A 71,723-nucleotide genomic window follows, 5' to 3' on the forward strand; every position below is an offset into this window, starting at 1 on the left:
GTATGTAGGAGAAGATGGGGAAGTTTTTCTGGTGAATTTCTAAGTGAAGGTGACTGTCTTTGCTCAATGTGGTAAACATATATAGTAAATTTAAGAACTGCCATAAATGGTATCTACCCATTGTATCTTGTCTACCACAATCTTGGTTATTTAATTGTTTTATCAGGTGACATTAAGAATAACCTTGATTTTCAAGAACATGAAGATACAAGAACAATATGCAAAACAGAAAGTTTAACACACTTTGGACCTCAAATGTGGTGAGGTTTCACCTTAGTTTGCCCAAGCCAACTTGTGAAAACCTTCCTAGAGTTATCCAAGTGTTTTAGAATAAGAAACAAGCAAGAAATAGATGAAGAAGTGAGTTAGAACTCACTTTGTATCACTGACAACTTTCTACCAACTTCAGTGAATTTAGAGAGATTAAGAGGTGTTTTTGGAGTGATTTGAATGTTTGTAAAGTGGAAATGAGTGTGGGAGAGGTTGTTTATATAGTGGGGGTATTAGGGTTTGAGTTAGGTGTATTAAATGAAGTTAGTTAGGAAGAAAATGGATCAAGAAACATAAAACTAACCAATCTGTGCGCTGAAAATGAAATTTTGCGGATCGACCGCTCAGGAGGGTCGCGGAAGGGGAGGGACTCCCTGGCGAGTGTCGCCTGGTTGACCACCCAGATCAATTTCAGTTTTTTGGCAAGAATAGCCCCTGCAGTTTGGTTTTTGGCGTATATTGAGGTATTTCTCGCATATTAAACATGTAATTGAGTAGGAACTAAGTATAAAAGTACAATTCAAGTATTATGAATATAAAATAATGTATTTGCATGTATCAAATGTATGAAACACATATTCACGATCGTTTGTGTGTAAAATAAGCATGTGTTTACGAGAATTGTGAATATGCATCAAGTGTGCTCATGAATTAAATGTATAAGCAAAGATAAATAAACAAAGTATATTTCACGTAAAATGATCAAGTTTTATCACGATGTAATTTTCATTTTGCACTTATTCGCAACGGAATACAGTTATGAAGGAATACGAGTTTCCAGAAGTGGAATATGAGGCGATCTTTCTAAATAAAGAAAGTTATAAAAGCGAGGCGTTACAGTGGGTGTATAGGGAGGTGTTAGCAGTAATGAGTATATGTGGATGGGATGGGGGTAAGGTGGCTAGATGACAGGGTGGCTAATGCGACGACAATGAGTGGTTGAAGAATGAAGATTCCAATGACTTTGGTTGAATTACTTCATATTTTGGAAAGATTATAAACATATTCTATGAAGGACTTTGGGGAGCTTCTTTTAATCCCAAATTCACTTCATCTCTAAACAAATAGGTCAATAATGAAATTAAGATTTCAATTTCAACAAAGTCTTCAAACCAACCCCATTAAGATTTGGAATTCAAATTTTAATTCCATTTAATTATATGGCATTATGAAACGCACCCTTAAAGTAATGTTTTTCTATTAAAATCAAGTTGATAACACCTTCATGTTTAATTTCATACGAATTCAAAGATTTAATCACACTTCCTTTGTTATCAACATCACCAAAACAGAATCTACAACTTACAATATATTTGTTAGGATTGGATGATGAGGAATTTATCCCATGCAAGGGATTAAGCTCCACTCCACCTTCAATTTCTGGATTTTAGGGTGATTGAGAGAAAATCCCTTTTCTCTTCTCCATGGGTGTTAACACACACACATACTTTCTGCACTTTCTATTTAGACTATGTGGTGTGGTTCCTCGAGTTTTTTCCCAAATGGGTGGAGGTGGAAAAATTATTTACCAAAATAGGTGATTTGAAAAATAATTACCAAAATGGGTGAAAGAAAATAATCGTTATTTTGTAAATAAAAATTAGGTTAGAACATACGATGCTTAGCGACGTTCAGTATTCTTGTTATTTTAGAGGAAACTAATTTGAATATATTCATAAGTGTTACTCAATCGTAGATTATTGTGCTACTTGGTCAGCCGAGTTTTTCCCGCTTCCTCATGAAGCGTATTGGCCACACTTATCATTTGTTAAAAAATTACTTCCCAATTCAGATCTTAAAAGGGATAAAAAGGGCCGCCCTCGATCAACAAGGCTACGAAATGGAATGGACATATTTGTGGAATTTATAGACAACGTGGTCATAATAGAGCAAGATGTCCTTCTAAGCCTAAAAGAATGGATGCCTAAGCGGGTCAAGTTGTTTTGATATATTTCTTTTAGTTTGTGTTTGATGTTGAGACCGCTAGCTAGTCGACTTTATTTCACATTTTTTTTGTTTGTATTTGACATGAGATGAGACGATCAAGTTTTAAAGATTGTTTTGCTTTTCTATGCTTCTTAATTCAGTTGTTTTAATTTAGTTTTAGAAGATTGTTCACTTGCTTTTAAACATTCAGATGGTCAAATTTAAAAGGATTAATTTACTTGCATAAAAATAAGGGATTACGAAGAAACGAATAATTACTCGATTGAAGAAGAATAGTAGAATTATGAAGAAAGGAAATTATAGTGAGTGGATTGCTAAAAAAATGATAATTGGTTAACTAAATGATAAATAAAAAGAAAAGAGTTATAAATACATTAGTTAAAATAAGTAAATAAGAAAAACACCTATTTTGATAATTATTTTTCAAATCGCCCATTTTGGTAAATAATTTTTCCACCTCCACCCATTTGGGAAAAACTCGTGGTTCCCCCTTCCCCCAAGTCCACATAGGCGCCATATCACCCTCCCTTCCACCTCACCAATTTCCTCCAAGAGTGGGGTGTGGTCCCTCCTTCTTCCCCCTTCCATTTTTTATAATTTTTTATTTAATGTATTTTATTTATTAATAACTTTTTACTCCTTTAATTTATTAATATAAAAATAACTAAACATGTTTTTAATTTAAATTAAACTTTAAAACATTAACATATACAACTAAATTTTAAGGTGTATTCTTTAAAATTAAAACAAATTTGAGGGGTGTTTTTAAAATTAAAACCAAATTCTAAGGTGTATTATTTAAAACTAAAACACAGTTGAGGAGTCTTTTTAAATTAAAACCAAATTCTAAGGGTGGTATTTAAAACTATAAAACCTTTTTCTTGACCTTCAACCCGCAACAAAAAAAAAATAAACAGAGTATTAAAAGAAACAAACAAAAAACTATAAAATAGACACAAATATAGATTAGAGAGAACGGGGAAGAACTCCCGATGGCATGGCACCAAAGAGAGGGGGGGTGTTCCCTGTTAGGATCACCCGCCACATCACCTCCCGAGGTGCTCCTCTTTCCCACATCCACCCGCCTTAGTAGAAGTTCAACCCAAATCTCCACTTCCAATCCCTCTTGTTTGTTATTTAGTCATAATTGTCATCAAGTTAACTACTTACTTGTTTGACTAATAATTTAACATGGTTAAATAGCTTAGTTATTTTATTTCACTCTATTAGTCAAGGAAACATTCTACAGAGTTAAACTTCACATTTTTGGGCGTTACATGGATTTAGTTAAAAGAGTTTGTTAAAGTGTCACGTCGCTGTTGACGTGTGTTGGGGTGAGTGTATTTTTAGTTATATTTTTAGCTCTTTTTACTCGCCGATTTTCAAGTTTTAAATTTATAAAACACGATATTCTACTATCACTCTACACACACGCTAGGGCAAGTGCACCCATCGCGGACGTAGTATAGTGATGGCAAGATACCGAGGTTGTCCAAGGACACAAGAGCTTTTAATACCGGCTTATCATCAACGTCTAATCGAACCAATTTTTGAGAAAATATTTTTAAACTAATAAAAAGATAAAAACAGAAATAAAAAAAAATACATAGACAATAAAGAATCACTTGGATCCAACTTATCTTTCATGTACCCTTTTGATGATTTCCACATTTTGGGCATTTTAAGAGATTATCTTAGTTATAGTAGTAGACCCCTCTTTTGAAGGCGACGTTACCATCAACCTAGTGGTTTGAGTCTGCAAGGATACAATTCCACTCGGTCGGAACATTGAAAGATAATTAAGTAAGTATTAATGCAAAATGTGGTGGGCCCCCTTCCAGGCAGCGCTCAGCCTCAACCCGTTGGTCTGAGTTAGCATGGATACAGTCCTCGCGGGGTTGGTTTAAAGTTTTAATAGTAGTTTGTAAATAAGGGGTGCAAGTGATTTCATACTCTCAGTCGGGCCAGTCATTCCTGACCAATCCATGGAGTAGTACTAAACTTGCACCAGGTTCTCGAAAGATCTATAGACTGAACGAGACATAGAATTACCCAACCACCCTTCTAATCCCCTTCCAAGTAGTTAACATGCTTTATATAGACCGTAAAGACATGAATATGTGAATAAACGACACATGAAGAATGGTTGAATAAATTCGCCTTCAATATAAAAAACTATTTATTAAAGTCATTAATACATACCAAATTAAAAAGTTGCCAAATATTGGAATCATAAAAGAAATACATAAAAGATATGTCTTCACCAAGTGATGTAAGAATTTAGCCAAGCATGGCCTTTGTTTGACAAAGATTCTTACGATCAATCTTGGATCCTGAGACTACACACAAACTCTAAAAGATGGAAAATGGTTGATGGTGGTGGATGATGGTGTTGTAGTGGTGGTGGAGTGGTGGCAAGTAAGAGAGAAGTGGTTTGCCAAGGGATGAGTTGAAGTGAAACCAAGCATCCCTATTTATAGCTGAAAACAGAACGTCACCATAGCCCATGCCCGCCTGGCACGGCCCTGTGGCCATCGGTCTCTCTCTTATACATTAACTGCAGTGTCAGACTTGTACTAACACGGCTTCGTGTGTCAATGGCACAGCCCGTGGCCAATGTACTTGCTGTACTTCTTCAGATTCTGGAAATCCAAGAGTTGACCACACTCTATGTTTCTTTAGCACGGCCCCGTGTTTAGCTTGGAATTTGTCTTTTGTTGTTGTCTCTTTCTGCTGCAGTGAATTTCCACCGGGCACGGCCCGTGCTAGGTGAGCACGGCCTCGTGCCAGAGCTTCTGTCTTTGTTATTTCTTGGGTTTGGATGTGGATGGGGGCTCGGCAAGTTGGTCAATCCTTCTTTATAGCATTTTATGTTGGTTTTTGCTGTCTTTTTGCTTCTTTTGTTCTTTTAAGCTATTTTAACCCTGTTTATTGAAAAGGAACAAAAATACAAGCTTTTTCAAACATTAACACTAGAAAAGGGTTGATTTTATGTCTCATTTAATGTAATTTATATGTTGTATTTTGAACACATCACTGTGAGATAAATAGTTGATTTTTACTAAACCAACATTTAACAAGAGTGTAGTGGTTTTAACTAAAATGCAATAATTTTATCTTTTATTTTACAAAAATGAGAAACATTACGGTTAGATTGTGATTTGGGACATACACCCAACCCTCCTCTCTGGTTAATCCGTTAACGAAAAAGAGGGCATAAGGCCCATTGCTACACCTTATTTTGTTAGTAATGGTTTAACGAAAAAATGGTTGTGACGTGAAGGCTCATTGGCGCCTCACTACAAACAACCTAGGTTGCTTATTACACCACTTGTCATAATTATGTAAGTTCAAAATTCTTTTTTTCTCACATTCACCAATTAGTATTCTATTTCTTAAACTAAAAAAAATGTAACTAAAAAGAAACAGTAACAAAACATAACATAACGTATTATTACCTATTTAATATTTAGTTTATTTAATCCCTGGATTATACAGGTTTCTAGTATATCAAATCAAAATCAAAATTTATTAATAAAAAAAAAAACATAAACATTTTCTATAGCAAATCTTTAAAGGTGTTATCTAATTAGACATTTCACCTAATTATATGACCACTAACCTATTTTTGTAATTGGATGTCTTTGGTATTTATTATTTAACCTTGTTATTAACAGATCACGTACCATTTATAATTATATGTGTAGTATGATGTAATGTAACTGTCGATGCTACTGAGCATCCCTGGAAGGTGCCATCTAGTTTCATGTTGGATGTATAAACGTGTTATGCCGTGTCTAGTCAGTCTTCGTAGAAACTCTGTACCGTATAACTTAATAATCGATTAATCGTATTTGCAAGTTGACGAATCGCGCATTTGCACATTTATAACATCGTGAAACTCTTTTTCTGTACCGTCGTAGCCTTCTTGAAACCATTCAAATTGAGCTTCGATATCTCCCACAATCTTTAAAAATAAATCTTTCGATAAACGAAACCTCGCTCTGACGTCTCAATGGATCACTCGCCGTCGATGTGTAATTATTCCTTTGATCTTCCCGTATCTTCAAGTTTCGCTGCTTCGCAAACCATTGCAAAAAAAAAAAAAAAAAAAAAAAAATCAAGAGTAGAGTCCATTGAGTCGAAGAGTCAGGTGAAAATGAACTTGGACCCTCCATTGGTATTTTTTTAAAAGTTATCAGAAAATTTGTAGAAGGTGTATAAACGTTGAGAGGAAGTTTGCAGACTGAATGCGTTTGAAAACTGCAAGGCATTTGCATATTCTCTCATTTTTAAATGTTCATAACTTTTTATACATTACTTTAAAAAAATCTGTACCAAAAAATCGAACATCTTTTTATCTTTAATTTGAGTACTCTATTGCTATATAAAATATGACAACTAAAAACCTAAAAAATTATGTTGTATTTCTATGTTATATAACATTTTTTTGCTGGATTTTTTGCACAATTTTTTGTGCCGGATATTTTTGCATAATTTTTTGTGTTGTATTTTTTGCTGAATTGTTTAATAATATATTCTTTTGTACTAGATTTTCTTTTTGTACAGGATTTTTTGTGTTGTTTATCAGTTTATGAGAAAACAAAAGGACGAAAGTTTGTGTTTTAGGACCAAAATGTTTTTCCATCCTACTTATAAGGAGTGTCACATGTTATCTCCACAATCTTCCTTACGCTACTTAGACAAAACACACACTTTTTAATTGTTTTTTTCCATTACAACGTAATACAATACAGAGTAAACTGCAATTTACCCCCTGTTGTTTGGGGGTGCTGACACCCTTACCCCCTATTTTCAAAAAACTGTTGTCTTACCCCCGCCGCGTTTGCCTAATTGTATCAATGTTCACCCCTCAGCTTGTGAAAAGACGTTTTTGCCCTTGATAATAAAAAAGAATTAGAGTAAACAACATATTTACACCATGTGCTTTACCTACAGTAACACGTTTACACTAGTGGCGGACCCAGGAATTATTTCTTGGGTGTGCGAACGAGGGTTTCAACCAAACTTTCAAGGGGTGCGATCGGATTTTTTTGTTTATAAAATACACTAAAATTTTGTTTTTAAGGGGGGCGCCCGCCCACCCAAGCTTATGCTTGGGTCCGCCCCTGGTTTACACCCTATTTTATTAAAGTCGTCTTCTCCGGCGATGTTTCGGCCATCGGAGCAAAACCTGCAACTTGTCTCTAAACTAACCGGGAAATACGAATTATATATATATCACATTATTTTGTTGTTGCTACTTTCTAAGCTACTAGGTACATGTACATTGTTCTAATAATAGACACTCAACATTGTGTTTCTAAGGCTGATTGATATATCTGCAAGTAACACTAATAACAAAATACAGCCAAATGAAACCATATTGATCATCTAATAAACCCTAAAACTAGACCGGTCTACCAAAAGGAATCTGCAACTACTTTAAGAACACTAGCCCTATATACTAACAACAAATGCTAACATTCAGCCAATTTTGAAAACCATACGAACTAAACGAACAATTTAAACATAAAATTGAGGTTGTTACCGATGAGATTGGTCAGATGCATGATGAGTTTGGGCTTCAGATTCGGGATGACAGTTTCACGACTCAAGTTATTAGACACCGGATGATGTTCGGCAAGAGTTACAAAACTCCGACGTGCTTACGACTCGGTCTCGGTGGCACCAGGTTTTGCTCGGGTGGTCGGAACATCGCCGGAGTAATAAAACAGGGTGTAAACGTGCCAACGTAGATAAAACACAGGGTGTACAACTGAAGTTTACTATTTAAATATGGGTAAGATTACGAAAATGACATTTTGGTAAGGTTACAATTTTACCGCTCATGAGGTACATTGATGCAATTGGCCAGACGCGGAGGGTAAGATATCAATTTAAAAATAGAGGTAAGGATGTCAACGCCCCGAACCACATAGGATAAAATTACAGTTTACTCTGTAGTATAACGTGATATAATACAATAAAATACAATAGCCCATGGCTTTATAGCCTAGTGGCGTCGTGAGGATGAGATAAGACTTTGGGACCAATATATCTTGGGTTCGATTCCCACAATGGGGGTTTTCACATATTTACCGAGTTTGTGGAGATGAATATTCTGGGACAGTTCCGCTCGTAGCACGATGATACTCCAATGGTCCGTCAGTGATACAAATTTACAGTTCAAAAAACAATAAAATACAAGAGTAAATTACCTTTTGAGTCCCTATGTTTTAGTGGTTTTAACCACTCGAATCCAAAATCAAAAAGTTTAACGCCCTGAGTCTCTAATTGCTCGTTTTATAACGTTTTGAATCCAATTTTTTAACACCTGTACTTTGATTTTGGACTTAAGTGGTTAAAACCACTAAAACACAGAGACTTAAAATGTTATAAAATGCGCAGTTAGGGACTCAGAATATTAAACCTTTTGATTTTGAACTCAAGTGATTAAAACCATTAAAATATTGGAACTCAAAAACAAATTTACTTAAAATTAGAATATCATCTAAGTTTTTTTTGCTTAAAAAGAATCTAATTTAAGGTAAGGGTAAAATGGGAAAGTAAAAATATTAAAAGGAGAGGTAAACGTCGCCATCAACGGCAATACCCCTCTGGTCTCCTTTGAAGTGGATCTTTGCACGTTATGATTGTTAGAGCATATGTAGTGGGGCTCCATGTGGCGCCCAAAAGAGCCATAGCGCCCCCATAGCGCCCCGCACACCATTACGGGGGGCGTTATGACAAAAAAAATTTGAGAAGCGCGATATGCATAGCGCCGGTTATGTGGGAATCTTTCAAACTTTCCACCAATCAAATTTAAGCAATGTTTTTTATATTAATTAATAAAATTGAAAATTATTAAATAGTTAATGATTAGGCGGGGGCTTTATGACTACGGGCTTAAATCCATAAGGCCCCATAACGCCCACACGCTGACGTGGCGCGCCACATGGCGCATAACGCCCCTTTAAGGGCTTTATGACTACACATGGCCTTACAAGAACCCCTCCCTGTATCTCTCTCTCCCTCCCTCTCTCTCTCTCTCTCTCTCTCTCTCTCTCTCTGGGTGAAACAAACAAACAAACCAACCAACCCTCCACACTTCACTTCTTCCTTCTCTCACTCCACCATATTCTAGACCGAGAAACCACCACCACCACCACATCTCCTCCGCCTGCCGGTCGGAGTGTCCGCATTTCACGCTTCTCGATGTAGCTATACGTCGTCGTTTCATGTAGATTCCGTCGTTACGGTAGTTGCACAACTTGTAGATTTGTTTTCCAGATTTCCCGTATCTTCAGGCTTGCACGGATACCGATGCATATTATTATTATTATCATCTAATCTTCTCTTCAACACCTTTCCACTTCACTTTTATATATCTATATCTATTATTCTATATATATTAATATTAATTAGGTTTTGAATCAGAACAGAAATAGAAATCATCGAATGTAGATTGTTAGTTAGTTTGTTAGTTAGCCAGTAAGTTAGTTAGTTACACCTTTGGTAACAACTCCAATTATTTTTATCAAATAGTATATGTAATTGATGATTCGATGAAGAAATTGAACTGGTTTAAACAAATTTCCAACAATGGGAAGCTGGAGAGGCGGTTATCGCTCGGGGAGTACAAGCGAGCGGTGTCGTGGTCCAAGTATCTGGTGTCGTCTGGAGGCGCGATAAAATCAAACGGATTTGAACAAGAAGATGAGTCAGAATGGAGTGCTGACATGTCACAGTTGTTTATAGGGAATAAGTTTGCTACTGGGAGGCATAGTAGGGTTTACAGAGGGGTTTATAAGCAACAAGATGTTGCAATTAAGCTTGTTAGTCAGCCTGAGGAGGATAGAGAATTGGCATTGATGTTGGAGAATCAGTTTACTTCGGAGGTCGTTTTGTTGTTTCGGCTTCAGCATCCGAATATTATTACTGTAAGTTTTTACAGTTTGATTTATAAGGTCCATAAGGATATGTTATGTTATGTTATGTTGTTTATTTGCTTGAGATGTGTGGGTTAAATGTTGTTGTCATAGTTATTATGAGTAATAATGGAAGGTTTTAGTTGAGGTTGTAATTGTTGGTGTAAGGCTGTAGTCGCGGCTATAGTTGGATAGATTTCCAATTATGTCGTACCTAAAGTTTTTAATTTTCTTAACGTTAGGTGATTATAATGTACAAGCATGGGAAAGTAATTGAGTTTGGCAGGAAAATATCTATAAGTGTACATGATTATTTGAAATTGTGATGGAACTCAACATGATAGATTGCTTATCATGTCGTGTTGATGCATAAATTCGGCTGCATTTTCACTTTTAGGTCATGTTGATGGACTTGAATTGATTATGTTACTAAAAGGCCTTGATTTGTCAATTGAAAATTAATATGTACTTAGGTTAAAAATAGTAGGAATAAGTTACCATCTCGGGTAGATATATAAATTTGGCTGCATTTTGACTTTCAGGTCAAGTTGATGGCTTGAATTGAATATGTTACTCGATTCCTCGATTGAAAGTGAATATCTGCTTCGGTCAAAAATAATAGGGATAAGTTATCATCTCGGGTAGATATATAAATTCGGCTGCATTTTGACTTTCGGGTCAAGTTGATGGCTTGAATTGAATATGTTACTCGATTCCTCGATTGAAAGTGAATATCTGCTTCGGTAAAAAATAATAGGGATAAGTTATCATCTCGGGTAGATATATAAATTCGGCTGCATTTTGACTTTCGGGTCAAGTTGATGGCTTGAATTGAATATGTTACTCGATTCCTTGATTGAAAGTGAATATCTGCTTCGGTCAAAAATAATAGGGATAAGTTATCATCTCGGGTAGATATATAAATTCGGCTGCATTTTGACTTTCGGGTCAAGTTGATGGCTTGAATTGAATACGTTACTCGAAGGCCTCGATTGAAAGTGAATATCTGCTTAGGTCAAAAATAGTAGGAATAAGTAATTATATCGCATAAATATATAAATTTGGCTGCATTTTGACTTTCAGGTCAAGTTGATGGCTTGAATTGATTATGCTACTAGATGGCCTCAATTCCTTGATTGAAAATGAATATCCGCTTAGGTTAAAAGTAGTAGGAATAAGTCATATCTTATTTTGCTTGATTACTGATATCAACGACTTTAGATCTGTTTGCTTAAGGATTACCTTAATCGTTGCTGCGTGAATACTTCAGCAACCTAGTAAATTTAATACCATACGGGTTGATCAGGCTGTGAAAGTCGAATGCAATGCACCATGTTGTAAAGTAATATGCTTCATTGTGGTCAAAGAATGCTTAACTAATCAAGAACTTGCTAATATGTTGTATAGTTCTCTCTTTATGTGTACGTATTCTGGTTACTTGTTGGTCGGTGGGTTATGAATGAACTTATGATATTATAATCTATTGCCCGTGCGTTATTATTAAATCACCTCTGTTTATAACAAAGATTATTTATCGGTTTTAATGCAGTTAATTGCGGCTTGTAAAAAACCTCCTGTGTTTTGTATAATTACGGAATACTTGGCGGGTGGGTCCCTTAGGGCGTATCTCCATCAGCAGGAGCCGTATTCAGTGCCACCGAACCTAGTTTTAAAGCTGGCCCTTGACATTGCATGGGGAATGCAGTACCTTCATTCTCAAGGCATACTTCACAGGGATCTAAAATCTGAAAATCTACTGCTTGGTGAAGATATGAGTGTAAAAGTTGCCGATTTTGGCATCTCGTGTTTAGAATCCCAATGTGGTAGCGCAAAAGGATTTACGGGTACTTATCGTTGGATGGCGCCCGAAATGATCAGAGAAAAGAAACATACAAAGAAAATTGATGTTTACAGTTTTGCCATTGTTCTTTGGGAACTTTTAACTGCTTTGACTCCTTTTGATGATATGACTCCGGAACAAGCTGCATTTGCCGTCTGTCAAAAGGTATTTTCGTTTAATCTCATATATATATATATATATGTGTGTGTATATATATAGGGGATGGTTAACATACAATAGCCCGTTAACGTGCGAAGCGTACGTGACTTACACGTTATAAAATTCAAACCCTAATCACGCATAGGTTAAACACAAAATCACGCATGAACAAAACATAGAAATCACGCATGAGTAACCCCTAATTACGCATGTGGTAAAAAACACAAAATCACACATGGACAAAAACACAATTCACGCATGAGTAAAACCTAATTACGCATTTTATATGCGTAATTATGCACATTATTTGGTGGTCGCGTACGCTTCGCACGTTAAGGGGCTTTTGTATTTTTAACTCTCTCTCTATGTGTATATATTCTTGCTGTTAGATGCATTTATGTGATTCTGTTTACATATATGCATGCAGAATGCTAGACCTCCGTTACCCGATTCATGTCCAATGGCGTTTCGCCAGCTCATCAGACGATGTTGGTCAAGCAAACCAGAAAAACGACCCGGGTTTGATGAAATTGTGAGGATTTTGGAGAGATATGCAGCATGTGTGGAGGAAAATCCTGATTTCTTGACAACATTTGAACCTGGTAATGGCGGTTCTTTCGGTTGTGACCGTGGTTGTTTCGGTCCCCGTAAAACTGCATCTAGGGACTAATCATGGATTATGCCGAATGTGAGCGTGATCTGGTTGTTCCTTCATTACCAGGTGTTTAAAAAACTGAAACTGAGCAATTATGAATTATGATATATTGTAAGTCTGATTACAAATATTGGAGTAGTTGTATTGGTTTCTTTGACTAATTTGCCTGGGGATTTAGATATCTAAAATAATAATATTGTTTTTGGATCTTTATACATTTTTGCATGGTCATGTTTGTTATCATTTTAGCCTTTTAGAAATTAGAATCCACTTTTGATACATATGCAATTATAGCCATTATAAATTGTTTAACAGGAGATGATGATTAGGTTTATATTTTCATACTGGAGTCAACTAGAAAACCTGACTAATCTGTCACCTATTTGAGGTTCTTAACTTCAAACTTAAACCTTGTTAATTTGAAGATGCATTTACCTTATAATGTACATCAAATAGCTACTATTATCTCATTGTTTGGTGACATACAAAATGGTGTTGGACGCTCACACTCTTAAACGGCGGATAGCACGTGGCAGCGCGTCCCCAACAAAATTTCCGGGTACCGTAATCAGGGCCGGTTAACAGCCTGTGCAGGGTGGGCTAGCTCACAGGCCCATCAATTTTAGGGGCCCAGTTATTTAAAAAAAAAGTTTATACTATGTAGCCTACTAGTCCAATCCAATTTGATTAGTTTTTGGGGATCCATTTTTATAACTTGAACAGGGCCCTTGAGAACCTAAGAGTTCTCGGGGACGGGCCTGACCGTAATCGAGGGTCGCTAAAGAGTAAAGATGATGATGGCGGTGGTAGGATGACGCAAAGACACTTCCAAACACGTACTCATATGGTACTTGAGAAACCTTATAGGGTACTCTCGGAGTCTTGGAAACTCTAGATAACTGGCTCTTGAGAAAGCAAGACTTATATTCATTGTGTGTACTAACATCATTAGCTCATTTAGTTGCTTGTGTATTTACAAGGGAGAGGATCTCATCCAAGCCCAAGGTAAACCTTGAGGCCCATTGGGCTGCATATATAATCCAACAATATATATTTAATGAGAATTTATCTATACACATTATTAGTTCATTTAGTTGCTATCCAAGCCCAAGGTAAACCTTAAGGCCCATTGATTGGGCTAATATATAATCCAACAACTATTATATATAAGTTATAGGGCGGGGTTCAGCTACAAAGTCCATTTTTCCTATAAAGTGTACAAAGTCATAAAACACCACAATTTCAGTTATAAAACACACAAATGACAGAGTGAATATATTAATTAAAACACAATATCCAAACCCTAACAGTCCATAAAAACTTCAAATCCACCGTCGTAGAATTATGAATATAAAACACAACATGATAATCAACATAAAATACACTAATATTAGTCATTCAATAATCAAAGCCTTATCATCTAGAACACAACACAAAACCCACAAATATGGCGTTTTAGTAATCTTCACTTTGTTATTTGTGGGTTTTGATTATGTTTTATGGTTGACATTATAGTGTTTTATAACTTTTTACACTTTGTAGGAAAAATGGACTTTGTAGCCAACTCTTACCCAGAAGTTATAATAAAGATACCTAAATTAATATATAATGTTACATATATAGAGTTATAATGATAAATATATATAAAATAAAGATAAAGATATACCTAAAATAAAATAATTATAAACGAACTAAGCACGAGCACAACTCAAGCTTGAAAAATCACTCACAAACCGAGCACAAGCTTGAAAAAATTCTCATCAAGCTTGAAAAATTTCTCATGAGTCAAGCTCACAGTTAACCTAAAACTCAACTCGTTTACGTTTATGAGCATGTATGTACTAAGAAAAGAAATATCGTAAGTTACTTGACATTATTATAGTGCATATGATGCATCTATAAGGAGTTAAAGATTAGAAAAATAAAAATTAATAGATGCCTCTACTTAATGTATGATAGGTCAATAGCATAATCCCTCAACGTAATATTATATATTCCGTCTATTTAATGTGGCCGGAGCTATGTCACGTATCAACATTAACATGTGGCATTTATTTAGATAGCCGGTACTAGGTCCAATTCTTTGATTGGGATGTCCAAAGTTGCTTTTTTTTTATTCCATGAATCATCCATTGAATTACTTTTTTTTTTTAAATGGCAAATAATGATGTGTCAACTACCGTGACACCGGACACTGTAATCAAGATCGACTATTCGACCGTCGCCAACCCCTTGGCTCTCCCCAGATGCGCAGAAATCCGACCTTCACCCGTCCGAAGGCACGACAGTGGAATAATCGGTAAAACCTCGCCTCCCATCCAAGTCGAACCGGCGCCACCCGTATTCGCTCTTCACCTGGATGCCGCATAAAATAATGAGGAGAGTAAGAATCGAACCTGGATCACAATAAACACCAATTCTTTTCTCAACCACTCCACCACTACCTCATTAGCATCCATTGAATTACTATGTAAGTTCCCTTTTAAAACTTCATTAACATGTGAATACAAATAGTTTCTCTATCTTTATAATCATACTAGAAATCATTGTATTTTCTCTTTGTTTTTTAATTAAATAATATTTTCTTATACTTTAATCATTACTTTTTTTCTTTTCTCTACTCACAACCACTTTCAAAAATATTAAAAAGAGTTAATTACACAGATAGACCCTATGGTTTATAGCTAGTTTCACCTTTAGGTACTAACTTTTTTTTAACAGGTTTAGATTTTATGGTTTCAATTTTGTAACACCTTTGGTACTAACACCAAAATTAGTTAATTTTATCAATATAATGACTAAAATACACTTCCATTTTTTTAATTTTATCAATATAACACATCTGGGTACTAACACCTAATTTTATTTAAGTTTAAATCAATTTTACAAAATCTATTTTTTTTTATTTTCATCTTTTTATTATAAATAAAAGCTACTAGCTATATAGTTTTATGTAAATTAAATATCTTACTCGTTTTAAACAATGTAAACCTTACTCGTTTTCAATTTTGGATAGATATGATGGATAATAATAAATAGAGTGAATTGCAAGTTTTGTCCTTTATCTTTAGGCCATTTTGCAAGTTTTGTCCTTTATGTTTAAATTTGACGAGTTTTGTCCTTTATGTTTGAAAATCAAGCACGTTTTACCCTTTGGGGCAAAACGTGCTTGATTTTTAAGGACAAAACGTGCTTGATTTTTTAAACATAAAGGACAAAACGTGCTTGATTTTTAAACATAAAGGACAAAACGTGCTTGATTTTTAAGGCCCAAAGGGTAAAACGTGCTTGATTTTTAAACATAAAGGACAAAACTCGTCAAATTTAAACATAAAGGACAAAACTTACAAAATGGCCTAAAGATAAAGGACAAAACTTGCAATTCACTCTAATAAATATCTTTCATGTAAATTAAAAAATAGACATGTATAAAGCTGTTAGTTTTAAATAATGTAAACCTTACTCGTTTTCAATTTTGGATTCAACTAAGATGTATCGAGTAAACTTTTCAACTGTGTATTTAATTTTTTAGAACGGAATTGTGTATATAATTAGTTTTATATTAATATGTATTTTATATCTCAGTGATCAATATAATAAATATAGAAACTATATAAGTTCTAAAATAGTAAAATGTACATGAACAAAAAAAATACTAGTGTAACTAGTAGATTTTATGTTAAATAAAAAATTTAATAAAAAGATGAAAAAAAATAAATAGATTTTGTAAAACTGATTTAAACTTAAATAAATTTAGGTGTTAGTACCCAAAGGTTTGATAAAATTAAAAAAAAAAAATAGAAGGGTATTTTAGTTATTTTATTAATAAAATTAACTAATTTTGGTGTTACTACCCAAAGGTGTTACAATTGAAATCATAAACCCTAAACCTGTTGAAAAAAAGTTAGTACCATAAGGTGAAACTAGCTATAAACCATAGGGTCCATCTGTGTAATTAACTCTATTAAAAAATTATAGAAAGTGTACAATATTTTCTCTACATTTATTGATGAACAGTAACATTTTCTCCCTCCCCCACTTACAACCACTTAGAGCATTTACAATCCTATTCACCTCCATTGTGAGTGGAGAAGGGAGAAAAAAAGAGAAAAATTTACTGTTTATCAGTAAATTTGGAGGAGATTTTATTCACCTCTATAATTTTTCATATTTTTCAAAAGTGGTTGTGAGTAAATGAGAGAAAAATAAGGTAATGATAAAAGTATAACAAAATATTATTTAATTGAAAAGAAGAGAGAAAATGTAGTGTTTTTTAGTGTAATTATATAGATGAAGTAAGATGTTTGATTGTGAATGCTCTAAGGGTGTAAGGAGTGGTTAAACACTTGAGAGTGACAAACTAAAAAATCAACCAATCAGAGTGCGCCACGTCAATCAGTGAAAAATGTTTAAACTTTGTTGAAAAGTGTTGGCAATGGTTTAGACACTTGTTGAAGTGGTAAATTTTTTTTTAAAAAAAAGGAAAAGGGTGTGATTGGTTGAGAGATTGCATGGACCCCACCCCATCACACACACACACACACTCTTCACCGCATCGACAACCCACCACCGATTTGGTAAAGTTTGAGCGGTAAACTAGTGTTGGTGGTGGTGGTTATCGAGTGGTAAACTCACTTTGCCGACTCACACACCGGATACCCTAATTACATAAAAAAACAAGTGCATTTTCTCTTTCCTTTCAAATGAATAATACTCTTTAATATCTTTAGTATTAGAGTTTCTTTCTCTTAAACTCACAATCACTTTTAAAATATATTAAAAAAGTTACGGAGGGTGAACAGTGTCCCCTCAAAAATACACATAAACAGTAATATTTTTTTCTGCTCCATTTATAACCACTTTTTTATAATATAAAAAACGCTCTCATAAATTTTAATGTAAGGGATGTGAATGCTCTTACAACTACTCTATATAAAATATAGATGACATACTCACATAATGATAAGGATCAAATGTGAATGCTGGTTCACATAAAATTTAGGAAGGAATTGGAATCTATCCGCTAAAAAACCCATGAGGTGTTTGGTTCTTAAATTTGCTTAGACCATCCGTAGTGGGGCGTGGTTTTTAAAAAAATTTTAAAAAAACGGCGGATAACGCCCCCCATGCCATTACACCCGGCGTTTCCGGGCGTTTTTTTCGAAAAAAATCAAAATGGCGTTTTATTTAAAACGCTTTGCTCGATTTGACCGACCAATCAATGTCTTCCAACGGCTACATATAACGGCTACTTCTTTTATTATTACTTTTTTAACCTTTTACCTATATATATATATATATATATATATAAACTCATTCATTTTTAACAAAAACAATCTCAAAAACTCTCTAAAAAACCCAACCATTTTATAAAAAACTTGATGGATTCTTCTAGTTCTTCATCCATGGTAAATTTTTACTACAACGAGTATTTTTCGGATGGCGATGGTTCCACCAATGAGGAGCTTGAGCAAGAGGCGGTTACGAGTGCTTGTCAACTAGCGGTGAGATATGTCAAGCATTGTCGTCGCCCCAAGCAGAAAAAAATAAAAGAGGTTATATTGAACGAGACCGACGCGCGGCACACGATCGTTTGATGAAAGATTATTTTGATGAGGCGCCGACATTTTCGAACGAATTTTTTAGGCGTCGTTTCCGAATGAGTAAGCGGTTGTTTCTACGCATAGTCGACGACTTGGAAGCCAACTACGATTATTTTAAACAAAAAGCGGATGCGAGAGGGGCACTTGGATTTACCGGTATCCAAAAGTGTACGCATAGTCGTTTCCTATACTTTACTTTTTTTTAAAAAACGACGAGTATGTTTACAATTTTTTTGAAGCTTATGTTTCTCTATATTTTTTATAAAGGTATAATTGATGTGTACGGTGCGCGTTATCTTAGAACGCCCACATGGGACAACCTTCAAAAGATCTACGAGGTACATAATGCTGAGCATGGTTTGCCTGGTATGATCGGGAGCATAGATTGCATGCATTGGCGTTGGGATAACTGCCCGACTGCATGGCGAGGCCAACACACACGTGGTGACCAAAAAGGACCCACTATTATTCTTCAGGCGGTTGCTTCACAGGACCTTTGGGTTTGGTCGGCTTACTTTGGCGTTGTCGAGTTATGCAATGATATCAATGTTTTTGAACAATCTCCGTTGTTAGAAAAGTGGATTTCTGGCAAAGCTCCAAAAGCGTCGTTTTACGCAAATGGAAACTACTACCCTCATGGATATTATTTGAGTGACGGAATTTATCCTAGGTATTCGATTTTCGTGAAGACGTATAGTGATCCTATTGATGAAAAAATAGCATACTTTAAAAAGGTTCAAGAGTCTTCACGAAAAGACATTGAGAGATGCTTTGGGGTTCTTAAACAACGCTGGCAATATTTGAGAAATCCTTGTCGTGCATGGAGCAAGCAAAAAATGAGAGATTCTATGTACGCTTGTATAATCATGCACAACATGATTTTGGAAGACGAAGGAAAGGCGATATGCCAGAATTATGTGCCAGAAGCCGTTCAAGAGGAGCATCCATAGGCGTCAATGGAAGAAAGAGTGAATAATGCGCGAGAGTTGCGTTACGAACCGTACCATTCCCAGTTAATGGTTGATTTGGTACACCACGCATGGTCGGTTCGGTATGTACCACCTGAGGGAGAGGAAGAAACGGAGGACGAGGAAGACGAAGTTGGCGAGGGTGAAGAAAGCGAAGACGAAAACTAGTGTTTTTTTTTTAATCGGATATTTTTTTTTTTATTTCTAGTATTGTATTTTTTTTTAATTTAATGAAGTATTTAAAGTTAAAAAAATAATAATTGTGAAATGATTGCATGGGGGTTATTGGAATAATGCCCCACTACACCACTTTATGCTATAATGCTCCATACTGACTGGAATGACACGTGTCGAATAATGCCCCATGGTGGGGGCATTATTTTGATTTACCACTACATATGGTCTTAAGACATGGGAATGTTCAAAGGATGAAAAAGACAAATATACTCTTAGTGAACAGCATTCTAGGCAAGTACATCAGCAAGAAACACTCCATGGTTTAATTATATATATATATGGAACCCATTAAGTGTAACCGCTTTCTAAAACGATATCCACCGTTAGATCATGCTGAGATGAAATCTCAGCCCTTTAAACTCCCAAAAATAACCGCTATGATGGCGGTTCGAGGCGGTTTTTTACGGTTTCCTTAGCAGGTGGTTACCTCCACCTTTTCCTGCCCATTATCTCCACTAGAGAACTGCCAGTTAATCAGAAAAAACTGTAATTTGGGTTGATCTTGACCACAATAACTATTTAGTTATTTTTAAGAATGAATCTCAGCCATTCAAATCCAAAAAAAATTGACAGTTTTTATTTTTTAATGCCAGTTTTCACCTCCTAATTTTATGCTTATATGCAGTTATGCCACTATCCATTGATTCCAGCGTCTCTCCACCATAAAACTCCCTGTCATCGAACATCTTCACCAAACCTGTTCCCACTATTTTCCAAATCATCATCAACATATATCCTAGGTATTTCTTTCTTCGGTCACATCTCACCTTCAACCACCAACCCCAACGAACCTACCACTACACCTTCGCCTCCTATCCCCTAATTTCTCATCAATATGAGTATCATCGACTCTTGGCGAGGTAATATCCGGAAGGCTCGTGGCGGAAATTAAAGTTTCTACCATTGCAGCAACCGTGATTTTGCAGCCATGCGGTTCACCCTATTCTACCGTTGTATCATCGACTCTTGCCTGCTCACTTCGGCCACCACCTATTCAACCTGCAAATTAGGGTTTCAAATTGTGGTTGATGATGTTCTGCAGCAGTGGCACTTCTCTCGCCTCCCAACCAACGATAAGGAACTATGTACTGGATGCGATTTGATTTGAATACAGCAGTTGCAATTGACTGCATAAGAAAATGGTGCGATTCTTTCTATTTTTTATTATGGATTTTAGAAACAGCAGGTAGCGGAACATGGGATTATCTGTTAGTTTCTTGTCTTTTTTTTTAATATGTTGATTCTACAATGTTCCATTAACAAGCTTTTTTTTCGTAATAATAGTGGGGGACATTGTTAGAGTTGGGAGACCTGTGTACGAGGTCCGGTGGTAGGTTCTATATTGTTTTGACCATGGAAAAACGAGACTTGACACACGCCAAATGGTCTTACCAGGTTTGGTCCACTCGTGTTGACCCTCTTTACGTTGTATGTTCAAGTTGTGTACTAAAATTCTACTCTTGGGTTCCTCAGGTTAGTTGAAGGGGGAGGCCATGGATGTGGTTTCCACTTTCCACAAAGCATGCATTCTGTTGGAAGGGGGGAGTGTTCAGTGTTCACTAATCCCACTTTTCCGTTCTCTTCTTTTTTTTCTCTTTTTTTTTTTTTTTTTTTGCTAATTTGAGAGTTGTAACCTGTGCAAGTGAATGAGTGTATTTTCACAATGAATTGAGGAAAACGATGTGAGACGACTGGACCTTGAGTCTCTTATCCAGTTTAATAACCGCAAACTCGCAAAGTGATTCTTTATATCGATGAGACGAAAAAACCACCAGTCGGACAAGGCCTTAACAAGCCCGCTGAAGTAACACTTCTAAACATCAAGTGTTTTGATAAAAAGACGGGGTGCCAATTCATTGAAGGACCTAGAATTGTAGAATATAGGGCTAACTATTACTTTGTAAATACATATTTTAAAGTTGAAACTTAAAATTGTTGATGTTTTTTCTGAAAATCATTTGATCAAGTTCTTTTGGCAAGTCCATTTGATCAAGATGATAAGCAACTTAGGTTGTTAAAGCAAATACCTCTATACATCATCATTTTTTAACAAGCTGGCGTTGTTGAGGTTTCTGAGGAAATCGTTATTACACTTTTGGAAAGTCTTGGTTTTTGGATTACGGATTTTGATTTAAATTAAGGTTTATGTTGGTGGTTTAGGTTATTTATAACAGGGAGATTGATCAAAGTCGAGGCTTTGGGTTTGTAACAATGAGTACTGTAGAAGAAGCATAGAAGGCTATTGATATGTTCCATGGTTATGTAAGTTTCTTCATTGCTTTTGGCTTGTATAGTAATAACTTAGTCAAATCTTGCAACCGAAACCAATATTTTGAAAACCGGTCGGACTGTAAACCGTCACACTCTTAGATAACCGGAGGGACAACCGGTCAAACTGACAGGATGATGTCACAAATAATTTTTAAAATATTTATATATATTACCTTAAAATTTGAATAGTATATTGTTATATTTTTTTTATATTTAAAATAATAATAGAAGCATATTTTTTAGAAAGAAAAGAAAACGTGAAGAGGTTTTTGTTGAAATAAGAGTATTAATTTATCTACACCACATGAAACAAAGAAGAAAGTTACTGAAAATCAAAGTTCGTCCAGCACTAAACCAGCTCACACACCACTCATAAAAAAGGGTCCAGTTTATAACAACATTGACCAAATTAAGCATAAATGAGCAAGGGATTATAACAACATTGACCAAATTAAGCATAAATGAGCAAGGGATTGAGAACTTTTAAAGATGGAACTGTTTCATTTTGTTTGAATCAGGAATTAGGAGGCAGGATCTGAACTGTGAATAAAGGCTGCTACAAAAGGATCAAGACCCGGTGCACCCCAAACTTCCGGGCCTTCATACACAGTGTATGTCTGGAACCTACCGTGTACACAAATGGTGAGCGTCATGAGCAGATTTTCAGAGAACACAACACGAGAAGGTGGTCAATTCATGCATTGTTTCCGATAGGGAGAGTGGGGATCTCGTGGTTTTGGGTTTGTGTCAATGGCGTCCTGATAGTGAAATGAATGATACTATTGAGAATCTTGATCGACAGGTGTTGCATTACTTTTTACCTTTTTGGAATATTCCAGTTCGCCCTCGAAACTCGCATTGTAATACTATGTTTTAACACGGTGTGTATTTGTTGGTTGCATTTTCTGGGTGGGAGAGCGATTAGAGTGAATGTAGCAGAGAGACTAAGATGTGGTGGCTTTTGACTGACATGAACTTGATTAATATTTTTAAGAGTGGTAATTGTCTATTTGTAGGGTTTACATTGGGTAATAGTTGTGTAGGACATACAGAGTGTAGATGTCAAGATCTCTTAGCTCATATATTGTTTTTTTGTTGCAGCACTAATTACCATGCTTGTGATCTGATATGGAGCTCTGGTCTAACCTATTACCCACCCGGAACCCACATTTAGCAATTAAAAACCATAATTTGCAGGCGAATTGAGCCAATGTATCCAGCTCTCTATTCATATTTTTTCTCTAAATATTGTCATGTAAATGTATACTGTAGATCTGTAGGGTGAACAGTGAACAACTATGCCCTTTTTGCTGTACTTGTAACTTGTAAGCTTTGTTTCACTTGAAATGGCATTCTATTTTTTTTTTCAATAAAATAACCTTTTTTATTTCAAACCACAAACATATTTCTAGCAATCAGAATAGTAGCATGTAATAACACTAAATGTGGTCATGTAAACTAATAATATAGGAACCTGACATCGTCAAACTGCACTCAAGTTTACTGATGAAGCCATCCGCAGTTACGAAAATAATCAAGTTTTGGTAATTTTGATTGGTTGGAAGGTCTGCGACCGCATGTTTTCTCTAAAAAAAATTATACGTATGTTTTGCCTACCGTTTACTTTTGCATTAAAATGACACCATTTCATGTTTTAGTACTCTATCAGTTTTATTTTCGATCGTTTTGTGGTTAAGCTGTTGACGTTCGTTTTCCTGTTATAAATTAAAGAATGATTCTTTTGTTTGTAAAGTTGTTTAAATTTGTGTACACTTAATATAGGTTAGCTTTGTTTGTTACGATGTTAACGTAACCCGTCCACCGGACGGGTATTAAACTAGTTTGGATTTGGTAAATCTATATTTTTTTAATATTGTTTTTGTTGAAGGTTTACCTATTGGGTTTCAACATTCGATCAACTTCTAGGATTGGTTTCCAAAAAAAGGCCTTCATCAGTTGAATTGATTTCACTTAATGTATTGGATAGAGATTTTTCATTAGTATGTCAAAGCAACATCTATTCTTTGAAACTGATTTTAGATTCTAGATTTAAATATTTGTTAAGAACTTGATGGTTCTGGATTTATTGGTAATATTCTTTAGGATTTTGGCTAAACAATCCCTTAATGCTCCACTTGAGTTAGTTATGTGTCTATAATCAATGTGTTAAGCTTGTTACTTCAATTGTCTATTTCTTCAAAAAGTACACATGTAATTTTGTTAATTATTAGTAAGAGTTATGCAGATTAAAGAACTTTATACATAATTGAGACGTTAACACTTAACACCCCATTCTATTATAAACACCTACTCATATATTGTTTTAATATAGGGCCTACAAATGGTATATGAGTAGAGCGATACATTTTATTTAAAGACAGACGACTAATAAGTGAAAAGCACATTTCAAAAATACACACCAGAATCAACATAAAGAATCGTTTTGTCAGACTACGCATCATCAACGTTATTCAGTTATATAACTTCAAATACTAATCAAGAAAGTTATAGTATAAGATCGACTTTTGTCTTCATTCGCAAAGTCCTACAAACAAAACACGTCGTTTTAAATCTATAAATCACCAACTTAAAGGTTGAAATGGAAGGCAAAATCTTAAATTTTATTTGTATGTTACCTTAAACGGTCTTGATTCTTGAAAGACCATAAAAAATGCTAATCAAGAATAGTGCAGTGTAGACACAAAAAGTTTCATACCCTCTTTAATAGCTATGAGAGACTAGTCTTTGATTTTAAAACACTTTTTCCCATTATAGATTGGTATTGGTAACATTATTAAAAAAGAACACAAAACACCTTTACATATGAAAAAATGTTTTAACCAAAAATAACATGACAATGTTATAATAGTTCAATTGTCTATTTCTTTAAAAATTACACATGTAATTCTTTATTATTAGTAAGAGTTATTAATATTAAAGAAGTTAATGTGTGTCAAATAAATGAGAATTTAACACCCCATTCTATCATGAACACCTAACCATATTGTTCTAATATAGGGCCTACAAATGGTATACGAGTGGAGCGATAAACTTATTAAAGATGGATGGCTAATAAGTGAAAACACATTCTAAAAAATACACGATGTAATCAACATAAAGAATCATTTAACCAGACTACGCCTCATCTCATCAATGTTATTTAGGTTATATAACTTTAAATACTATTCTGATTAAGAAAATGGTATAAGATCGAATTTTGTCTTCATTTGCAGAGTGCTATAAACAAACACGTCGTTTTAAAACTAGAAATCACCAACCTAAAGGTTGAAATGGAAAGCAAAGTCTTAATTTCTTTTTATGATACCTTAAATGGCCTTGAAAAATCATAAAAATGCTAATCAAGAATAGTGCATTGTAGACACAAAAAGTTTCATAACCGTAGACACAAAAAGTTTCATAACCCTTCTTTAATAATTATGAGAGACTAGTCTTTGATTTTAAAACACCTTTTTGCCATTATAGATTGCTAACACTATAAAAAACACAAAAACCCCTTTACATATAAAAAAAAACACAAAAACCCCTTTATATATAAAAAAATGTTAATTAAAAATAACAATGTTATAATATTAAACATTAAACAATAATAACAATAACCGAATCTTCTTTTAAGCTTTGCCTAATAAACTATTATAAAGCATATCAATAAAGAATAAACCAACCACCAATATCTAATTTGTCTCTCCATTCTCTTCTAATAAAATCTTATAAAAGTAATAAAAATCTTGAGATTGCTTAGGATTCCATTTCTGGTCTTGAACAAGTTATGTCCACAAAGTGGCTTGCTTGCTTGCACCATTCCAAAGTAATCTTACCATTGACTGTGACCTTAGGTCTAATTCTCTTTTAACATTTTACCCAACATAGAACCAACATGAGCCCACTACACCAAGGGTAGATTAGTCATTTCACTAGTGGCATTTCTCCTATATCTAGCAAGTGCAAACAAACAAACAGAAAACAAAGTCTTCAGTTGCCAGAAAGGCAGAACAGAAACCCTTCTGGGTTTCAAGAAAAAGCCCTCAAGAAATCAATCATCTTGTTTCTTCAAGAATGACTTTCAAGATTCCCATTTTTGTCCCTGACCTCATTTCATAATTACCCATTTTGTCCTCTATGCATGCTTACCCACTGTCTCATCACCTCAACTTGACAAAAAGATACCACAATCACATACCTTTAATCTTTAAGAATCTTTATCAACAAAGCCACATTCTTCACTCTGAATATTTTCAATATTTTCTTCATGGGTTCTCACTAAGGTAATCTTTTTCCCCAAATTTTGATAAATTTTCATGCTTTTTGATCTTTTTCTTGCAAATTATCAGTCAACTGACTATAAAGTTACAATCTTTTTATGCTTTTTTACTTTATTTCATCTGGGTATGTTGTTTCTTGATTGGTTTTAGTGTATAATCTTTCTTAAGATCTGTATAACTGACTATATCATGTAGCTTATGAAGTATGAACTTGAAGCTTCTTTTCTTTTCAGTGTGCTGCAGTTTCCTTTTAAAAAGATCAAAACTTTACTGGGTCTAGCCCCCCCCCCCCCCCCCCCCCCCTTAAACTTTTTAAAGTGTACTTAGATTATAATGAATTAAAAACAACTGGGTGCTTATCTTTATGATCTGTTATAGTGTTATCCATAATTACAGGGAATAAAAGTTTATGCTATAATTGTTCATTTTGATTTTTGACTATATGTATAATAATAATAATAATAATCTAAATTTGATTGTCAAGTCTTTGTTTGGAATAACTTTGAATGGTTATTTTTGTGCTTTGCTATTTGGGTATTTTGTTCAGAGTTTGTTAGTGAAAGATGCCTGGGTTAGTTTTGGATGAGATTCATGAAGATAAGGTGATAGACGAAATGCCCGAAAATGGAAATTTGCCGAAAACAAATGATAATTTGGATTCGAGCAAGTCTCCGGATAATGTGGCTACTGGGAATAGTGTGAGTGTAGTGGTCGAGCCGTCAATCGATCAGCTTTACGATAATGTGTGCGAGATGCAGAGTTCTGATCAGTCGCTATCTCGGCTTAGCTACGGATCGGATGGTGAAGAATCGAGAATCGATTCGGAGTTGCGGCACTTGGTTGGAGGTGAGATGAAAGAAGTGGAAATTATTCAACAAGATGAAGAGATTTCTAGTTTTGAAGAAAAACAAGAAAGCTCGAAATCTCATTCTTCGAAGAAATCGAAGAAAGCGTCTGAATTGGAGTCAGAAGTGAATTCCGAATCAATTTCTAAGAACAAATATCTTCAAAAAGGTATCAAGAAGCCAGTTGTTGGTGATAAGAACGTGAATCTCGGTCCACATTTGCTTAAACAAGCTCGGGATTTGTTGTCTTCGGGTGATAACCCTCGTAAAGCACTCGATTTAGCTCTTCGCGCAGCGAAATCGTTTGAAAAGTCAACTAACGGGAACCCCGGTTTAGATGCCGTAATGTGTATGCATGTTACAGCAGCCATATATTGTAACTTAGGTCAGTACGGTGAGGCCATTCAGATCCTCGAGAATTCGGTAAGAATTCTCGTAAATGAAGAAAGTCAAGATCACGCGCTCGCTAAATTCGCTGGCTATATGCAGTTGGGTGATACTTATTCCATGTTGGGTCAACTTGAAAACTCGTTACAGTGCTACAAATCGGGTTTGGATTTACAAAAAAAGATTTTGGGCGAAACCGATCCGAGAGTCGGTGAAACTTGTAGGTATCTTGCTGAAGCTCATGTTCAAGCTCTGCAATTCGATGAAGCCGAGAAACTTTGTCAAACGGCTCTTGAAATCCATAAAGAGAACGGTTTACCTGCGTCCTTGGAAGAAGCAGCCGATCGAAAACTGATGGGTCTAATTTGTGAAACGAAAGGTGACCACGAGGCTGCACTCGAGCACTTGGTGTTAGCCAGTATGGCCATGATGGCTAACGGGCATGAAAACGAGGTTTGTTCGGTGGATGTAAGTATCGGCGACACGTATTTATCGCTATCTAGATTTGATGAGGCGATTCACGCATACCAAAAGGCACTCATGGCTCTAAAATCGTCAAAAGGTGAGAATCATCCTGCCGTTGCTTCCGTTTATGTGCGTTTGGCTGATTTGCATAACAAGATCGGCAAAATACGAGACTCGAAATCATACTGCGAAAACGCACTTCGTATTTACGAAAAGCCCGCTCCTGGAATCCCGCAAGAGGAAATCGCGTGTGGGTTTACGGATATTTCAGCAATTTACGAGTCTATGAACGAGCTTGACTACGCGCTGAAGCTGTTACACAAGGCGTTAAAGATATACAACGACGTGCCAGGTCAGCAAAACACGGTTGCGGGAATCGAAGCTCAAATGGGAGTTATGTATTACGTGCTGGGGAAATACTCGGAATCTTATAATTCCTTCAAAAGCGCGATTTTAAAGCTTCGTGCTAGTGGCGAGAAGAAAAACATGTTTTTTGGTATTGCTTTGAACCAGATGGGACTCACATGTGTTCAACGGTATGCCATTAATGAAGCGCTTGACCTTTTTGAAGAAGCTAGAAGCATATTAGAACATGAGTGCGGGTCGTATCACCCTGACACTCTTGCGGTTTACAGCAATCTAGCTGGCACTTATGACGCTGTTGGCAGGTATACGATAATACATCATAGACAGTTAAAACAGCTTTAAATGGAATGTGTTTTAAATGTTGTTTTTTTTTTTAACCAGATTGGATGATGCGATCGCACTATTGGAACGGATTGTTGTGATTAGGGAGGAAAAGCTCGGGACCGCACACCCGGATGTGGATGATGAGAAGAGGCGGTTAGCCGAACTGTTAAAAGAAGCGGGAAAGGTTCGAACCAAAAAGAACAGATCACTAGAACACCTTCTTGACTCGAGCCACGGGTCAACAATAAACAATGGTGCCACTCTTACTGTTACTGATTAAGGTATGGTGATCAAGATGATTGTACTGTACTATACAAGTTGATAAACACATAATTATATAAGTATTTGAGAAAGTGTTGTACTTTAAAGTTATTGTAAGGTTTTTTTTTTTTTTTTTTTTTTTTTTTTTTTTTTTTTTTTTATTGGTGGTTTTGAATTCATATGTACATTATTATACCCCTTTGAAGAAAGTGTTAATGTTTTGTACAATTATGAAATGCTTTTTAGAGACCTTATTAGTTACCTCACTCCTCACCACAAGTGTGTCTTTTAAGTGTTTATTTTGGGACCCTCCATGAGGGGTCGTCGTCGAGTACAGTTCGAGGGTCCAACTCAGGTTTTTCTAAAACAACTCGCTTTTTTAAATGCCTACGGATTGCGGACTCGATGCCCCGGATGGCTAATGAATGCAAGTGATCTTGCTATGTAATTTTTTTTTATATATTTTTAGTTTTATTGAAACATAATTAGGTTATTTTGGAACATTTGATTTTGGTAGTGAGTCATGGTACTTGACAATCATTGATGGGTGGTGGTGGTAAGGTACATGTTGATGATAGTTGTCTTGTCTACCATGTGTATGTCATTTCTTCTGATTACAAACTAGTTATTGCAACTGTCTTTACAGATGCTTTTGGCCCATTTATTTATTTATTGTTTCTATTGTGGGTCTTATTTTATATGGTTTGATGAATATTATGCAAAATGGAGAATAGAAGGTAGAAGTCTTGTGTTCATACTTCATATCCAGACTTCATGAGGCTGACGATGTTTGTATCTTCAACCATCTTGGCTATAGAAACGGACAAAACGTTAAAATTTTCAGGTCGCTCCTCGTTCGGGTAGACAGGGTATACAAGGATTGAACTCATGACCTCTTGTTAGTAAAGAGGAGGGTTTACCACTACACCAGTTTTCCTTTTCTTTTTATGTTGTCCACCTAAGTGTATTTATGAGGTCCTTATAAAATTTAATATACTAGATCTACTAATTTTTTGAAAAACATTGGGGTCCGGGGACCCTGAGGCCTGACCCGCTCTATGTGGATCCGCCCCTGCATATGCACCAACAAGTAACCAGAGAAATCTCTTGGACCGCCTTTTGCTTTGTTTTGAGTTGATCATCGTCCCAACATACTCCAATCTCCATTTGATCGAATGACCTAAATACGGGACAAGAATTTTGCACCAACCTTCTACTGACATTGACCGTTGGCCATCGTTTTTACTCTTAGACTGAACATCTTTTTGATGTCATTTGTAATCTAAGAGAATTATCGATGAGCTTAAAGTCTTATCGTGTTTACGGATTAAACACAGAGGGGGTTGGGATAAGTGGTGTAAAGAGAATGATAACATGGTTGGTTACAAAAAGAGAAAAAAAAAAGCATAAACAAATGTTTAGGGTGTAAATGGTAACTTAGATCTTTAGAACTTTTGTACATTGGTGCTTTGATTGTAAGAGTACCACAATGCATAACAATTTTGGACCCGCCATCAGCTGCCACCAATGTTTTAAAAACCGGTAAATACCAGTCGGTTATACCGGTATTACCGTTTTCAGATCTAAATTCGGTACGAAATACCCCGGTAAATAAGTGAAACGAAATAAGGTTTGTACCGGCGGTAAAATCCAGTATACCGGTTTGAAACGTAATACCGGTACCGGCCCAGGGTTATTTTAGTTTGGGTTGTTACTTATTTTTATTATATATGTTACTTATCTTACGTAATTGTTATATATTATGATTATTTGTAACTAAAAGTTCTTATTTAATATTTTATGAAACAAAAATAGTTGATGTATTTAACAGTCAATTGGTTTAAACATATCGTACACTTTCATTTAAAAGAGCTTGTTGGAAAATTGAATGAGTTTCGATCATCTTTTGGATTATTTTTTATTATGGATTTACTTTTGGATCATCTTTTAATATGTAATCATGCATTTTTTGGATTAGCTTTTGAGTTGATGTAGTAATTTATTATAGAGTTAGCTAGTCAACCCGGTTGAACCGCTCAGTACAACTTGGTTCAACCGGTTGAACCATTTTTTATCCTAATTCGGTTTGAATGAAAAACCGGTTTTACGTTGGCTGCCACATCAGATTTTAAACCACCCTTAAAAACTTTTATTTTTTCTCCAACCTCAAACCATCCATCTCACACTTCATTTTTTTATATAAAAATATCAAAAAAGTATAATTTGTGTGCGTATAGCTCACACTCTTGGTTGTTGAGATCATTGTGATGATAGGAACGACCTAAAACAACATTGTAAAAATGGGATGATTTAAGGACCCAAGTTCGATCCCTGCACTCCTCATTATTTTTTAAGGGCACCTACTGATGATGGGACACTAGGCGAAAAGGTGGAGATCGTTAGTTCGATCCTTGAACTGAGCGGGGTTTAGCTCACCGCACTGTCGTGCCTTCGGGCGAGTGTTCACGGGCTTCGGCCCCTAGGTGAGGATTTTCCCCGGTTCGGAGACGAGTATATCCCGATGTGGTGAATTTAGCCAGTATTCGTTAGCCGTTAAAAAAAGTAATAATGTTTTAATATCGAATATCTTTTACGCATTTTTCTTAACATGCGTTTTTATAGCGACTAACATCCGTTTTTTGTAGCGACTAAGTTTTTCGTGCCTTTGGATACATCGTTACTCAGTAGGAATGGCAATGGGCCGGGTATTGGTAATTCCAGGCCCGTACCCGGTTGTAATTCTTTGTCCCATACCCGGCCCGTTACCCGTCGGGTATCGGGTATACCCGTTAATTTCTTAAAAATACCAATTGAGACAGATGTGCAATTTTTACTTTGATGTTTATATAAGTTACAATTTTAATAACTATAACAAATGAAAATATGATTAAATACTTCCTTATCATATTCAGACCACATATACCAAACTAAATCAAAACGATAACTTAATTAATTAATTAATTAATTGTATTAGAACCACTTAATTGCATAAACATCCACATAATAAAGAGTGCTAGCTTCCATATCCAATATACATACTCAAAAATAACTTATTTGTTCAATTAGTAAGCTTATACATGCTTAAAAATAAACTAGGACTTCCATATACATATGAAGTACTAGCTTCCATATCCAATATAATTTTGAAGAGATGACTACCGGTAAAGAGAAGACTAGACCCTGGTATTATAGAGAAGGTAATAAGTGCATGTAGTAAGTTCATATATATATATAGAAATTTATAATATGATACTTTCGAGTATTATCCGGGTAAATGGGCCGAATATCAGGCGGGTATCACTAAATCCCATACCCATACCCGAATTTTCCCCCTTCTTAAGCCCATACCCCTCGGGCTTCAGGTATACCCGACCTGTATATTTCAAGTTTCGGATAGACCCCTCAGGTTTGAGTTTTTTGTCATCCCTATTGCTCAATGTGATTTCCTTTTGTTTGGATTTTAAAATAACTCGTGACAACCACACGGATATAATTGCTAGCTTAATTTAATTTAAATTTAAATTTAAATTTAAATTTAATTTAAAGTAAAACTAAAAGGTAACAAAACAACAACATACATATAGGTTTTGTATGTATATAAATCCATAGCCCTAAACCCCCTTTTCTTCTTCTTCTTCTTCCAATATCAGCACCTAACACTCACACCAGCCCCACTTCAGCCAATACCCAAGCCGCTACTCCACCCCTCATTCACGACACACCTGTTGCCACTTCGCAGCCCACAGAACCTATCCAGCCTTCAAACCCGTTACCGGCCACCTCCACTTCCACTCACCTTCACCCCCTCTGCAACTGCGACCAAACCCCTGTTTCTTCACCACCCGTACGCCTGCTCTGCAACCAACAACAATGGAAGCCAAACCCTCAAATCTTGTCGATCAATTAGTCGTAAGTCTCTTTATTTCTTTCTTTCATGTGCTCTTCATGCGTACCATTCTTCATTATTTCTTTCCAATTTAGGTTCCAGGAGATGTCATACTGGACCTCTCAAACATGGCTAATCAAACTCTCAAGCTCGGTGGTGGCTTACGTCAGGTTCTTTTTTTACTTTTTTTTTTTTTTTAAATTTATGTCAACCCTAGTTTATTTTGGTTGAAATTTTGTTAACTGTGAAAGGGTTTTTGTTAGGATGGTGATTCCATATGTGTAATGAAGGCTGGGAAGTTGAGGTTTATGAAACCAAATAAATATTGGGTTGAGAGCTCTCAGAAGAGGGTAAGCTTTTAGTTACTTTGATGTGCATGTTTTCACATTTGAGTTTTTTTTTATATTATCTTATGTCCCCCTTTAAATTTAGATGATTAAGGTTTCTTCAGTTTTATGTGTTTACTATTATTCATATTTGTTAATGGCGAACAGCGACAAATGGTGATAAGGTACCGGTATGCTACATAGCGAATAGCTATAAATAGTGGGCAACTATTTTATAAATAGCGATACACTAGAAAAAAATTTCAAAATTTTTATATGTGTATTATATCAAAATACCCTGGTATATATGCTATTTTACATATACATTTAACAAAAACCTAAAATCCAGCCATTTTATAGCTATTTATATTAAAAAAAAAACATAAACAGAACAAACTATCGCTGTTATCGATATCTATCGCTACAACCCTAATAGTGAGCCTAGACCTATACGCTACATAGGGCGCTATAACGATCGCTACACTCGCTATTGACAACTATGCTATTATTATATATGAAGTATGAACTTGTTATAAAAATGTTTTCTCAATCAGACTCATGTGGCTTTCTTGGTCAGTACTCATGAGGCCTTTGTGATTATAAAAAGGTTTACAACCGCATCGACATAGAAAAATGTTTACATAGGCGTTCGTGTTTTATGAAACTGAATCAGCAAATACTTGTTTCTCAAATACTCAATTTGCTTCTCTTCTTCAAACACAACACATTTGACTATATCTTTCAGCTGACATTTTTCTATGCAATTACTCAAACCAATTTACGATTTGAGAATTAAAAATATAGAACGAAACCTCTGATTTCTGCCTGTCTGGTTTGGGATTTGTGAAACATATGTAGATTCCTTCTGCAGTTTACAATTCGCTTCCAAATTTTTTCTGCGATTTCAGCACAAAAAAGTTAACAACTAACAAGGCTTGACCAGTTTCTTTCGGCTCGAATCTTGACCAGAGAAACCGCGATTTGTTCTTTCTTTCTTCGAACTTCTTTCAGATAGGGGTTAATATTAAAGATACATGTTATGTAGCCGTTTCGTTTGCTAATCTTTCTGTTGTTTCCTTCATTATAGACGATTCCACCAATCTTATTAAATCAATCGATCATTTTGAATACTTTGAAATACCAGATCCCAGTTAAGTCTCGAAGGCTGTTTAGTTTGCTCCAGTAATTAGGGTATAAATGACTTGGTCAAAGGGAAAGTAGATTCCAACTCAGCGTTTTTTAGTGTTAAGAAAAGCCAGGCAAGAGAAACAACCAGTTTCAAGTTAATTATAGAAAAAAGGGTAAATTACTTTTTGAGTCCTTGTGTTTTATGAATTTTAACTAGTTGAGTCCAAAAGCAAAAAGTTTAACGACCTGAGTCCCCATAAGCATTTTCTTTAACCATTTGAGTCCAAATTTCTAACCCAGTTAGAATTTTGTTGTTAAATTTTGTTAAATGACCAAATTACCCCTATAAAACACAGGGACTCAAAAAGAAAAATAATATATAATCTCCCAATTAACACAAGCCTTTCCTGACACCCAAACTGTGGCAAAAAGATTCCCTTCTTCTTTCGTTTCTTTCCCGACAAAGAAACTGTCACAAAAACTGTCTTCTTCAACTTTTATTTACTTTTGTCGACAAAACAACGATTACCACTGAATGGTGGACGACAGAGGTGAAGGAGTAGTGATGAACGATGAAGATGGTTGTCGTTGTGATTGTGAATGACGGATTAAAGAAAATAAAGTTAAGTTCTATTCAGACGTTAGACGTTGGTCACCTATGAAGTCGGGAATGAGACGGCCATCAGAGAATCTCCCACTTGGAGTACTAAAGTAGGATTGGCCATATGGCCAATGATTCGCTTGAAAATCAGTAATGGTGTTGATGTAGTCGTTGTTTCCAGGATCGAAAAATGAATCGTCGAAAACAAAGAGTGCGGAACTCAGGCAGCCAGTAGGTATTGATAAGCTGAAAACAACAAAAACAATAAGAAGAAGAAGAAAGACCGATTTTCCATCTGCAATAGCCATGGATGATCTATGATGGACTCTCAGTAGTACTAAAAAGCAATTCTGAAGTCATAAGTAGGTTCAAGATACATACAGATAATGAAAAATCATGAATAATCTATTAATCAGAGTAGATGGGAGGGAGGCTTAGCTAGGTTCTTTTGATCCCCTTCGTTTATTACAATAAATTTACTAGCAGAAACCTATAGAGGAATTTTGGAGAAAGCCTGCCAACTGGAATCAAAAGTTCAGTTTCTGGATGATTCTTATGTCAAAAAGAAATTAAACCCCATAAATATATTATAATTTAAAGCTGCTTTCTGCTACTATATATATATATGTATTCGCAGCGGAGGTCCTGTTTTAAGTCTAAAAACGAACAACACAAGAAACTTCAAATACTAAAGGGAGTTGAACACAGACAAGAAGCCAAAGTCATTGCCATTACATAATTCGAATATCCAGTCCTCAATAGACACTACTGAAAAAAAGGGGGAATATGTAAAGCTTTATTTACAAACACACATATATCAAGTTGTTTTTAATTAAAGCTCCAAAGATCCATGACATTAGCAACACCATCCTGCTGATTTAGATCTTCTCCAGTGAGAAAAGCGGCATCCCAATTACCTTCAAGATATGGCATCTCAAAGAAGAGATCGTTGTTATAGCAATTTGAGACCAAATTCACCGACTCTGTTTTTGGCTTTTTGGTGGGATTAGATGAGATCTCAGGGGTTTTTCCCCCATGGGAACTCAAAAGAGTTGCAGCTCCCCTGATCAGAGCTGATATAAAGTGCATCACTTTCTGATGGCGGTGGTTTTGGCTTGTCTTCCACAAAAAAGCCATCAGCAGTTAGAAGTTGATTTGTGGTTTTTGTGTTAATTGGGAGATTATATATTATTTTTCTTTTTGAGTCCCTGTGTTTTATAGGGGTAATTTGGTCATTTAACAAAACTTAACAACAAAATTCTAACTGAGTTAGAAATTTGGACTCAAATGGTTAAAGAAAATGCTTATGGGGACTCAGGTCGTTAAACTTTTTGCTTTTGGACTCAACTAGTTAAAACCCATAAAACACAGGGACTCAAAAAGTAATTTACCCTAGAAAAAAATTCACAAATGTGTTCAAATTTAATAAGTGGAGGGACTTTAACATGCAAAAGTTGGTTTAATCCATCCAGTTGAACACACCCGTTTCCATGTGTACTTATGCATACCTTGGCTTGTTTTTTTCGGTATCTTTTGCATTTCAGATTTGCAAAAGTATCATAAGAAAGGTGTGGCAACTAACAACTACCATGGTTTCTTTATCTTTTGTAGTATGTACCGAGTGCCGGGGATAACGTTCTTGGAGTGGTGGTGGATACTAAACCAGAAGTAAGTTTTATTTTAAAGTTTCTTTTACAATGGCGTTTGGTCTTAACTTTTTGTTCATCATGTTTAGACAAGGGGCAACGCCCGCTACCGCTTGGCGCTCCGGCGGTAGTGTAAAATTAGTGTAAATTTTGGAAAAAATTGACGTTTTTTCGATTTCGTTACCGCTTGTTTATAAAACGTTACCACTAAGAACGAATCCTAGATCCGACACTGTTCATCACTATACTGTTTTCTTAATGTCTATTTTCTTCTATTATTTGTTTGTGTTTCAGAATTTCCTTGTGGACATTAAAGGACCTGCGTTAGCATTTTTACCTGTTTTGTCATTTGAAGGAGGAACTAGAAGGAACATACCCAAGTTTGAGGTACAATATTAATACCACCTTTTTATTTATTGGCAGAACTTTTCATTTGACCTAGGTGTTGACTTATAGGTGGGCACTTTGTTGTATGTTCGCGTGGTCAGTGCCAACACCGGCATGAACCCCGAGCTTTCATGCATGGATGGTTAGTAACGTTTTTACTACTGTCACTTTTTTTGGTATTTATTTTTTACTTATATTTCCATCGGTCAAAATAAAAGCAAAAAAACCATCGTATTTTTGGATATAGCCAATGGCAAAGCAGCAGAATATGGCGTACTTAAAGAGGGTTATATGTTTGAGTCATCCACTGGCCTCGCAAGAGCGTAAGAATTTATTCAAATTCTGTAATAATTCATTCATGAACAAGTTTCACTTGATGCATAAAAGCGATATTTTTTCCAGGCTTCTGAGTTCTCCGCCTCATCCTGTTCTTGAAGGCCTCGGAAAGAAACTCTCGTTTGAGATAGCCGTGGGCATAAATGGTCGATTTTGGGTATGATATTTGAAACAAGTTCATATTAATGTTTCTTGAAACAAATTAACTTGTTTCTGAATACGTATTTTTCTTGAATTTCGGTACACAGGTGAATGCATCACAATCGTCAACGGTGATTCTGGTTGGAAATGCTATACAGAAATCAGAATCTCTCAGCTTGGTGCAACAGAAGATTTATTTAGAGAAATTGCTTAAGAGTATCCAGTGATCAACTCATGTTATGAACAATTTTTATGTTCATTTGTCATTTTTATCTAGAAAGCTAACCAATTATTATTATTAAACCATTATGTTCAATCTTCTACAGTAGTTCCTTTATTCGATGAAAATATAAAAGTAAAACGGAGAAGAAAAATAAAGATATCTACTAATTAAAACCCAAAGTTCTTATTTTAACTAATTAAAAAAGCCAAAACTTTTATAATCAAGATCTCAAAACTTTAAGAGGTGTTTGTTTCATAAAATATATTTAATAATAGAATTATAATTTGTCAATAGAATTGGAATGAATTTCTTCTTATGTGCTTGGTTGACAAAATGCAATGGAATCCTTTAACATTAATTATGGACACTTGTAAAATGTGTGTTTAAATAATTTCTTATCATACCAAAATAATATAATAACTGATATTAAAATTGCAAGACTTTTAGCGTACCATAAATACTATAAACGTCGTTTTACAAAACAATCATAATACAATTGCACATATACATTTTATCCCAGCATTAATCGTACTATCAAAACACTATAATACATATGACTAGGGGTGTAAACGAGCTGAACCTGAGCCTTACTTATTTGAGCTCGGCTTGTTACAACTTTTTGAAGCTCGGCTCAATTCGAGCCTTGGATTTTGGGCTCGAGCTCAGCTAGCTAGTAAAATTTAAAACTTGAGCTCGGCTCGAAAGCTCGAACTAAGTATTTGTGGCGTGAGTTTAAACAAGCTAAAGCTCGGCTCAAGCTCGTTTTTGGCTGTTAATGAGCCAAGGCTCGACTCGAGAGTTTGAGGACTCAAATAAACTTAAGCCGGGTAATATTAGGTGTGCTGTATAAACTTAAGCTGGGTAATATTATGTGGAGTAAAAACCCAAAGATAATTTAAACCCTAAAGTAGACTAAGCTCGATAAGGCTCGACGAGCCTAAACGAGCTACACATACAAGGCTCGAGCTCGGGCTCGATATCTAATTGTTTCTTATGTCAAGCACGAGCTCTAGCTGGATAAGGCTCGAATCGCTCGGCTCGTTTGCACCCCTACATACGACACACAAAAGTTATTCATTGTTATATCTTTTTGAGTTAATTACGTTTTTTGTTCACGTGGTTTGTCAAAAATCACTATTTCAGTCCATCAGTTTAAAAATTGTCAAAACAGTCCATGTGGTTTCGCTTTCGTAACTATTATAATCCACCTACACTAACATCATCCAACCAGTTATTATGTTAGTCTATTTAAAATGGCCATAATACCCCTGTTATTAGAACTACAAAATAAATAAAGAGTTAATTACGCTTTCGCCCCTAAGGTTTGTTGAAAGTAACTATTCTTTTTTCCAGTAAACCACAACCCAGAAAATGCGAGGACTAAATCTACAAATCAACAAAAACTTCAAGGACCATAACATAACAAAACACGAAATTGATAAACAAATACTTGTAGTTTGGTGGACATGGTGTTTGTCTTCGGGATGAGCACACCACATCGCTTCTCATCCTTTCGGTGACGTCATACTTTTCGGTAACCTTTCAATTCTTCTTAATTAATCTCTACAATTCGCACTATAAATAACAACAACCTTTATATTTATCGGTTTATAATTTATCGCTTTTTAATTTTGCTTTTCAATTAACTTTTCTGGTTTTGCAGTGTGAACTGTGAAGATGTCAACTCCACCAAACCCTAACGATGAAAATCCCCAAAATCCAGGTCTAATTCTATACATATAACTCTGTATTAAGCTTAATTTATTGATGTATAAGTTTAATTAAGTTGATTTACTAGATTTAATTTAGATTAGGTGAAATTAAATCGAGTTTTAATTTGATTTATTTTTTCAGTATTTTTGGTTGTTATGAATTCGTATTTTGTAGTTTATATCTGTGAATTGATGTAATATTTGAGCAATAAATAGATTTCAGGAGTTGAAATTGATAATTTGATATAGTTGTTATTAACTTATTATTATAAGTTAATTAGTAATATAACATAGTGATATGTAAAAGTATGAGGGTACAGTGCAGTAGCTTTAACGGAACGATTTGGACGGATGAGTTGACTGATTTAGAGAGAATTAGTGAAATCATTATAGGTAAATCAGCTGTTTAGATAGATAAATTAGTAAGGAAGTGAGCTTGCTTAAAAATTGGAATTAAGTGGATTTTGTTCTCGATTTTTTCTATTATGTTTAGAGATTGTTGAAGTTTGACCTCGGGTCCAAGTTTTCATGAAGGTGATATTTAATACAAGTTTATGGGGCTGTGGGGTGTCGTTCACCATTTATGATCGTCGCTTGTTGTTTTCTACTTCGAGTGTTGTTGATTTATATAGCATTACAACTTTCTGTTGCCGCAGCTGTTAATCTTGCACTACTTTTAACCTATTTTATGTTGTTAATGGCTCTCGATTGCCTATACATCATGTCTGTAGGTTTGCTATGATAGTTTGATATATTATTACCTGGTGCTTGTATATTATGCAAAGAAGAACAGCTGCTTTGTGTACTTGTATTGTTTTCCTTTGACTTGTAGTCTGTGCTACTCAAATCTTTCTTTTTTCCTTATAAATAATTATCTTTTTATTGATAAACTTACATAATGAGTTATAACTGCAGTTCCTGAGGCTGTAAAACCAGTGACCAATGAACAACAAGATGCTGACAATGGGGCTGCCAAAGACGCATCAATATTTGTCAACAAAGAACCAATACGAGAGGACCAAGTGCAGAATGCTGTAAAGTTTCTTTCACATCCAAAAGTTAAGGGATCCCCTGTTATGTATAGACGATCTTTTCTCGAGAGAAAGGGCCTTACAAAGGAGGAAATAGATGAAGCATTTCGTCGTGTTCCAGTAAGAGTGTTTCTTTTTTTTTTCTGCAGTTCCCTTGTTTCGATTGAGTATTTGTTAGCATAACATGGTACCTAATATGCAATTACAGGACTATTAATAATATTGTTTCGTATCTGATGCCAATTGCAGGATGAATCCCCTAGTGTTTCAACTACTCAAACTGCTGTTGCAAATCAAGGTGATTTTTTTTAGAACAGTCAGTAGTTTGACAAGTAATATTACTCGCGCATCTTGTTTATAGAAAGTTATACAACTATAGTCAACATCGTAATTTTCTTCGTTATTAATCTGAATATCTTCCCTATGAATGTGATAATAGGTGGCCAGCCACAGCCTGCATCAAATATTCAACCACAAGCACCAACTCAATCTGTGCAACCGGCACCAGCCGCTCCTGGTTCCAAATTGGGGACTTTGACTGCATCACGGTTCCATTGGTCACATGCTTTACTTGCTGTAGGAGTTCTTGCTATTTCAGGAGCAGGAACAGCTGTAGTTTTCAAGGTAAAAATAATAATCAACTGCTTCATTAAAAAAATCGTATTTTTTCTCGTCTATTTAGGCTTTTATTGAAATCATGTTTTTGGTTTCAGAATGCTGTTGTCCCTAGATTGAAATCTTGGATCCGTAAAGTTGTAAATGAAGATGTAGAAGACGATGCTGCAAATAAAACAGACAAAAAACCGACATTGGCTGAAGAAGCTGCTGCTGCAGCAAAAGCTGCGGCGGCAGCAGCGTCTGATGTGGCACGTGCTAGCCAGGAGATGTTGGCGTCAAAAACTGAAGGTATCTTTCTTTTTTTTCAGTTTGATTTCTTTTATTTATATTTTTATCATTTTATAGGAATGCTATTGTTTGTATTTGATGAAATCAGAGAAGAAATTCTATGGGGAACTTTTGAGTCAATTGGATGTGCAAGTACAGGAAATGAAGTCGATGAGTAATTCAATAAGAAAGTTAGAAGGTACATAAGATGTTGCTTTTTTTTTTCTCATATGGAAATGGTTTTCCTAACATAATATAAAATATGCATATCATACTATATCTTAATTGCAACTTCTGAACATCAGTATTATCTAGGGCTGCAATCAAACCAAACGTTCAACAAATAGTTCGTGAACCTTTCGGCGGGACGTTCGTTCGTTTAGTTAAATGAACGAACATGAAAAGAGGCCAAAAGAGGCCGCATTCGTTCGTTTGTTTTTGTTTGTGAACGTTCGGTAACATGTTTGATTGTGTTCGATCGTTCATTAGTGTTTTTAATTTTTATATTTTATTCAAATACTTCAAAATTCCAACAAAATAGAATATTTAATAAGTGTCGGTGTATTGTATTATATTTTCTGTTCATGAACGCTTGATGATGTTCGTTTGTTTCCATTTGTGTTCATGAACGTTAGTTTGTTTTCATTTGTTTCCATCTGTGTTCATGAACACTAGCTTGTGTTCATTTGTGTTCATCAACGTTTGTCGCCAAAAATTAACGAACGAGCACGAACATAAAATCTCGTTCGGTAAGTGTTCATGAACAGTTCGTAAACACGTATATTTCTTAACAAACGAACACGAACAAGGTCAGCCCTAGTATTATAGATGAGTTGATAGTATATTTATTATGTCTGATTTGTATAGGAACTTATTTTATGCTTCTTTCTATCATCTCGGTCCATTTCAGGTCAAAGCAACATTCAGGCGCGAGAAGTTCAAGTCACAAGCTCAAGGGTGAGTTAGAATGTTAGATATAAGAATATCTCGGTTCTTTTACGACCAAGTAAAGTCATAAGTCAATTTTCTATATCTTAATTTAATCGTGTTTTCAATATGGCAGCCGCCTTCTTATACAAATGGCAGGGCAGACTACGACTCACGTTCAGGTTCAAATACAAATTACGCATTTATTTATTATGTTTTAGGTGTTTAATACATTGGTAGCATAACGGTTACTATTTTTGTGAACAGCAAGATCCTTGTCACCGCCACCTGCATCTGTAGAACCCTCTGCTAATCCACCTCACCCAAAATCTTATATGGAGGTCACCTTTTGTATTTCAGCTGTCTAAGTAGATCATTTTTGTTTAATGGCATATTGACTAGAGTTTTGACCTTTCGCTTTCGCTTTTGTTTGCAGATAATGTCTATGATTCAAAGAGGCGAGAGGCCTCCCAACATCCGAGTAATTAGACATCTTCTTCTCTTTCTCTCTCTCTCTCTCTCTCTCTCTCTATATATATATATATATATATATATATATATATATATATAGGGGTAGGTTAACGTACAATGTTCCTTGACGTACGGGCGTACAATATGAAATTACACACGTTATAAAACTCAAAACCCTAATCACGCATGTTGAAAAAACATAATCACACATGGTTATGAAACATGCATGATTAAGGTTTTGAGTTTTATAACGTACGTAATTTTATATCGTACGCTTGTATGTTAAGAAATATTGTATTTTACACTTTCACTATATAGTTTTAAAGAAGTAAAAAAAATCACATAACTTTTAAAAATCACATTACAACAACAACAACCATACCCAATATAATCCCACCTATAGCGAAGCTATTGATAGGGTCTGGGGAGGGTAGGATGTAGGCAAGCCTAACCTCTATCCCAGGAAAGCAACATGAGGCTGCTTCCAGTGAGACCCCCAGCCCCAAAAGCCATAACCAAGACATAAGCTACTAGAAAAACATATATAAGCACACAACTACTAAAAAAGGTGGAAAGAAAAATAATAAAAATAAACACACAAATAAATAAGTATTTGTTAGTAAAACTACGGCACTGGGAATAGGTGAAAACTTATAAAAAGCTATATCACATCTCATAGAAACTGAAAAGTTAAACCCATAAGACAAGAAGCTAAACCAAAAACCAGGCCAAACTCCTAAAAGTCCTTAACCTTAACCTTTTAAAAATCACAGTTAAAAAACAATAATGGTTCAATTAAGAACCACTTTGAGCTGTGAGAACTCCTACTTCCCGCACGAGTTTTGCCACCATTTTTTGGCTGTTTGTGGAGACTTATATGTGCACAATTGTTTCAGGAAATTGATGATCGGCCACCAAACCCTGACCAACCTGTATCAAATCCTCGCTTAGCACCGAAACCTAAGGTTCAACTTCTACATTCTACATACTTTGCTATATTTTTATAAAGAAACATGTTTTGCACACGTATTTTCGGCCATTTTATCTATTTTCACTAAAACAACTTTTGGTTTTACTGACTAGCCTTGGGAAGCGGTGCAGTCACAGGGCAGCTCGACCTATCCTCCTGAAAACAGCAACGGGCTTAACTACTATGGTCAAGATAACGGGTCTGGGTCTGCATCAGGCGCATCCGTGTACCAGCCCAACGGGGAAGGTTCAGCACCTTGGTGGCAACAAAAGAATGTTCGAATCACTGAAATGGATGCTGAGGAGAGCAAGACAGGCTATCCTGGTGGGACCAGTGAGCGACCTGTTCAACGACCTTCATGGACCCCACCTCAACCACCTCCTGTAGCTATGGCGGAAGCAGCAGCCGCCATCAGGCAACCAAAAAAATCACCTTTTGAGAAGGAACAACATTTGACCGACGAGCAGTTCCTGTCTCGTTCGGCGTCTGAGGCGACCGATGAATTACAGAGGATTACGAAAATATCTGAATCTGGCGGTGTGGCGGCAGATGGTGGTGGGGTGGCAGATGGGGGTGGTGCAGGGAGTTCAGTTGTGACGAACACAAATGAGATACAAAGAGAGGAAGGTTCTTATTATGAGGTTTGAGCACCCCACCAATCCTAATTTGAAGGTTAAAATTAATATTAGTATTGCTAAATTAAATATAAAGAAGTGAATTTATGTATTGTATACTCTTGGATGCACACAGAGCCTTTTGAAATAATGTTATTGCTTGTTTTCGACACATTTTACCTTTAAATATCTTGGTTTAAGAAAGAGAGAATGCAACTAAAAAGGTGGTTTTGTTTTTGGGGCATAAAAGAAGTGTAAGCAATAACCTCCGACACAGCGACATGTACGAGGAAGAATCGAGTATACATAAGCAAAAGTATAAATTACAAAAATGGTTCTTGTGGTTTGTTCAAAATCTTGGATTTAGTTCGTAAAGTTTTTTTCCGTTGGATTCAGTCCCCATGGTTGACGTTTTTTTCTCAGTTCTAGTCCAAATGATTAACGATTTTCATTGAATTAGCGTGTTGCTAGGAATCGATTTGCATAAATTAGCCCACAAGAGATGTTCAATATATATGTTGTTGAAGGTTTCATTGCTCTGTTTTGCATTTGTAATCATGTTCGATATCTATGTCAAGTAAGGCGACGTAAGTTTACATCTTCAACACCCAAGTATACGTCATTATATGTATAAAAATATTAACTGTGTAATGATTTGTATCATCCGAAAACAGATGTTTAGCGACATACTATCGTCGGGATGAAGAGTAACTTTTTTTTATAAGATTTCTCAAGTGAATTTGATGTAATGCTGACTTAAAAACTGGCTATTCTATACACCTAAAGTTCTCAATGAAATAACAATAACCATTCTCAGGATTGTATACACTCTAAAAAAGTTGCCAAAATCCGTTCATATATACTTTGTAATTCTTTGAATTGTAGATGGTACATACGTCAAGTGTCGATGTATATTGTAATCTTAACACAATCTACAACTCTCCCTTTCGCTTCATTCTCATCTGCAAACTCTCCAGGGCACAACGCTCATTACTTGCGTCCATACCGCTTATTATATGTAACCACATTTTTCTTAACCAAGTCGATTAGATCGCCTCTGCAAAATCAGACACAAAGAACATGAGCGTCATCTTTCAAATTTATGATTGGATTCGTATCCCAGATTTGGAAAACATGTGTTCTATTGAATCCAATACGCAAATTTCTTGATCATGCTTTTAAGTTTCAACAACAAAATCTAACTATAACGAGTACCTGCTGCGTGAAATCTTTTAGAACCATCAGCAACAGCCTATCCCCGGTCACTTCTCTGATTCCTCGTATCATTTCACGTCTAGAGATCTTATGTTCCTGTTATAGTAAAGTGTTAAAATCAAGAAACTGAATCCAACATACAAAAAATAAACTACTGCTTGTCAACACGTACAATGTAACTGCGACGAAACTGTGTGATTTCCTTAATGGCTTTAGGGGCCAGGATCTTGGAAAGTGCTGCAATCAAATCCGGAATCGGAATCCAAGGGGATACGGGTTTCTCATGTCGAACTGGAACTCCATCTGATTTAGGCCCTGTGTCATATTTACTTATTTAGTTGTGTATATAATCAAGCAAGTGGAAACATATTTACTGAAATGAAGAAATTCAATGCTAGAATGAGTCAATGAGATTTATTGAAATGACTTACTGTTGATGCTGCTTAGTGTCTTGAAGCTTATGACGAATTCGGGTAAGATATGTGTGTTCATCTGACTACTCCACACAACAAACTTCTTGGGTGACTGCAAGTCATCAACACCTGACTGGAAATCATCAGAACTCGGATAACACTGCGTAGAACCACGGCTCACAAGCTCGGATTTGCCCAATAACACACGGCAAAGCAAAATGTGTTTGATTCCATCTTCATCAGCAGTTGCAGACTCCACACTGTTAATTTTAACCAAATCAAAAAAAAATGTTAAACTTAAACCTAAGGGTGTAAGCGAGCCAAGCCAAAGCTCGAATCAAGCTAAGCTCGTTTAGACGACCTTGAGCCCGAGCTTCACTTATTGAGCTCGAGTAGCCTAAACGATCCTAGTGTCTAGATAAATTTATCTAATATATCAACTATAAATTTTATATAGTAACTATTATATATAGAATTATTCTAAAGGAGAAGGATCTATGCACAACACTATATATTGCGAGAACATGTAGAATAAAATGAAGCATTCATTTTTATCAATCTTAAGAACTAAAAACATGTTGTAATTATAATATTTGTTGTTTCTCACCTTAGAATTCGAAAAAAATATGAGCAACTTTCGCGAATTTTATAACCTACACACATGTAGGTTAAATTACCTACACAAGTGTAACCTATGTGTAGGTAAAAATAAAAATGTAAAAAAACTTATTTGATGTTCTTTTATCTATATAGTATTATTAGTATACATATATGAATGTAGAAAACATAAAATTGAAAATATATCTACAATTAATCAAAATATATAAGTGATTTAGAGTTGTTCATTTTGTTCTCACAATAATTTAAATTTAGTGTTTTGTAATGATCCTCATCCTTGTTCTAAAAATAACCAAATAATAAGTATTATGTTATACAAAATTTTATAACTATATATACAAACAAAATTAATTTTAATAAATAAATCAATAAATAGTAAACCAACCGAACCAAGCTTGAAAATTACACATCATCTTTTAGAAATAGAGCTGAGCCGAGTTTGAGCTAGAGCTCAAGTTAAACGGGTCGAACCCGAGCTTGAAAACCACGAGCTGAGCTCGATCTTAAAAATAGAGCTCAAAACAAGCAGAGCTCAAACTTAAACAATAAGCACACACTCGGCTCGTGTAAGTTAAACCAATGTATTCATACTAGACTTGAAACATAAATTAAGATGAAACTACCTAGTGTTTATATAATTTTATTTAATAGATCGAATATTTATTTTACATAATAACTATTATATATAAAATTATCATAATTAGAACAAAATAATAAATACCATGTTATAACTTATACATAATTTTATAACTATATAAAAATAAATAAATACTAAACGAACCGAACTAAGCTTGATCCTTTAAGAAATAGAACTCAAAACAAGCTAAAAGTTAAACGAGTCGAACACGAGCTTGAAAACTAACTACACATGATCTAAGCTAGATCTTTAAAAAATAGAGCTGGAAACGAGCCGAGCTCGAACTCAAATAATCACGCACTCGACTCGTAAGTTAAGCCAATGTAATGATAGTAAACAGAAGACATGAATTAAGATCAAAACTACCTTTCAAGAGGAGAATGATCAGCAGAGAGAACAACTCCATGACCAAAACCAGCATTCTTCCGAACATTATCAAACCCAAATCCATAAACAACAATCTTATGAATCTCATCCTTTGAACCACCAAACCAAGCATACTTCACATTCGCATCCCCGCCATTCTTCTTCTCCACAGATTTCGTATAAATCTGAAAGCTACTCAACCTAGCTTGAGCAATCTCACTAGCATTAAACATATTCCGATGAACATACTCAACTCGAACATCAACCCCGACGTAACTCAATCTAGCAACAAATTTCTTCTCAATAATCTCAACCAATTTGTCACTCTCATCCAACCGAACCAATCCGATTCGATCAACAACTCCAGTTCCAGAAACTACACTCTCGCAATCAGAAACTGTTGAAGAATCACTTTCACTTTCATCATCTGAACTATCTCCTCCTCCTCCTATCACCGGAATGCTGACGTCATCTTCACTTCCGAAACTCGACAAAATTTGTTCGTCGGCATCCGGAGACACTCGCGGCATTGTTTAAACACTGAACAAAGCAGAATTTATGGTTCCGAATTAAGAGAAAACTGAATAAACAAGAATATATGCAAACTAAACGAAAATTCTGAAACAGCTAGAGAAATTCATGAGGGAAGAAACTTGAATTTACTTGAGCAACAAGATATTTAAAATAGAAATTACGATTCAAAATCAACTATGAACAACTGAACAAAACCTAGAGTGAGAAGATTCTGGAACCATAAGTGTGAAGAAACGTGAATTTACTTGAAGAACAAGACATCTTAAAAATGTGTGTATAAATGCGTATAGAAGTATACAGGCACGCGAATAATAATAAATAAATTTATATGAATGCATATGGATATATATGTACGTTTCAGACACACAGAGAGAGAAAACTGATGGCGACGGCCAACGGTTTTTATAGCGCATTGGATCGGTTACAATAAAGGAAACCTCTCCCCCACGGAATGTGTGTTAATAGAGTGGAATTACGAAAATAGGCTTTGGGTTTCTTGGGCAGGTGGACATGTGCAATAGGTCGGTATTTTTGGGAGAAGGTGGTTTCGCGTGACTTACTATTTTGAGAAAATACTTTTTCTTTTTTTTTTTTGAAAATTGACTTTCAATAAACCACCAAACAAAGGCCAACTATTACCACGGAAATAGCAAGCCCGAAATCCACAATAAAAAAAAATTACATCAAATCAAAACAATACCACCATTCCCAATCGACTACTTCTCCTTTAAACCTCTGTTTATACCACAAAAACCCCAATGTCTTGATGTCCGCGATCATCTCCACTACATTCAGTTCCTTACTCGAAAAACATTTTCATTCCTCGCCCTCCACATCCGCCAACACGCAATTATAATAATCCCATGAAACACCATCTTCTTATTCCCCGACATGGCACAATGTTCGTGCATTTCCACCAAGTCATTAACAAGAAACACAAACATCCCTAGAATCCTGCACCATCTAGATATCCCGTTCCAAATTCCCGCTGAAATGCGACAACCTGTAAGAATATGCTCAACCGTTTCATCATTGCTCTCACACCACACACATAAATTATTATCCACCGTGATATTTCGTCTCATCAGGGCCATCTTAGTGGGAAAACGATCCAGAAAAGCTCGCCACATGAAGATGTTACACTTCATAGGAACCCATTTACTCCAACTAAAACCAAAACGAACGTCACTGGTCTCCGTTCCCCGCAACCATTTTTTGACCGCTACGACAGTGAAGCCAAGCATCTTGAGGATCTCCTATTCGAACCTGTTGTAATAATACCTCCAAGTGATGTTTATTGTTTACCACCTCCACAGTAGTAGGTGACCGACTCCATTCCCATGAAAAAACTCGAGTAGTCCCCTGTAAAGTCAGTCGTCCTGAGACAAGAACTCGTTGTTTCCTTTCTAGAGTGAATAAGTTCGGGAATAAATACTTAACCGTCTCTTCTTCTCGGATCTAAGAATATTTTTCACCGGGTTCTTTTTGATAGATTCTCACTATTTTTTTCCAAATCATACGAGGTTTTCATTATTTTTTTTTCAAATCGAGAACCCCCAAAACACCCCTAAATCCGCCCCTGCTTGTTCTTTTCTTTTTAGAAAAATATTAAAGAGTAAAATCCTAATATCTTCCATGAGTTTATGTTACTAACATGTTCCATGATTTTATATTACTTTTGCTACTTACATCTAAAAATATATTTTTTTTTATTTGATCATGAGGTTTCATTTTTATTGTTATTTCAATCCAAATGATCAACTAAGTTAAAATGTATCGTTAACTCTCATAGACGATTTTTAGCAATTCTCAAACCTCAATGACGATTTTGGCACTTTCCATTTATACTTTTGTTTTTAATTTTATAAATTTTACTTTTATCTTAAAATAATTTATTTTTTTCTAAAAAAATATGGAATGCAACATACGTATATTTGAACATTTTTGTAAAAAAAAACAAAAAAGCGCTGAGTAGTTTTTCAAAAAAAAAATGTTAAAAATTCCATGTTAAAAATGTAACATACAGATTTTGAACATTTTTTTTTAAAAAAGGTCAGCCCTTTTACATTTTCTTATAAAAATGTTCAAATATATGTATGTTACATTCTCTCATTTTTTTAGAAAAAAATAAAAATGTTACATAGGATTTTCATGATTTTTTCAATTCAAGTGAGTTTTCTTCTTACCTTCACATATATATATATATTTACACACTTATTTTTTATTTTCTTTTTAACCTTTAAATAAAAGATAATAATAGATTAATGATGTTTGGTACAACGGGAGAGATGGGTGGTACTGATGTTTAGTATGAGGGTCGACGAGATCTTTATGAGACACAAGTGCCGAGATAGGGGGGCTGTGGTGGTGGTGTTGATGGAGGTGGAGGTGGAGAAAAGAGAATTATAGAAGACAAAGAGTGTGTATGGTGTGTGATACGCACAAAATGCAACATATAAATTATATCAATTGTGGCATAAAACTAACCTTTTTTAGTACTAATGTTGGAAAAAGTGTGTTTTTGTCTTCCTTTTATATTTTCAGGATTAAATGAGCTCAAATTAGCAAAAGAAGCAAAAAGACAGCAAAATCTAACATAAATACAAGAAAAGGAACAAAAGTGGATTGCCCGACCCCTAGACAGCATCCTCCCTAGCAAAACAGAGAAGGCAGAAGACTGAACACGCCCCGTGCTCAGCGAGCACGGGGCCGTGCCCAAGAAGCAGCAGAAAAGACAAACTAATAGAAGCTTCTATTGCCCCCCACGGGGCCGAGCCCAGCGGACACGGGGGCGTGGTCAGAGTACTGCGGGCGCATTTATTGTAATTGCGAATTACAATTAATGAAGAGAGAGAGTGTCAGACGGCCACGGGGTCGTGCCCAGCGGGCACGGGGCCGTGCTTAGGCCTTTGTTCAGCCTATAAATAGGAGTGCTTGGAGCCATTTCAACTCATCCCTTGGCACACCACCTCTCTCACACTTCACCCACCACCCACCACCACCATAACACCATCATCCACCACCATCATCCATTGTCCATCATAGAGTGTGTGAGTCGTCTCGGGATCCAAGATTGATCGTAAGAGTTCTTGACAATCAAAGGCCATGTTTGCCTAAGTCTCTTACATCACTTGGTGAAGACAAGTGTCTAGTGCAATACTTTTTATTTTTAATCTTTTGCACTTTTTATTTGGTTTTGTATTAATGACTTTAATAACTAGTTTCTTATGTTGAAGGTGATTCTTCCTTATCGTTTGTCCGTGGTGTCTTGACATTATTTTACTGTCTATATAAAATAAAAGATTTTCACCATTCATATCTCCACGGTCTATATGGAGGTATGTTGGCTACCTGGTCGGGGGTTAAGGGAACGGTTTGGTAAGAGTCTTGCCCTTGTTCAGCGTTTAGAGGTCCTGCAAGGGACCTGGGTCAAATTTAGTAGGATCTCCTTCAATACCCAAAGGTATTGGATGGCGGGGATCCAAACTCTTTGACCCCCTCATAAGTTAAACTACTATTAATACTATAACCCGGCTATTTAGGATTGTATCCCTGCTGGCTCAGACTACTTAGTCGAGGATAACGTCACCTTCAAAAGAGGGGCCTACCATAATTTGCATTAATAACTTAATTAATTATCTTTCAATAATCCGACCCTTTAGGATTGTATCCTTGCTGACTCAAACTACTGGGTTGAGGGTAACGTCACCTTCAAAAGAGGGGCCTACTACAATAACTAAGATAATCTCTTAAACAAGTGCAAAAGTGCGAAAATAATCAAAGGTTACACTATACACGAGTCGGATCCAAGTGATTAATCTTGTCTATCTGTTTTTATTTTTATTTTTATTTTTCAGCATTTAGTTAGTTTTATTTTCTTAGTTTTAAAAATCTTTTCTAACATTTTGATTTGATTAGACGTTGAGGATAAACCGGTACTAAAAGCTCTTGTGTCATTGGACGACGTCGGTATGTTACCAACACTATACTATGTCCACGATGGGTGCACTTGCCCATATGTGTGTGTAGTGTTAATAAATATCGTGTTTCATAAATTTAAAACTTGGCTAAAAAGTGTAAAAAGGGCTTAAAATATATACCTAAAACATATACACACTAGCACGCATCAAGTTTTTGGCGCCGTTGCCGGGGACACAAGGATTTTAAGAAAGTTAGGAATCAACCGCCTAATCATTTTTTTATTTTCTTTTTATTTTTTTTAGGATTTTCTTAATTTTTCAGCTTCTGCAAAGCTCAGCACGGGCCGTGCCCGCTGAACACGCCCCGTGCCCAATCTTTGGAACTGACAATCCTGTTTTAAGTCAGACAGTAAGCTGAACACGGGGCCGTGTCCATTCAACACGCCCCCGTGCCTAAGATTCAGTTGCTGAAAACAGAACCGTAAGATCCCGACGGTTGGTAAATTCTGACACAAACATGAGTGATGATGATTTTTTTTACTTTCGGCACTCTTATGGTACATGGTGTCAATTATGTGGAGGCGGACATAAAGAGTTAGAATGCTATTTTCTAAACTATAAGCCCCACTATATATACCTATCGTTTCCCTGTGTCCTTAAGAGGGGCGAAAGTAAAAATAATCCTTATCTCTCCCTCGAAAGCGCCCAACCAGATATTTTAGGAGAAATGCTTCTTGATGAACTATTTCAACTAGAAGATCTGATTCTTAATTGGTTAAAAGAACTTAGGATGGATTTTCTAAATTCATCTCAAGACAATAACCAAGAAGAAGTGTTGGGATCGCATTCAAACAACCTCGTTGTTCCCGATAAAACCTTCGACTCTAGCAAAGACGTGGACGATAGTCGTCCCTGTGTCGATTGTGCCGTGAAGGACTCTCCATCGACTTCGTTCGGTGCATACATAGACCTAAGTGATTCGGCATATACCCTCTTTAACGAGAGCTCGGAAAAGGGTTGGACTTGTCCACCTAAAATAAACATAGGAATTACCCTCACCGACAACCTCTTGCGTTCTCATCTTAGTCTAGAGCAATTAAGGTATCTTAGGCACTTTGGGGTTGTTCCAACCAGTAAGGAACCACCCGATACAAATAAATTCCTTAGAAAATGGAAAAACTCCATAAGACAGCTTCCAGACACGGGGCCGTGTCCAGGTCAGCACGCCCCCGTGTCCACCTAAAAGATTCTCTTCTGATTTTTGTCAGAATACGGACAAAATGTGTCAGGATTTTAACTGCACACGGGGCTGTGTCCAACCAACACGGGGCCGTGTCCAACGCGCTGTCATTTTCTTTAAATGCAGCCTGATTCCTGCTCATTTTTGACCACTTCAAAAGACAGAGATTCCTGGGATCTTCACTCATACTATCCTAGGTAAGTTCTAAAAGAAGGTTCCAAAGAACCCTCTTGTCTTTTCCACTTTCATTCATTGCCTTCTCTTTCAATTTTTCAACCATTTCCTCCATTAAAGCTTGGAAACTCCATGATTCCAACCTTTAGTGTGAAGTTTGTAAGGTTATTATCCAAGGGATCTTACTCAAAGTAAGTTGTGTAACTTTGTTTTAAATTATCTGTGCTTAAAACTCGACTAAAAACCCATGAAAATAATTTAAAACTCCAAGATTCCTTGATCTAAAAACCTGCAGACAACTGGACACGGGGCCGTGCTCAGCGAGCACGGGGCACAGTGTCCGAGGTACTGTTTCGTAAAAATTGAGCCCTTTTCGGTCTATTTACAAAGAAATGGCAAGCAGGACAAGCGGAACGTCTTCATCAAGAAATAACCGACAGGGGAGGAGATCATCAACGGCGGAAGACTCTCTTGTAAACTATGTTTACGCCCTAAGAGAGGCTATTGATGAAATGATGGAGGTGGAAGAAGCATTGGTCGACCGTATCAACCATCTAACGGTGGGACTGGAAGGGTGTCTCCGAGAAGTAAACCTCTTGCACCAGAGGTTAAACCTTCCCACCTCTCCTCCTTTGGTACCTATAATAACCCAAAGGGCATGGAACGTGGTCCCCGAAGTCATCATACCCGCCTAATGGTACGCTATACACCCGGAGCCTCCGCAAGGGATAGTGCAAGGAGTCCCGGTAAGTGTTCCCCCTCCTCCGCGAGATGTTGAGGAAAATGAAGCCGCCTTCTTCCTCCCAAGGGAGATAGAAGAATGGCTTTAACAACATCTAGGAAGAAAAACATCGGCCAAGAGTCCTACTACATCGGGAAAATATTCCCGAAATTTTCTCAACAAAGAAGTAGAACTCTTTATGATAACTTTGTGTACCTCCTGACCTATTTAGTTAAGATTTTTCGTTTTTATTTCTTTTTACTTTTCTAGGAACATTGTGTAGTTCTCTCTATGGTTTTTAATGAAATGATGGTTTTAAGATGGTGTTATAAGAAATAAAACACACTCTGGATGGTGAAGGATAATGTAACACCTCGAAATTTTATGTCCAATAAAGTATTGACACGTGTCTTGAGTTTACACGTGGTGTATAATATTAATAAAGGACTAATGTTGACAAACCTTGAAAGTATGTAAATTCGAGGGTTATAAATGTCGATTAAAGGTAAGTATACTGTATAATAACCCTAAACGATGCTCGTACCTTCAAACGAATAAGTCATGGATCGTACGGAAGCGAAACGTGGAAGAAAGTGAGAGGTTATAAGCTGCGGGGGTTAACTGTGTCAACATGTTTAATTATACCTCTGAGTGACCCTTTGACGTACCCGAGGCTTTGTAACAGTAAAATACGCTCACTAGAATATACTGTATAAATTCCGCGAAGTTCCGTTTTAAAACGAGAAAGTTATGATCAAATTCGTACGAGAAGGGTTAAAAGCGTCAATAATGAAAGTTAAGGCTTTCCGAATAATTAAGAAGATAACCAGGGACTTAACAACGCGAGTAAATAACACGAGGCCCTTAATTGTAATTAACCGAGGGCCATATCGCAAAGTTACCCCTTCAAACCCGAAAGGTCAGGGTATTAATTACCAAAGATTCGTTATTAATTATTAAGATTTAGTAATCATTTCAAAAAGATTTAAAAAGATTTAAAAACAAACCCTTACGGACCGCAAGGGGTCTGCCTTACGGACCGTAAGGGGGTGAAAGGGTAAGCTGGTTTCCGCCCCAGGCTTACGGACCGCAAGGCCTAAGCCATACGGTCCGTAAGCGATGCCCAGCGACAGAAAGTTGGCTGTTGGCTGTTTAAAGTGGTAAAACATGTAGGAATGGGTTTCCCAGAAGTATGGGCGCCCCCTACTCGACCCATAACACCTAGTGACACCTGCCCATCATCCATACTCATTTATAGAGTGTGTTGTAATGATCTAAAGGCAAATTGAACACTATAAATAGGCATGTTGTATGCATAAGTTTCACCACACTTCAAACACATTCTCTTGATCATCTCTGGAGCTTCCAAGCTTTATTCTAGCATCCTATTTCGTGTTCAAGCTTCTGTAAGTCGTTTAAATCCTTTATGGTTTAGTTTTACTTAGTAATATAGCTAAAAAAAATCAAACCGTCGTAACTACGGTTTGACTTTAAGATAAATCCTTAATGGCTCAGTCTTACGTCGAATCAAAGGTAGTTATGTGTTGGTGTTTATGTGGGTAATAAACCTCTGAAAGGGTTCCCCATGATCACCACTCTAACTAGTTCAAATGTCGAGTCAAACGAATGCTTAAAAAGTCAACAGAAAGTCATTTTTGCGATTCTTGCATAATCTGTAATGTAGATGATATGAAACCTGTTTGAACGCTCATAAAACATGATATTAAGTATATAAACTTGTCTAAACTCGTTTGATTCGGCCATTTGCTATATTGACCCGGTTCGGAACCAAAAGTCGCAAAAGTTTGACTTTTGCTTTGACTACAGTTCTGGCCCGTTTTAGTGCAATGTAGACATGCCTTAGGACTCTCTTAGGACCAGGTCACGTGATGGTATCACCCTCTGTGACCGGTTCGTTGTTTGTCCGAGTCCTTTACGCATTTCCGCTAATTACTTAAAAGTTGACCGTAACGCCCTTTTTAAAATAAAACGAGTATTTCGGACACGTGAAAGGACCATAACCTTGCTTACTAAATTCTAAGCATGTCCCTAAATTTTCACGCCAATCCGAGGCCTAGAATGGGAGTTATGCTAAATAGCGCATTTATAAGAAACTTTTGTAATAAACGGCGCAATTAGCATAACGCCTACCTAAACCAAGATTTCGTCACCAAAACTTTTACCCACTGTAGTTAAATAATATTTTGGGATTTTTAAAGATTTTTAATTAATTTTAACCTGCTCATAACCGGCGGTTATGGCTACGGTTCGGTAAATACCGAATATGCCCTTTTCGGCCAAAACTTGAGTTCTACAAGGTCTTTTGACCCGATTCCAGTTGCTACTGATTTTAAATAATAAATAAGATGTTTTGGACTTATTAAACTGATCGGGAACCTCAGGTTTCCTGTAGAACTCAGAAATCCCTTTAAAAGTCTTTAAAATGACCGGAAAACCCCTACGGGGCGTATAATGAACTAAAACTCGATACGGGCATTATGGAAGGTATCCTACTGATACCACAACCTCTTTAAAGTATATTGGCTTAGGAAAACAGTATAGGACTCTTACGGTTACCCGTTGCGCCTATTGCGCGCACGGTTCGGCTTATGTAACTAGTTTACATAAATTAGCCGATACGGGTCAAACCATATCATTTTGACCCCAAAATCCAGAGTGTGAATATTAAACCCATATAAAACAAGTCTCCGAACTTGTTGGGTCAGAATCACATTCCATTCTCGGTTTTCGCCTTTCACGTGATTGAACCGTATCTATTCCTCGAAACTAACCGGTCTAGGCTACGGCTAATATAAAGACCCGTTAAGATTCTAATAGGTTATTTTAAAACCTTCGTTCCAGAATAGGAGCCCCAGTAAAAGATATATGTGATTTAACTGATTAAGGACAATACTTGCAAAGGTAAATACTTTTAACTTATTTTCCCTTATACGGGCTTGGGTTACGGTATATAAAATACCGCTTGATTGAGCATCAAATAATTCCATCGCTTAGGTGGTTAATTGAATAGTTTGATCGGCTCATTTAAACAGTCTTGTTACTTAAAAGCCTTTGGGGGGTTAATGACCATGTCCCGGATATCCTTGGCATCATTTTACGAAATGGCCACGACCTCGACACCCGGGTGTAGGCGTACACCCGGTATGATGTCTATACTATTAAAAGACGTAGCCGATGGTTTATCCACCTCGGTTTTACGCAATGTGGTGTGTCTATTGATCTTTAACCCGGACAGGATCCGGGCTACTGAACGCAAAGAAGGAACATGTAATTCGTTCACAAGATTATAATTTAAATAATTCTCCCAAGTTAAACAAACATGTTATGCCTCGTGCATCCAAACCAATTTTCAATCATTTTACAAAATGAGTCAGTTGACTGTATTTACCAGTGTAAACTGACGTATTTTCCCAAAAAGATTAAGTGCAGGTACTACACGTAATTGGCTGGTAATAGCTCTCTAGCATCTAAAGAAGTCTCGCAAGCTTGATGTCTTATCTGTTGAACAATATTTTTATTTATCTTGATCCCTCCTGTGGATACTATTCAACTACTTGTGATACATTTGGATATTACAGTAAATGGTTGAATTATAATTATCTTTATGCTTCCGCTGTGCATTCATATATTGTGGTTTGACTATATTGTTGCCAACTACGTCACGGTAATCCCCCACCGGGCCCACCGGTGATACACGTGGAAATCGGGGTGTGACAGATAACAAGGGAAACGAGAAACATGGCCCATGCACGAAAACAGGGCCATCCGACAACAATTTCTTCATTACAGTAAGCTCAGCACGGGTCGTGTCCAGCCAACACGACCCCGTGCTGAACATCCTGTAGAAAATTGCCCAGTTCAAGTAACTGGACACGGGCCATGTTCACCGAACACGCCCCCGTGTCCAGGCTTCTGTTTCTTTTCTTTTATTTTTGTCACTGGCACCTGAACACGGGGCCGTGCCCGGTCCCCACGGGGCCGTGTCCAGACTGCCAGTAACATAAAATTATGCTTTTAACACCATTTTACACATTCAATCAACCTAAAAACTTATATTTGGGACACATTGAGGACAATGTGTAATTTAAGTGTGGGGGGGATGCTAAAACCTTGAATTTCGCAAGTCCTAATAACAAGCCTTACACAAAACTCTATTTGGAATAGCTAATCACCCTAATTTTTTTTCAAAAATTTGCATTTTTTTTACTTGTCTAAGTTTAAGTTGGGAATTCTAACTCTAACAAGGTTATATTTTTACAAATTTACAACCGATAGCGTCGTGATAAAAAGAACCAACATAAGAAAACTATGAAACGGCATGACAAACTTAGTTAAAATTTGATTTTATATACTTGATCACGTAAAAACCCATTCCCACAAAAGTGAGTTTTGAGCCTTTAAAGAGCATACAAATACATATCTTTACACTAAATGCTCATTTTTCGTTTCTTGTGTGAATAGCCGCTTGGTTCTTACGACTCTAGAACTTGCCACGATAATTCATTCCCGGTCCTTACCAACTTAAACCCAAGTAAGTAAATGATGGAGGCATTAGGACTAACCCCTTTTCTTTCAACACCATTATTTTCATTTTTCTTTTTACATACCCAAAAATTCCCCCTAGTTAACCCCTTTGAGCCTAAACCTTTTCATTTCTTAACCCAAAACCCTTTTTACCCACCAAAATCCCTTTTTCATTTTTTACCCCTTATTTTAGTAACAAAGTTTGGTTTTCGTGTGACTCTTGAAAAAAAAATTATGAATGATGATGAAGTTGGAAATAAACAAACAAAGCTCCTCAAACAAAAGCTTGTTTGAATAAATACTTCATTAAAAATAAAAAGTCACAAAAACAAAATGTTTTACGAAACCAACGCTTTTTACGCCTTTCGCCCTTTTCAACTAACCACTAACCCAACCACCCACCTTTAACCCAAGCCTAACCCTTTACCCAAAAAGTCCTCTTCATATTTACAAAGGTATAAAGTTAAAAAGGAGGAGGATTGATTGCTTGGCAAGCTTATGGTAGAAATAAGTTCCACGTCGCTCTCGAGTGATTCACTAAAAGTACACCTTCGTCCGAGTGTGAGTGATTTCCCCCGTGAGGTATGTGAACTTGTATATAAATGGAATTTTAAAAAAGGTATGTTATGCCTTAATAAATAATTTATCTTATGAAATGTTTTTAATAAATCATGACGAATAGGATTGTAAATAAATAAAAATAAAACCTAAACGATCTTGGAAAATCCCGACACTCTATGACAAGCCCAAAAAACCTTCTCTTCTACCCATTCCATTTGGGAGTGAATAAAGCCACATTATAAAGAGTTTTGCTTGAGGACAAGCAAAGATTCAAGTGTGGGGGTATTTGATACGCGCAAAATGCAACATATAAATTATATCAATTGTGGCATAAAACTAACCCTTTTTAGTACCAATGTTGGAAAAAGTGTGTTTTTGTCTTCCTTTTGTATTTTCAAGATTAAATGAGCTCAAATTAGCAAAAGAAGCAAAAAGACAGCAAAATCTAACATAAATACAAGAAAAGGGACAAAAGTGGATTGCCCGACCCCTCGACAGCATCCTCCCAAGCAAAACAGAGAAGGCAGAAGATTGAACACGCCCCGTGCTCAGCGAGCACGGGGCCGTGCCCAAGAAGCAGCAGAAAAGACAAACTAATAGAAGCTTCTATTGCCCCCCACGGGGCCGTACCCAGCGGACACGGGGGCGTGGTCAGAGTACTACAGGCGCATTTATTGTAATTGCGAATTACAATTAATGAAGAGAGAGAGTGTCAGACGGCCACGGGGTCGTGCCCAGCGGGCACGGGGCCGTGCCCAGGCCTCTGTTCAGCCTATAAATAGGAGTGCTTGGAGCCATTTCAACTCATCCCTTGGCACACCACCTCTCTCACACTTCACCCACCACCCACCACCACCATAACACCATCATCCACCACCATCATCCATTGTCCATCATAGAGTGTGTGAGTCATCTCGGGATCCAAGATTGATCGTAAGAGTTCTTGACAATCAAAGGCCATGTTTGCCTAAGTCTCTTACATCACTTGGTGAAGACAAATGTCTAGTGTAATACTTTTTATTTTTAATCTTTTGCACTTTTTATTTGGTTTTGTATTAATGACTTTAATAACTAGTTTCTTATGTTGAAGGTGATTCTTCCTTATCGTTTGTCCGTGGTGTCTTGACATTATTTTACTGTCTATATAAAATAAAAGATTTTCACCATTCATATCTCCACGGTCTATATGGAGGTATGTTGGCTACCTGGTCGGGGGTTAAGGGAACGGTTTGGTAAGAGTCTTGCCCTTGTTCAGCGTTTAGAGGTCCTGCAAGGGACCTGAGTCAAATTTAGTAGGATCTCCTTCAATACCCAAAGGTATTGGATGGCGGGGATCCAAACTCTTTGACCCCCTCATAAGTTAAACTACTATTAATACTATAACCCGACTATTTAGGACTGTATCCCTACTGACTCAGACTACTTAGTCGAGGGTAACGTCACCTTCAAAAGAGTGGCCTACCATAATTTGCATTAATAACTTAATTAATTATCTTTCAATAATCCGACCCTTTAGGATTGTATCCTTGCTGACTCAAACTACTGGGTTGAGGGTAACGTCACCTTCAAAAGAGGGGCCTACTACAATAACTAAGATAATCTCTTAAACAAGTGCAAAAGTGCGAAAATAATCAAAGGTTACACTATACACGAGTCGGATCCAAGTGATTCATCTTGTCTATCTGTTTTTTATTTTTATTTTTATTTTTCAGCATTTAGTTAGTTTTATTTTCTTAGTTTTAAAAATCTTTTCTAACATTTTTGATTTGATTAGACGTTGAGGATAAACCGGTACTAAAAGCTCTTGTGTCCTTGGACGACCTCGGTATCTTACCAACACTATACTACGTCCACGATGGGTGCACTTGCCCATATGTGTGTGTAGTGTTAATAAATATCGTGTTTTATAAATTTAAAACTTGGCTAAAAAGTGTAAAAAGGGCTTAAAATATATAACTAAAACATATACACACTAGCACGCATCAGTGTGTGTATACAAAAGTGTAGTTTGAACGAAAACTCAGCCGGGGCCAGACTCTCAAAATCTAAATCGGTGGGTGTCGGACTCATAAATAAAAAAAAATGATATTTTACACTACAAAAATTTCAGAAATTTTCGGTAAAATTATCACTATGAGCCAAAATCGGTGGGCGACGAGCTACCCTTGGCCCCAATAAAGCTTCGTCAATGTGTGTATATATATAAAATAATAAATATGTGTGTATATGTATATGTATTATGGTTAATTTATTATTTTTTTAAAGGTAAAAAAGAAAATTAACGCATGTACAAATATGTGTGTGTACGTATGTATGTATATTATATTTATAACTATTTTTTTTGTTTTTTATTTAAAGATAATAAAGAAAAGTAAAAGAATAAAAGAATATATGGGTAAATTGTCAAAATCGTCCCTGATGTTTGGAATTGCCAAAATTGTCCATGACTTAGCAATACATTTTAACTGAGTTAGAGATTTGGATGTAAATTACAATAAAAATGAAACCTCAGGAACCCAGATACAAAAAGTGTTGGGATTGAACCCTACCAGAGGAACAGATAATGAAAGCCAAAACCGGATCAAAAAAATGGATTCACAATAAGCAGCTGTTTACTATAAGCTTTCCCCTTGACTGTGGCTCCAACATCTGATATACTCCAAAGTACTGCCTTTATCAACAACTGCTGACACTGGAAACTGCTGATCAAATCAAAGACTGATGAAGACTAAAGCCCTGCTGCCCAATCTACTGCCTTGAGTCAAGCACTGCTGATCATGACAAGTACTGCTGGGTTCACAGCAGTGGAAGGATGCAGCAACAGTTTTATTCATCTTATGTAATGTAATGTAATGTAATGTAATGTAACATCAGTAGTTAGCAAAGCAGTAGTTATATAGATCAGTAGATAGAGTTTGTTAGTATGTTAGATGTCACTTTCATGGTGACGTCAGCTGAGATGCCCACTGGTTTGGACTGCCTATAAATGTAACAGTACTTTGTACTATTACATTTGATTGACTGAGCAAGTTCTTCTTCTCATGTCTAATCCTTTCATCTTGTGCAACCAACCTTGGAGCATCAGGCTGAGGGGGAGTTTAGTATTGTAAGCATACTTGTAATCATTTGCTTTGTAATTCAATCATTCGACTTAATGTGAAGCATTTGTTTATCATACTATTCTCTTCTTTGATTGTGTTTACAAAGTTTGTATTCATTTCCGCTGCACTTTACATTATTTCATATTCTCTTAATGTACAAATTATACAAACAAACACAATCATGAGAGCCTCCGATCCTAACAATTGGTATCAGAGCCTGGACAGTCAAATTCGATCTAACAATCAATTTGACATAATAGTTCAGCTCACAATTCATTGATACTAAGGTTGGTCGTATTTAGTTGAAAAACAGAGCAATGAGAAATCATGTTCAAAGTGACTGTTCTAAAGCTCTGTAAAACAACCAAGATGTCATAAGATTCACAAATTTCAAACAATAAGGGATGTCATGCACAAATCACCCATAGTTTTCAGATCTGAAAGCATGTCTGGTAACTATGGTATGACTATCTTCATTCAAAATTGATCTCAACCGTTGATATGAAATTTGTGATGATTTCATCATATTTTATACTAAAGTATGAACCTCAGATTAACGAAACCTATGTTCATATAAACATTAGTGTTTTGCTAACATAGAAAGAGGGAAATAAAACTTTAGTCATGAAATCGTATGTGTTAAAAGCAGGTTGAGAATCTTCAAAAGGACCAAATCAATCTTGTCAAAACACATTAAGAAAAACAGGGGTCTAAACAGTCCAAATCATACGTAATGTGAGAATTGGTAATAAAACATGTACAAATGTGGCCAGATCTCTCAAAACATTACTACAAAATGATTCTGGATTAAGCTTTTCCTCAATAAAATCTCCCAGTGAGTATTTCTGTACTTATGAATGGGAAGGATAAAAAGGGAAGAAGAAAATGAACAAAACTCAAAAGTGTGTTTAGCTCAAAACTTTTAAAGCCAAAAGAAAAGAGTATAAACATAAAACACTTATGAGTCCAAAGTTGGGTAAACAATGGTCATCATGCAACTGTGTGCATTCATTAATTCAGGAAAAGTTTAGGCAACAATGGTATCTCCAGTGATTGACCTTAAAAGAAGAATTTACAATCGATTGACAAGAAAATGATCCTAAACAGTGGTCATAATAACATGAGAATGATGTGATCATGAGCTTATTTGGAAAGTTACCAGATTCTTTTGATGTTATTTTCAAAATAATTCTTTAAAAGGTGTTTTTCTCAGATAAAACCAGATATATTATTTTTTATATAATATATTTTGTACTTTTACTCATTTTTGATAGTAAAAAGTTCATCTCTGGTCAGGATGTAATTTTCTTATTTTTGTGTGAAATTACTATTCCTAAAACTGATCAAAAGGAAATGGTGCACATGTTAAGGTCATATTAAGCTCAAGTTTGTTTCTCACAGATCAAAAAATTGATTGCAAATTGATTTTAAACTACTGAGATACTCATGTTCTAGTTCAAATAATTAGACACAAAATGAGTAGCCTTAGTAAAGAAGTTTTCATCATCTGGGATGCTAAACCACTGTCAGGAAATAGTGAACATGTGGTAAACCTAGAACATAATTTCCTAGAAAAACTGCTGACAAATTAAACTTGATAATCTACATCTAAAATGTAGTTAAGAATAACATTCCTGCAGAATAACAGATGGTGGACATGATATTGAGCCTACACAAGACAAAATCAATCCCCACATCTGAACAAGCAGATGCTGAAATTATTTGTCAAAAGTTAAAACACTGCTGCACTAACAGTTGTTATACTATTGGTCTTCATTTTGTTTTCTACCATTGTTTTCCCTTAACTACTGCTGTGTCTCAAACATCTGCTTTCTAAAAATCTGTCCACTGCTGAAAGTCAACCCGTGCTCCTTCAATTTCTTGATAAGCACTGGTGCATAACATCAGTGTTCTATCCACTGATGTGCTATCCACTGATAGTTAAAATCACCCACTGATCCATTTATTACCGTTGTAACTACTGATGGTTGATCCATCAGTGGCTCCCAAAACAACTGTCCTCCATTATTTACTCTTCCATCAGGGGTTGGCACGTGGTCAGTTTTTAGTCGTCAGATCATTATAACCGCTGCCACGTCAGTATTTACTTTTTCCCTAAATAAAACCCTGATCAAAACCCCAAACAGGGTTTCACTGTCGAATTGAATTCCAAACATTCTCTTCACAAAGCAGTTTCCCACTCATAACTCCAAAACATTCTTCGATCTTCTTCATCAAAAATGACGAAATCAAAATCGAAGTCAAAATCAAAATCATCTTCTTCCTCCGCTCCCACAGACGCCACTCAAATGGCCGCTGAAACCATTGAAATCCCACTCAAATCTCCTCACAATTATTTGGGTCTACTCACAAAACCCACTTCCACAAACACCTTCGACTCCATCATCGACACCTTATCTGCGTCAAAGTACAAAACTTTGATAACAGCAGATGCTCCCATTTACCAAGAAACCCAGAGAGAGTTCTGGAAAAATGCTACCCTTGAAAAACAAGGAGACGTTGTCAAAGCCATTAACTCCTCTATACAGGGTAAAGCCATTCAAATCACACCTCAATCCATCTCAGAAGTCTTTAAACTCGATGATCAGAAAGGTAAAACTTCTTTTTCTAAAACCGAGTTGAAAAATGATTTCTTGAACAGAGGGTATGCAGAACAACCAAAAAGAGATACCTTACAAAAAGGTTATTTCCCCTCTGCACCTAGGTTTTTATTTCACACTCTTTTGATGTGTGCCTCAAATAAAACAACATCTTTCAATGAAATACCATTAAAAATCCAATGTCTGGGATAAGCTATTTTAAACAATGAAAATTATAATTACTCCTGGGAGATTTTTAATGACTTGGTGAAACATGTTGATAGCAAATCATTCTTGCTTTTTCCAAGGTTTTTAAGCTATTATTTTGAACAAAAAATTGAAGAAAAAGATAAAAATTTGATTAAACAAGGAAACTACTTTCAAATAAACGGTTTAACACCTGAGACTTATCAAGGATGTTAACCCCTTCGAAAACAAAAGCAGAGGTGCCTGAGCAGAATTTAGCAGATGAAACTGCTCCTCAGGTATCGGCTGCTGAGCCCACTGCTCCAGGTGATCAAAGCAGCACACCCACTGTTTTGAAACCCACACCTGCCACCACTAAAAAGACCAAAAAGAAAACATCCAGAAAGCCCCCCAAACCCAAAACAAAGGCACCTCTGGAAGATGAGATCCCAGAGCCACTGCCGGTGACAACACAAATGTCACCAATAACCACTGCTGCTACTTCCTCACAGCAGATGGAAGAAAGATCTCTACCCTTGCCTCAAACTCCTCCTGCATCCTCACAAAAGGATCAGGTTGTAAGCACAAGGACCCCACAATATGAAGCTCTGGACCCACTCGAATCCATCTTCCACAGTCCTGATCCCAAGGACATGTCTCTTTCAACTCCCTTACCTTCACCCCCACATTACCACCATCCATAATACCTTTGTTGCAGGCAGTGAATGTAGCTCAGACACAAACCAGTTCCTCTCAATCACCTATTACCGAGAGTATATTTCCATAAGTGACTGGGTCTGATGTCTATGTCTTTGCTATCCCAGCAACAACTGAGAAGGTTACACTGCAGGAGTTACAAATAACTCCTGTCAGTAGTTCAAGTGGAGCAGCCACTACAAATGTTGAACCCACTAGTTTACATTTGGACAGTGGTTTCATTCATAAGACCCCTTTGAAGGCAATTTCTTCAATAGCACCTATGAGAACCACCAGTGAGATTTTCTGACCACTGGTACCCTCAAAAGGCTATCAAGTGCTGAAGAAAGAAGTCCCCAGTACCAAGAACAAGGGGCATCAATGAATGACTTTTGGGATTCAGTTCCTAAGTCACACATTGGTACAACCACTGCTGGTGGGGATTCAGATGATCCCATTAACTTGGGTGATGATTCAAAATATCAGGAATTGACGGGCATAGTTGAAAATCTGGAGACTTCAGTTGCTGAAATAAAGGATATGGTGCAACAGCTGTTAAAGGCTCAAAAAGCACAATCCTCTGCTGCTCCAGCTCAAGCACCTGCACCTGCTGCAAATGAGCTATGGAACATGTTCCAACCACTGCTGGAAAGACAAAAACAGATGACTGATCAGCAGCATGCTATACATGTACAAAAGCTGACAAACATGGTGGAGTCAAGGTTTAAAGATACTCAGGCAGACATTAAAGCTATCAAAGCTCATATCCAAAGTGCCTTTGGAAAAATTCCTCCCACTGTTCTTTTCATGAATGAACCCTTCTCAGATAATGCCAAAAAGGGGGAGAAGATCAAGTGGTAAAAGAAGGGAATTGAAGATGGTATCTACATTGAGCCGGAAAAGAATAGCCAAACCAAAGCTGCAATATCAACACACACCACATCACCACTAAAAACAGCCACCCCATCATCACCTCCTGCCAAAAAGCAGAAGACAGCAGATGTTACAACATCTGCTGTAATGACAACAGTGGTTGAAACACCTGTTGTTTCAACAACTATTAGTCAAACACAAACCACTGCCACAGAAATCACTACCATTCCAACCCCTGCTCAAAAGCAGAAGACTTCTACTGACACATCAGTAGTTGTAATGACAACAGCGGTTGAAACACCAGTTGTTTCAACAGCTGTTAGTCAACCACCAATCACTGCTCTCACTATTCCTACATCACAACCAAAATCCCTTTCATCCACAAAGCTTTACACCAGAAAGAGAAAAATTACTCAGGCAAATGAGGACAAATATGATCCAAATGCTGCAAAATATCCGATGGAACTGGAAGCTTTGAAAAATGAGATGAGACAATTTTACACTTAAGATGATCCTTCAAACAGAAGATTCCCTTCACTCATAGGCTTCATAGTCCCAGAAGATATAGATGAATATCTTGAGCTCAAAGCAAGGCAGGCTAAGATAAGAGCCAAGATTGAATGTGAAGGTCAAAGTGATGAAGCCATCTCTGAAAAACTGGAATTCTTGCTCACAAAAGTTAAGCAGATGGAAGATTTTGCACAAGAATTAAGCAAAGAAAAAGCTGATCAACGAAATAAATTAAGAAAAGAATATCTTGCTTATATTATGAAAGAAAAATTCTATCCTGCTGAAGAAAAATAGTTTGAAGAGTGGCCAATAGTTACTTTAAAGCATGAGGCAGATAGGATTGATAGAATCAAGAACGATCCTAGAAAGAAGAAGACTGCTCCAAATTGGAGCAAATACAAAAAGCTCATAGCTGACCTAACATCTGAGTACAAGAGAAAGAAACAGGAGCTAGTGGATGCAAAGGTGGACACTGCCACTGCCATAGCAAAATGGTCAAAGCAGCATACTGATGAAGCTTATGAAAGGCTTAAGAAAATAAGGATAACTGTCTCAGACACTTCAAAGAAGCCTGACTACAAAAAGCTTGAACAACAGATCGAAAATCTCAAAACACTGCTCACATCAGCTGATAATCTTATTCTTGTGTCAAACCAAGAAGAAGGAAAACAGTTGTCTAGTGAAGAAGTAAAGGAAAAGCAAGCAGAGTACTTCACAGAAACCATCAAGAAAATGGGTCTAAAAGTAGAGAGCTCAGTAAGACTTCGAAACCTTTTCAAAAAGGTATTAACCAAGCCTGCATGTCACACCCCGAATTTCCACGTATCACCGGTGGGCCCGGTGGGGAGTATCGTGACGTAATTGATGTCATCATAGTCAAACAACACAATATATAAATGCACAGCGGAAGCAAGAGATAAATATATTACATTCCGAATATAAAGTAATGTCGAAGTATTACAACGGAAAGTAAAGGATCCACAGGCGGATCAAAATAAAAGAAAACTGTTCAACATACTTTAGGCATCTAGAACTTGCAAGATTCCTTATTAACGCCCTGAGCTTCCAGCCAATTACGTTCAGTACCTGTCACTTAACCCTTTTTGGAAAATACGTCAGTTTACACTGGTAAATACAATTAACCGACTCATTTGAAAAGGTTTAATAAAATTGATTTGAATGCACAGGCACAACAAATCTTTTATAACTTGGGACAATTATCTTTATAATCTTGTATACAGATTTACATGTTCGTTGTACGTTCAGGGCCCGATGTAGAAATCGAGTCAAGATTAACAGACACGTCACATGTATAGGCCCACAAGAGAGTGAGATACCGTTCCCCTTATGCACTGTCAGGGGTATGCCTACACCTCGTGCATAAGACGTGGCCATTTTATAATACAATGATGTCAGGGATATCCGGGACATGGTCATTAACCCCTAAAGGCTTTTATTTCAAACAATACAGATTAAAGCGGGTTACCTCAATAATTTAATCATAATCCGACTAAACATTCAATACCCGACCAAGCGGTATTATTATAATACCGTATCCCAAGCCCGTATAGGGAAAATAAGTCAAAAGTATTTACCTGAGCTAGCAAAAGCAATTTATACTCAGCCGTATATTCTAATCAGCAAGCGCAAGTACTTCTACTGGGGCTCTCAATCTAGAACGAAGGTTTTATTAACCTATTAGATCCCTAACGGGTCTTTAATTTAGCCTTAGCTTAGACCGGTCAGTTTCAAAGGATAAATACGGTTTAATAGCGTGAAAGGCAAAAACCGGGAATGGAATGTGGTTTGGACCCAACAAGTTTGAAGACTTGTTTTATATGGGTATAATAACCACACTCTGGATTTTGAAGTAAAAATGATAAGGTTTGACCCGTTTCGGCTAGTTTATGTAAGCTAGTTACATAAACCGAACCGTGCGCGCAAAAGGCGTAACGGGTAACCGTAAGAGTCCTACACAAGTTTCCTAAGTTAATATACTCTAAAGAGGTTGTGGTATCAGTAGGATACCTTCCATAATGCCCGTAATGAGTTTAAATCCAAAATACGCCCGAAGGGGTATTTCGGTCTTTTTAAAGATTATAAAAGAGATTTCCGAGTTCTACAGGAAATCTGAGTTTTCCGAACAGTTTATAAAGTCCAAAATACTTTATTTATTTTTTAAAATCAGTAGCAACTGGAATCGGGTCAAAATACCATGTAGAACTCAAGTTATGTCTGAAAAGGGTATATTCGGTATTTACCGAATCGATGCCATAACCGCAGGTTATGTGCAGGTTAAAAATAATTAAAAATCTTTAAAAATCTCAAAATATTATTTTACAACAGTGTATAAAAGGTTTGGTGTCGAAATTTGGGTTTAGATAGGCTTTATGCTAATTGCGCCAATTAATTACTAAAGTTTCCGTAATTGCGCTTTTTAGCATAACTCATATTCTAGACCTTGGATTGACGTGAAATTTTAGGGACATGCTTAGAAATCAGTAACTAAGGTTATTGTCCTTTCACATGTCCAAAATTCTCGTTTTAAAGTGAGAAGGGCGTTATGGTCAACTTTTAGGCGTTTAACGGAAATGTGTAAAAGACTCGGATAAACAACGAACTGGTCACAGAGGGTTGTACCATCATGTAACCTGGTCCTAAGAGAGTCCTAAGACATATCTAAATCATACCATAACGGGTCAGAATTGAAGTCAAAGCAAAAGTCAAAGGTTTGCGACTTTCGGTTCCGCACCGGGTCAAAATAGCAAATTGTCGGATCAACAAGCTTAGATCAGTTCTTAAACTCATTACCAAGTTATATGAGTGGCAAAATAGATTATACGCCTTCTACATTGCTACTTATGCGTTAAATCGAAAATCTAGCTTCTGTTGACTTTTTATAAACAACTTTGACCCGACATTTGATCTAGTTAGAATGGGAATCAGAGGGTGCCCTTTTAAGGGTTTAAAGCCCACATGATTACCAAATTATAACTACCTTTGATTCGACAAATCACTGGACTAATAGTGATTAATCGTTAAGTCAACCGTTAATTACGACGGTTTTGACTTCTAAGCTAAAACTAAGCGAAAACTCAATAAAGAAAGGTCAAGCATACTTACAAAGGTCCTATGCACGACTAGGGAAGCTTAGAAGGCGGTCTTGAGCTCTAGAAATGATCAGATGATGAAGGAATGAATGAATGATCAAAGTGTGCAACAATGGGCTTTATATAGTGTTCATAAATTCATAGATTGTTGACAACAAGGTCTACCATTGATGTTTGATCACTAACAAGTGTCCCTAAATGTCTAGGGGATGTTTAGGCAGCTCTTGGAAGTGTTTAAAGGCAACATAAGTCGTTTACATGGGCTGAACAGGCACAAAAACGATTTTCTGCATCTGGGCGTGTCAGGCGGCCTGCGTAAGGCCTTCACAATGTTTATGCGGGCCGCATGAGCCTTCAGATCTGATTCCAAATCTTTTCATTAATTGCATGTTGGCTCCTGGTTCTTCGAAAGGTCAACTTAACTTATCTCTTGCACTTTGACCCCTTCCAAATTACCTACAAGGGCCCCTAGACTTTTACCTATCATGCTAAGTCCTTGATTACCTTGTTATTACCCGAAAAGTCTTAACTTTCGACGTTGACGCTTTTAACCCCTCGCATACGAAGTTGATCATAACTTTCTCATACGGTAATGAAATTTTATGAAATTCTTACCGTGCATTCTAGTGAGCATAGATTACCTTTACAAAGCTTCGGGTTTGCTAAAAGGTCACTCAGAGGTATAACTTAAACATGTCGACACATTTAACCCCTGTAGTTTGTAATTTCTCACTTTCTTTCACAATTAGCTTCGTATAATCCATCAATCATTCGTTTAAGGGTATAAACATCATGTAGGGACATTGTAGGGCATATTTATCCATTGTCGACATTTTGAACCCTTGAATTCACATACTTTCTATGTTTGTCAACTTTAGTCCCTTTATAGTATTCATTGACTCGTTCAAGCTTATGACACGTGTCAGTACATTATAGGACGTGAATTTTCGAGGTGTTACATCCTCACCCCCTTAAAAGGAATCTCGAACTCGAGATTTGTTAAAGTAAAGGAAGTATTTTCTGTCTTATTTTGGGCTTAATCTTCCCCAGCACCTTTGAGCCTCTAAGGTACTCCAATTGACCTTTATAATAGGTACATGTATCTTTTTGGGGCTTCTAATCCTGTCGATCCTTAATCGACACAGGATGCTTATCACATCATAAATTTGTATATCATTGTGTGATAGTGTTTCCTGACTTATTGGTGAAATACATCCTTCAGTCACTAGTGTGCAGTATATTGCGAGCTCCGTCAGGCTTCTTAAATAGGTTTTAGCTTATAAGCTACTTGATCTTGATACATTCGATTTCCTTCGAATGATTCTATATATATTCAGGGCTTAACTAGCCTGAAAATTTAACAATTTGGCACACCCTTCCTGGGTGATATCTCTTGTTGAACCTTATTCCTTATCACGAATTTAGGAGGTTCGCTATTTTCATTAATCTTTGATTTTCTGCCGAAAATTGGCATCTTACAGATGATTAGGGATTTGCATGATCTTATTTGTTGTTTCCAATGCAACTTTCAGATCCTGAAGGTTGGACTTACCAATCTATTGTTCTAACAATAGATGTTTAACATTCCATCTATACAAGGTCTCTAAAGG

General features: G+C 36.3%; 6 protein-coding genes across 7 annotated transcripts; 5 read left to right on the forward strand and 1 right to left on the reverse strand.

Annotated features, from left to right (window-relative positions):
- The first annotated feature begins 9,240 nt into the window (after nt 1–9,240).
- Nucleotides 9,241–13,015, forward strand: LOC110915898 (serine/threonine/tyrosine-protein kinase HT1). The gene is made up of 3 exons (XM_022160643.2): nt 9,241–10,160; nt 11,698–12,153; nt 12,575–13,015. The coding sequence occupies exons 1-3, from the start codon at nt 9,786–9,788 to the stop codon at nt 12,815–12,817; spliced, it is 1,074 nt and encodes a 357-aa protein (XP_022016335.1). The 5' UTR covers nt 9,241–9,785; the 3' UTR covers nt 12,818–13,015.
- A 5,446-nt stretch (nt 13,016–18,461) lies between these two features.
- LOC118488175 lies at nt 18,462–19,381 on the forward strand. Its single transcript, XM_035985387.1, has 3 exons — nt 18,462–18,561; nt 18,673–19,075; nt 19,294–19,381. Exons 1-3 carry the CDS (start codon nt 18,462–18,464, stop codon nt 19,379–19,381), a joined length of 591 nt encoding a protein of 196 aa, XP_035841280.1.
- Nucleotides 19,382–25,850: 6,469 nt separating this feature from the next.
- On the forward strand, nt 25,851–28,920 carry LOC110917577 (protein KINESIN LIGHT CHAIN-RELATED 3). The gene is made up of 3 exons (XM_022162097.2): nt 25,851–26,164; nt 26,709–28,526; nt 28,606–28,920. Exons 2-3 carry the CDS (start codon nt 26,725–26,727, stop codon nt 28,826–28,828), a joined length of 2,025 nt encoding a protein of 674 aa, XP_022017789.1. The 5' UTR covers nt 25,851–26,164; nt 26,709–26,724; the 3' UTR covers nt 28,829–28,920.
- A 3,501-nt stretch (nt 28,921–32,421) lies between these two features.
- LOC110916023 (putative exosome complex component rrp40) lies at nt 32,422–37,581 on the forward strand. The gene is made up of 9 exons (XM_022160779.2): nt 32,422–32,718; nt 32,791–32,865; nt 32,959–33,045; nt 36,362–36,418; nt 36,691–36,783; nt 36,853–36,925; nt 37,031–37,106; nt 37,186–37,276; nt 37,368–37,581. The coding sequence occupies exons 1-9, from the start codon at nt 32,680–32,682 to the stop codon at nt 37,485–37,487; spliced, it is 711 nt and encodes a 236-aa protein (XP_022016471.1). The 5' UTR covers nt 32,422–32,679; the 3' UTR covers nt 37,488–37,581.
- Nucleotides 37,582–38,909: 1,328 nt separating this feature from the next.
- LOC110917325 (peroxisomal membrane protein PEX14) lies at nt 38,910–44,267 on the forward strand. Of its 2 annotated transcripts, none has more exons than XM_022161898.2 (13): nt 38,910–39,017; nt 39,147–39,206; nt 40,111–40,346; nt 40,476–40,524; nt 40,666–40,850; nt 40,940–41,132; nt 41,221–41,310; nt 42,022–42,068; nt 42,175–42,220; nt 42,306–42,379; nt 42,475–42,519; nt 43,406–43,474; nt 43,593–44,267. In XM_022161898.2, the coding sequence occupies exons 2-13, from the start codon at nt 39,161–39,163 to the stop codon at nt 44,124–44,126; spliced, it is 1,614 nt and encodes a 537-aa protein (XP_022017590.1). In that variant the 5' UTR covers nt 38,910–39,017; nt 39,147–39,160; the 3' UTR covers nt 44,127–44,267. The 2 variants fall into 2 exon arrangements, with proteins under 2 accessions (XP_022017590.1, XP_022017592.1); XM_022161900.2 differs by having other exon boundaries at nt 38,942–39,017; nt 39,139–39,206.
- A 662-nt stretch (nt 44,268–44,929) lies between these two features.
- Nucleotides 44,930–48,192, reverse strand: LOC110917394 (probable inactive poly [ADP-ribose] polymerase SRO5). Its single transcript, XM_022161962.2, has 6 exons — nt 48,072–48,192; nt 47,343–47,882; nt 45,740–45,981; nt 45,481–45,623; nt 45,309–45,404; nt 44,930–45,150 (listed from the first exon to the last, which is right to left on the reverse strand). The coding sequence occupies exons 2-6, from the start codon at nt 47,870–47,872 to the stop codon at nt 45,127–45,129; spliced, it is 1,035 nt and encodes a 344-aa protein (XP_022017654.1). The 5' UTR covers nt 47,873–47,882; nt 48,072–48,192; the 3' UTR covers nt 44,930–45,126.
- Nucleotides 48,193–71,723: the final 23,531 nt, after the last annotated feature.

Source organism: Helianthus annuus, chromosome 16 (genome assembly GCF_002127325.2).
Source record: "Helianthus annuus cultivar XRQ/B chromosome 16, HanXRQr2.0-SUNRISE, whole genome shotgun sequence".
Taxonomy (NCBI): domain Eukaryota; kingdom Viridiplantae; phylum Streptophyta; class Magnoliopsida; order Asterales; family Asteraceae; genus Helianthus; species Helianthus annuus.

Bases quoted from the DNA above. Each gene is read 5' to 3' on its own strand.
- LOC110915898 (XM_022160643.2), top strand. From the start codon at position 9,786: ATGAAGAAATTGAACTGGTTTAAACAAATTTCCAACAATGGGAAGCTG. The intron at 10,161-11,697 runs GTAAGTTTTTAC...GTTTTAATGCAG, and splicing joins AGCATCCGAATATTATTACT to TTAATTGCGGCTTGTAAAAA. The intron at 12,154-12,574 runs GTATTTTCGTTT...ATATGCATGCAG, and splicing joins CATTTGCCGTCTGTCAAAAG to AATGCTAGACCTCCGTTACC.
- LOC118488175 (XM_035985387.1), top strand. From the start codon at position 18,462: ATGAGTAAGCGGTTGTTTCTACGCATAGTCGACGACTTGGAAGCCAAC. The intron at 18,562-18,672 runs GTATCCAAAAGT...TTTTTTATAAAG, and splicing joins AGGGGCACTTGGATTTACCG to GTATAATTGATGTGTACGGT. The intron at 19,076-19,293 runs GTATTCGATTTT...TGATTTTGGAAG, and splicing joins AGTGACGGAATTTATCCTAG to ACGAAGGAAAGGCGATATGC.
- LOC110917577 (XM_022162097.2), top strand. From the start codon at position 26,725: ATGCCTGGGTTAGTTTTGGATGAGATTCATGAAGATAAGGTGATAGAC. The intron at 28,527-28,605 runs GTATACGATAAT...TTTTTTAACCAG, and splicing joins ACTTATGACGCTGTTGGCAG to ATTGGATGATGCGATCGCAC.
- LOC110916023 (XM_022160779.2), top strand. From the start codon at position 32,680: ATGGAAGCCAAACCCTCAAATCTTGTCGATCAATTAGTC. The intron at 32,719-32,790 runs GTAAGTCTCTTT...TTTCCAATTTAG, and splicing joins ATCTTGTCGATCAATTAGTC to GTTCCAGGAGATGTCATACT. The intron at 36,926-37,030 runs GTTAGTAACGTT...TTTTGGATATAG, and splicing joins CGAGCTTTCATGCATGGATG to CCAATGGCAAAGCAGCAGAA.
- LOC110917325 (XM_022161898.2), top strand. From the start codon at position 39,161: ATGTCAACTCCACCAAACCCTAACGATGAAAATCCCCAAAATCCAG. The intron at 41,133-41,220 runs GTATCTTTCTTT...TGATGAAATCAG, and splicing joins GTTGGCGTCAAAAACTGAAG to AGAAGAAATTCTATGGGGAA. The intron at 43,475-43,592 runs GTTCAACTTCTA...TTTACTGACTAG, and splicing joins GCTTAGCACCGAAACCTAAG to CCTTGGGAAGCGGTGCAGTC.
- LOC110917394 (XM_022161962.2), bottom strand. From the start codon at position 47,872: ATGCCGCGAGTGTCTCCGGATGCCGACGAACAAATTTTGTCGAGTTTC. The intron at 45,624-45,739 runs GTAAGTCATTTC...AATATGACACAG, and splicing joins GACACTAAGCAGCATCAACA to GGCCTAAATCAGATGGAGTT. The intron at 45,151-45,308 runs GTACTCGTTATA...CTGATTTTGCAG, and splicing joins TAAAAGATTTCACGCAGCAG to AGGCGATCTAATCGACTTGG.